This window comes from Helianthus annuus, chromosome 4 (genome assembly GCF_002127325.2).
Source record: "Helianthus annuus cultivar XRQ/B chromosome 4, HanXRQr2.0-SUNRISE, whole genome shotgun sequence".
Classification (NCBI taxonomy): Eukaryota; Viridiplantae; Streptophyta; class Magnoliopsida; order Asterales; family Asteraceae; genus Helianthus; species Helianthus annuus.
Window position 1 is genome coordinate 31,589,573 of NC_035436.2, and position 71,597 is coordinate 31,661,169.

General features: G+C 39.8%; 5 protein-coding genes across 8 annotated transcripts in view; 1 reads left to right on the forward strand and 4 right to left on the reverse strand.

Annotated features, from left to right (window-relative positions):
- Positions 1–7,878: 7,878 nt before the first annotated feature.
- Positions 7,879–29,362, reverse strand: LOC118491465. Its single transcript, XM_035989272.1, has 3 exons — positions 28,547–29,362; positions 28,327–28,463; positions 7,879–8,419 (listed from the first exon to the last, which is right to left on the reverse strand). The coding sequence occupies exons 1-3, from the start codon at positions 29,291–29,293 to the stop codon at positions 7,879–7,881; spliced, it is 1,425 nt and encodes a 474-aa protein (XP_035845165.1). The 5' UTR covers positions 29,294–29,362.
- A 402-nt stretch (positions 29,363–29,764) lies between these two features.
- On the reverse strand, positions 29,765–31,339 carry LOC110933163. Of its 2 annotated transcripts, XR_004891578.1 has the most exons (4): positions 30,484–31,339; positions 30,252–30,413; positions 30,040–30,181; positions 29,766–29,961 (listed from the first exon to the last, which is right to left on the reverse strand). XR_004891578.1 is itself a non-coding variant. In XM_035989143.1 (3 exons), exons 1-3 carry the CDS (start codon positions 31,244–31,246, stop codon positions 30,090–30,092), a joined length of 1,017 nt encoding a protein of 338 aa, XP_035845036.1. In that variant the 5' UTR covers positions 31,247–31,339; the 3' UTR covers positions 29,765–30,089. The 2 variants fall into 2 exon arrangements, 1 of the variants encoding a protein (XP_035845036.1); XM_035989143.1 differs by having other exon boundaries at positions 29,765–30,181.
- Positions 31,340–34,381: 3,042 nt separating this feature from the next.
- LOC110936070 (exocyst complex component EXO70I) lies at positions 34,382–37,174 on the forward strand. Its single transcript, XM_022178415.2, has 2 exons — positions 34,382–35,232; positions 35,719–37,174. The coding sequence occupies exons 1-2, from the start codon at positions 34,453–34,455 to the stop codon at positions 37,054–37,056; spliced, it is 2,118 nt and encodes a 705-aa protein (XP_022034107.1). The 5' UTR covers positions 34,382–34,452; the 3' UTR covers positions 37,057–37,174.
- An 809-nt stretch (positions 37,175–37,983) lies between these two features.
- On the reverse strand, positions 37,984–43,918 carry LOC110936071 (perakine reductase). Of its 3 annotated transcripts, none has more exons than XM_022178416.2 (7): positions 43,781–43,918; positions 41,618–41,788; positions 41,327–41,530; positions 40,450–40,622; positions 40,274–40,370; positions 40,015–40,168; positions 37,984–38,403 (listed from the first exon to the last, which is right to left on the reverse strand). In XM_022178416.2, exons 1-7 carry the CDS (start codon positions 43,841–43,843, stop codon positions 38,210–38,212), a joined length of 1,056 nt encoding a protein of 351 aa, XP_022034108.1. In that variant the 5' UTR covers positions 43,844–43,918; the 3' UTR covers positions 37,984–38,209. The 3 variants fall into 3 exon arrangements, with proteins under 3 accessions (XP_022034108.1, XP_035845037.1, XP_022034109.1); XM_035989144.1 differs by having other exon boundaries at positions 40,450–40,505; positions 43,781–43,915; XM_022178417.2 differs by lacking the exon at positions 41,618–41,788 and having other exon boundaries at positions 43,781–43,906.
- Positions 43,919–70,487: 26,569 nt separating this feature from the next.
- The window catches only part of LOC110934553 (transcription factor RSL3), a 1,588-nt gene continuing 478 nt past the window's right edge, over positions 70,488–71,597 (reverse strand). The window contains exons 1-4 of the mRNA XM_022177521.2: positions 71,520–71,597; positions 71,163–71,384; positions 70,832–70,963; positions 70,488–70,723 (exon numbers count right to left, since the gene is read on the reverse strand). The exon at positions 71,520–71,597 is cut by the window's right edge and continues 478 nt beyond it. Coding sequence (XP_022033213.1) covers positions 70,625–70,723; positions 70,832–70,963; positions 71,163–71,384; positions 71,520–71,597 — 531 coding nt within the window. The 3' untranslated portion in view covers positions 70,488–70,624. The remainder of the gene's footprint in view (positions 70,724–70,831; positions 70,964–71,162; positions 71,385–71,519) is intronic.

Consider the following 71,597-nt stretch of genomic DNA (forward strand, 5'->3'; position numbering starts at 1 on the left):
CACCGGCAGGTGTGATAGCGGTAGCAGTCGAGGTAGTAGCAGAAACACGTGGCGACAAGTTGCCACGTTCGACCTCTTGGTCAGTAATCTTATGTGCCTAACGGACGATACGGGGCAGATTGTCTAGGTTTGCAGCAGTAACGTACCCCTTAACAGCTGGTGCTAAGCCCTTAAGATACAACTCGATTCGACGATGTGGGGGTCGAGACAGGTTAGGGCACAAGGCTGCTAAATCATTGAACCTCCTCGTGAATGCTTCAATCTCAGATCCCTGCATTTCCAGATTGTAGTACTCATTCTCTAGTTTCTGAACCTCATCTCGAGGGCAATACTCCTCCCTCATCAACTCCTTAAAGTCATCCCAAGTGGTAGCATTTGCCATTTCGATACTCAACATCTGAACCTGGGTATTCCACCATGTCAGGGCACCATCCTCGAGTGTGCCTGTAGCATACTTCACTCTGTCCCCAGCAGGACAGTTACACATCGCAAATACCGATTCTGCCTTCTCGAACCATCGCAGGAGTCCTACAGCCCCTTTAGTCCCATTGAAGGTCTGTGGCTTACAATCCATGAACATCTTGAACGTACAAACGGGTGGAGCAGGTAGATTGTTTTGATTCGCAGGTTGACCTATAATGAAAGAACGCACAACGCACAGGTAAGATTCGAGTATACGACGCAAGAAGAGAAAGTAATTGGCACATATCGTACCAGCCTGGTAAGCCGCTAAGGCTTCAGCTACACGAGTGTTGATTAAGTTGGTTAATTCGGCCTGCGTCATAGCAATGTGGCCACGTCCACCACCTCGGCCTCCTCCACGTCCACTCATGGTTCTATATAAGAGAAGGGAACTATCTTAAGGGTCGAAACGAGGTAAAAGTCAAGTATCACGCTAAAATCTACAACTATCAAGTTTACACACAATAGGGCAGAACCCTTCTCACGCTCGTTAAGCCTCACTGGGACTTACATGCACCTCACGTTATTATTATGTGTGCACCCATAATAATAAAGCAATTTGCATGCTTATCTCAGTGCCTCTTAACTTGCGCTCAAAGTCTCTCCCCGCATAGTAAGGCAGTGGGTACTACAAGATTATAATTCACAAAAGTCAAAGAGTAGTGTCACACTATCAAATCACCATAATATCTAGTATGTCGTTTTCATGTAAGTTGTGAGTGTGTGACTACCAAACAAGTAATGCATAAAGTAACAGAAAACGAACCTTGCAATCTGGAGTTGAGTGTCATGGTTGATTTTCGAAGTTCGGTTATAGTCTGGTTTTATAAAAACGTTTTAAAATACCATCAACAAGTTTAAGTGAAACCCAAAGTATTCAGCGGAAGCAAAATTAAACAGTTTCAAAACCAAAGTATAGTATCAAGAAATCAATAACATAAATCCATCCAGTCGACCCATGACCACTCCAGCTACTCCAGACAGCAACTTCCCAATGCAAGACATCTAACAACCTACAAGCATGCAAACAAGTGTGTCAGACAACGCTGGTGAGTTCAAAGTTTTGTTACAGAGTTTAGTTACCAGATATATGTACAAAACAGTTTAACAAGTTGATTTGATGTTGTTATTAACTCGATTACCGAAATGGCTACAAGATGTATTTGCCCAACCCCAATGTCTCTATCAAAACATTGGTCATGCTTTAAGGAAATTAGTTCACGACCGTCCTCCCCGGTACGGTGTGAGGGTGCCAAACCTAATAGCGCTATCAACTAATAACCTCGTTGCCTCCCTGGCAACTGTCGGTAGATGTAAGGGGTCTTATATGATAGATACTGAGTAATAATAACAAACATCCCAATAAACTAGCGTTCCTCCCCGGAACGTTACCCGATATCCCTCCCCGGGATGCATGCTTAGAAAAAAAAGCAGTGAACTCACCTTGGTTTGCTCGGTAAGATTAGTTACACGTTAAACAGAAATGATCAATCTAATCCTATGATAGTTGCACGTAACAGTTAGTTCGCGTACAAGCTTAGTGCGTATTGTTTCACATGTATTCATCAGATAGTGCACTAGTATTAAACAGGTTGTGCAAGTGGTATCAATCAATCAACAGTGTGCATGTCTCACGAAAACATTTATCAATTCATGACATCTAAATTGTTACACGCATTAAATCACAAGTATTACCCAACACCTTGCAACTACTCGCCCAACCATTTAATCTAAACCCAAACCAATACGCCGTGGCCCATAACTAAACACCTGTGCAGCCCGTTTTTTCCTAGGTGAGTGCGGCCCAACACTCAGTTGTTTACACATGAGGCCCAAGGTGATATAATTACTAATATCTGTTTATATACGTGTGGGTAAAGCCCAACTGTGTGTTTAAAGCCCAACATCAGTGGGCTTGTTCATCCATGTTCACAATGCACAACCAGTACCTTGACATGCTATTCGTTTATATGGGATGTGATACAAAAGTTCACTTTTATGATATAGTATGTATAATGTTTCATGGATCTCTTAACTAAACCTACTGTAGCCGTCCCTATTTGCACCATTTATCAATCCCAACATTTAGGTTCATAAGTCTAATTGTCATTCACAAATTACTTATACCCTATACAAATCGGACAACATGATCAAGCAACACCACTCATGTTTAACTAATTTCACCACAACAAATTTTATTAGCAGAAACCTATTATTAATACCTGTTCGACCCAGTATGGCCTTAACAACTTCTTTTTACGTAATATGGCAAGTGATTTCAGCATATGTGAAAAAGATGTGCGGAAATGGAAATCAGACTTTCAAGAAACAAGACCTACAGAATTATCAAGTTTATATCACTTTGAAACAAATTAGTTTAACAAGGTGATTGTAAGATTATTATCTAATACAAATGAATCTTGATTTCTGTGGATGAGAAGAGCAGTTGGAGTTTGAGTGTTTGTATGTGAATGCTAAGCTTCAAACTCAATTATCTTCTGGCTCTCGAGCCTTCTATTTATAGACGGCTGTGGACATGAATAAACAATTGTTTATTCATGCAATAAGTCCTGCATAAAGTAGCAATTTGACATATTCATTGAATCCATCGTTCAAGTTGCATTTGTAATCATGAAAACCAGTAATGTCATGCTTCGGTCATGGGTGGCAGGATAGAGTTGTGATTTTAGACAAGTGGGTCTGTTATCAGAATTTCTGATAAGCCACTTGATCAGAAATTCTGGTGAACAAATCATCAGAAAGTCTGATGATCAGAACTTGTCAGAAACTGATGATATTTCATCAGAAATATCATCAGATCCATCAGAAACGACTTTCTCTGATAATCCAAATCAACTCTTTATCAACTTGAGATTCTTTGTAGTAGATACTTTGCTTTTCATTTGTCCCAACTATTTTTCTTCATCTTGCTGTGTTCTTCAGGACTGTTATCTTCTTCAGAGATCCGGTTGATTGAGATTTTCTTCAATACTTACAAATAAAGTTTCCTAACAGTTTCCCCCTAAGTATTGTAAGAAAATGAACTATCTCATGAATATAAAAATTTCCAAACAGTGGAAACTTAATACTTGCAAAATTTAAACCAGTTACTAAAGTTTTTGAAAAACAAATAACATAAAAGATAAAAATAAACAATATTTAATTCAGCTTCACTCTCTTATGCATATCTCCTTTCTTTATCTTCTTTTTGTAGGAGATGTATTTGTTGCAGCTGTCATACATGTCTTTGTACCATTTTCTTGCTTGAATCCATTCTTCAATCATTTGCTCAATTTCTTTCCTGCTTCCTTCCAAGTTCTTTTCTATCTTCTGAAGATGTTCCTATCTTCTGTTCATGGTTTTTAAAATATACCTCAGGGTTTGATTTGAGTACTTACAGATGTCAACACTTCTGAACAGAGCTTTGTTATTGTCTTGATCTCTGAAGGTTACACCATATTCTTGTTCTCCATCTTTGCTTGTCTGCATAATGATGTCTCCAGATCTTGCATCGTCCAGTATTTCTGAGGGAACTTTTGTCTTAGGTGTTCTAACGTACACCTTTTTGTTGTGCACATGCTCATAATTGATGCATAGATCAAAGTCTGAAAAAGCCATTCTTTTAAATAGCAATATTCCAGCTTTTGATATGCCATTTAATGCCCTTCTGACCTCTTGGTTATTTTTCTTTTCCTTTTCATAGTAATCCTTCATGAACAAAATGTCCAAAGGATGCAACTGGTCAGCTATATCTTCATCAGTCACCTTTTGTTCATCCCCCTTCTCTCTTTGAAGTGTGTATCTGTTTTGTACATAAGTTCCTCCTATATCATCAGTTGCAACTGTCACTTTATCTACCTTTAAAATTCTCCTTACCGGATTCTCATTGTGTTTGTGAATGTTGTATGGCCCTCTTTTCATTCTTTCTTCTCTAAACCCCAGTCAGGTAGGAGATAGTGATCTTGGTATTTCATCTTCTTTTGTCAAGTAGTAGCTTACCAGATTGTATTCGGGAAACATCATTACATCTCTGGCAATTTCTTTGACCATGATAGACTTGGATTCTGAGATTTTTCTCTTAACAATCTTTGACTTTGCTTCTGACTCACCTTCTTGTTCCCATTCCTTCATTGTTTGTATATTCATATATTTTCTTATTGCTGAGTCATCAGATATCGTTGGATTTGGAACAGCAGCCAACATCTTCAAATTTGTAATGACATGAGGTTTTGCAGCTGCTAATCTTTTCAGCATTTCTTCTTTTGGAATATTTGGAGGTGGTCCCATCACTGTGGTATCAGCTTTGGTGATTGGTGTGGTTGTTGATTGTTGAGGAGTTGACTTTGGAACCTTCTGATGTAAGCTTGAATCAGGAATTTGCTTCATGAGTTTTTGAGGATCCACTTTGGCTAAACTTGCAATATTGAATTGCATTCTCTCCATTAGTTGTTGTGTTTCTCTCACCAGTTTTGAGTTGTTGGCCATGTTCTTCCGAGCTTGGTTGAATTCAGCTTGAGCTTTCTTCTGATTTTCAGCCCATTCCTTTGACAGCTTCTCAAGGGCATCTGTGATGCTGTTATTACTTGCCCTTAGAATGGCAATTTCTTCTTCCAAAACTTTATTTCTACTCCTTAACTGGCTTGACTCCATCATACTCACAACTTGTGTTTTGATCTTTTCTATTTCTGTGAGAATCGTTTGAATTTCTGATGCAGAAATTTTAGTTCTGGTGCTTTTTCTTTCATCTTCTGAAGGGATTTTAAAGCTTCAGTGTTATCATCAGTCTGTTTCTTTATTGCTTCCACTGATTCTGATAATATCTTCATTTCAGCCCTTTGACCTTGTATTTCTGACAGCAACATATCAAGTTTTTCTTCCACTGGATTTCTTTTGTAGATTTTGTAAGCTTTTTCCAACATTGTTTCCAGATTTTCTTGATTCATGGGTTTTTCAAGGATATTTGGAACAACAGATGTTCCTGCTAACATACCAGCTGCAAACACATTTGCTGCTGTTTTGGAAATCATAGGATCACTTTTTGCTTTACCAGAATTTGGTTCAGCTTTAAGTTTACCAGTACCATCTCCACCAGTGGTGAGTGACATACTCTCATCCTGGATTTCCTTATGTCCTTGAATCACATCAAGATGTGATTCTCCATAAGTTTTTAAGGTAAACATATTATCTTTTTCCAGATTTCCTTGATCAGTTTCCTGATCTCTGTTGAGACCTCATACTCCTCCTCATTTTCTGATTCAGAGTTGAGATTAAAAGCACTAGTAACCTCTTTATCAATTTCAGTTTCTTTATGTTCTAAATTGTAAGAAACATTTACTGAACTTTCTGAATTAGTTTGTTTTGAGTAAGTATCAACTAAAACAGTTCTTGAGAAAGATGTATCCGCAATATGAGATTCCTCATGATGTATTACTTCCGTTGTTTCAATTTCAGCTCCACCAAATTGAACTTCTTCATGAATTCTTCCAGCAATTTGTGATTCTGCATGATGTTCTAGTGCTGTCTCTTATAGTATATCAAAATCTGGATGAGTTCTTCCTTCATGAATTTGATCATTTTCAGCATCATTTGATGTGTTGGTAATCATCAGAATTCTCTCTCCTTCTGCTTCTTTTGATGATTTTGACTTTTGTTCTTCATCTCCTTCCAGTGATGAAGAGCATTTGAAAACTTCTCTGCTGGCTCTTTCTAATGTGGAGTCTGACTTGTTTAGAAGAGTCTCATGCTGTATTCTGAACTGTGAATCATGTAAAATGAAACATAGCATGCTTTCTGGTAATATAGGAATATCTTTGTCAGATTCCCATCCATGATTAGAACTCCAGGCCTTCATTGTGTTTGATCTCCACAGATTTTCCAGAATTGGAATTTCCATTTCTCTTGCAGCAAATGTTTCAGAAATAAAAATAGAAATTAATCTCGGATATGGCAAATGTGAGATTATTTTTCCATTTTTGGTGATGATTGACCTTTTGATCAGGTTAAAAATTTCTAATCCATAATCAATTCTAAACCCAGTTATGAGTCCATACATGATTGTTAGAATAGCTTGATTAATCTGATCAGTTCCTCCAATTTTTGAAGTGCGGCATTTATTTAATACTTCCATCATCACTTGCCATATTGCTGGTAGTTCATTCCTTCTGATTGAACCAATTTTGTTGACTGTTCTTGTAACCAAGTCCAATAATAAAGCTTAATAGCTCTTTCCTGCTTGGTGCTTTAACATAGTTATCAAGAATGGGTAGTTCAAGCCATTCTCTTACTCTTGCGGGAGTTAATGTTACGGAAACATTTTCCCATACATGGGCAGAGAGTTGGTTTTCTTCGACTTCATCAAAGGTGTGAACAAATTGTTGCAGCAGTTTTTCTGGTACTTCTTTCTCTTTTGTTAGAGCTCCTGTAATTGGACAGTTCATGAGATATTCTATCAGAAGTTGACATCTCACATCATATTCTGAGTGCTCTGTATTCATCAGCAAATTGTTTTCCTTCATCGGCAGAAATTCATCATCGTCAATGAAAGGTACATCATGTTGAACAATTGGGATGTTGAGGTTTACTTCGGCCATTTTGAATTAGGGTTTGAAATTTAGGGATTTTTGAGTGAGGTAGAAAGTTTTGCTTTGGTTTGAAACTTGTGAGGTAGGTATGATCCTTTTGAATTTTCTGCTAAGGGCTATATATAGTGAAGATTTTTAGCAGAGTGTTTGTGGGTTTATGGAGTTGAGAGTATATGGATCGTGTCATGTAGTGGCGGTTAAAGGATCATTAATTGTCTTTTATACCGTTTGATCATGGGATGCCGGTTTTTGATTCATGATATAACCGTTAGATCGTGGGTATCAAAGCTTTAATGATGATTAATCGTGTAATCGTGGTTGTGCCCTTTCAACTTGTTCTTTTTGTAGTTTCACTAAAGTGCTTCATCTGAATTTAAAAAAACATTATCGGTTGTATGACACCTTTCCTTCTTTGTGGACCCTACTCTTTTGAGGAGGTCCAATTAGCTTTCTTCATCTTCATTTAAGTCAAAATTTCATTTCTTTGATCGTCTTCCACTCTTTCGATCAAATAAAGTCAACAGAAGTCAACAGAATTTGATGTGTTTTCCCCCTCAATTTGTCACCCTTTTTTTTCTTTTTTTTAATGAGTTGTATCAAAAATTTTCAGTTTTATCTGGTGAACTTGAATCAAATTCTGATGATTTGATGAAGTTTCTGATAAATTTTATCAGATTCTGATGATTTACTAAATCCTATCAGATTTTATTTGACTCTTACCAGATTTTCCTTGAAAAAAAAATTTACTTATGTAGCAAGATTTAAAGCAAAACATGTAGCATTTTATATAAACATACGTACCATCTACACATATAAGACCTACTTATGAAAGGTTTTAATCAATATCTATTCCATCTCCATATTCAATCTCAAGTAGTACCCATTGTTTGGTTACTAAACCAAAATTTTTATTTGTTGGTCTAAGTAAAGCTATGCTTGTATTTTGCTGAAGAATCAACTCTGCTCTTTGATAACCAGCAGGAATTCCACCAAAGTCCAGCTGACTTGTGATTATTTTCATTAGAAAGCGTGGATACATAAAAAATGGTCTGCTTGACCACATGTTGCTTGCAAAGTCTCTCATTAGATAATAAGAGAAGTTGTAAGAAACTTTCAATATGACAGCTCGGCAAATTTCTAACAACTTGTTAGATGCTTCATGATGATTTATGGTTTTCCTCGAGAAGCATGCACCCAGTTGAGTGATTAGAAACTGCCATGGTTTGATGAAACCATTTTTGTTGATTGCTTTGGGATCATTTTCAGGATTGTACCCCATGTGCTCCAAAGTTTCTTCAATCTCATCTTCTGAGAACATCAGAACATTGTTATTATCATTGAGTTGAAGAGCTGTTCTGATGGTATTTTCAGTTATTCTGATCATTTGATTGAGAACTTTACTTTCAACATATATCCACCCTCTATCTTAACTTTCTGACAATTTTGCATTTTGCCAGAATGTTTGAATGATTTTAGGGAATATTGTTATGTTGGCAGTTAGAGCATTTCCTAAGTTACTTGCCATAACCATGTTTACCACAGCTTGGCATCCATCCCAGAGAGGACCCTCAAAATTGGTTCTGAGTCTGAGGTTGTGGTATGGATGTAAAAGAAGTGGGAAACGATCAGCTTGTATGGTAAGCATTTTTTTTAAGTGAAGATCTTTATCTGTGATGAAGGAAATGAAGAGATTTTCTGAATTTCTAGATGAAGGTGATTGTCTTTGCTTAATGTGGTAGACATATATAGTAAATTTTATGAACTGTCATAAATGTTATCTACCCACTGAATCTTGTCTACCACAATCTTGGTTATTTTATTGTTTTATCAGGTGATCTTAAAAATAACCCAGATTGAACCCTTCTTCATTAAATGATTTAGGCGGCTATTTTTCAGTTTTCTATCATGATTGCCTACTGTTGTCATTTCAGTATATTTAATGAAGAAAGAAAGAAGAAAAAAATCTCTACACCTATTGATAATTTTCAGAAAATCTTCTGTCATGTGACGTTTGCCAAATGAATAATATAAACAAAACAAAAAAACAACAACAACAACAAAAAAATTATGAATTTGTCAATTTTGAGTTATGAATAAAGGTGATGAAATGTATGAACTTGTTCAAATAATCATTCGACAGTTTTTTTTTTAAGAAGCTTTCTGATTTGTTACCAGAAATTCTGATAATTTGTTAGATTTTTCTGATGATGTATCAGATTCTCTTAAATTTTATCAGATTTTCTGGTATTTTATCAGAAATGTAAAAAAAAAATTATTCTTTTATTCAAACAAGTTACAAATCACAGAGAGCTTTATCACAATTTTGACCATGATTTAGCAGAATGTACCTTAAGCCTTTATAGGCTACTTTCTTCAATGGTCAGATGTTCCTTTCATTTTCAAAAATTTACCATTTTATCCAGCTTTGAGACAAAGTTGCTGAGTAAGCTCCTATCTCCAGTCATGTGCTTTGGAGCTTCCTGAGTCGCAGTACCAGATCTGCTGCACATGATGGTTCTGAAATGAAATGATTAGAGGTTTTTAGGTACCCAGGCATGCTTGGGTACACTTTCTGATGATATTTTGGTTCTATTAATTCTTCTAGATGACCTTTCATCAGAATTTCTGTTGAATGCTGAGCCATTAACAGAATTTTTGTTTTTCTTTTGGAGATGGTGTTGAACTAGCTTCAGTATTTCAACACACATACAGGATTCATCAGAAATTTCTGATTTTCCTTCTTATGATGGAATGAAGGGATAGTTTTGAGAAGATGAGTGAACTGCTTCTGGAGTTTTTACAAACTCTTGACTGCATTCACTTCTTTTTGGTTCAAAATTTGGCTTATCAAAGGAGTATTCAGAACATGTTGATTTGCAAGTTTCAGAATCAGATTCTAAGTATTTATCAGAATTCTGTTGAGTAGCTTTTACAAAGACAGTAGGTTTGTTATTGTTTGTTCTTACATAACCCAACCCTTCTCATTTGTTCATTGGAGTGGACTCTACGAAATTTATGAATTCTTTTGCTTCTTGAAAACCTCTTACATTAATTTCTTTGTCATTGATTTTCTTGTAAAGATCTCTTCTTTCATTTTCATAGAACTCAATTTTAGCTCTTTGATCTAAACTTTGTTCTATCAGTAATTGGTTTTCAAGAATGATTTTATTCAAGGTCTTCTGTAACTCATCAGATTTTTTACCATCTGATTGATGTTTAACTTACAGGTTTAAAAAATCTGACATGAGCTCATTTAGCTTGTGTTCAAGATCAAGATTGTCTAAACTTACCTGTTGTCCTGAAGTCTCTGGTATGTCATCAGAAAGTGCCATGAGACAGAAGTTGGCCATTTCTTCTTCTTCTTCATCAGAAGAGTCATCAGATAACCATGTATCTGTTCCAGCAATTAAGGTGACTTGCTGTTGTTGCTTCTTAGCTTCCTCAAGCTTCTTTTCATAGTAAGCAACATCTTTCAGCTTCTTGGTCTTACACTCAGATGCATAATGACCTCTTTGCTTGCACTTGTAACACACCACCTCAGCCTTTCCTTTATCCTTAGATCTAACATCTTCTTTAGATCTATCATCCATCCTCCTTCTATCACTCCTCTGGTACCTCTGGCCTCCTCCCCTCAACCTTTGCTCAAATGTTTTGGTGAGCAGTGCTATTGCATCAGCAAAGGCTGAAAAATCTGATGATGAATCAGAAGTTTCAAAGGCCTGGCTGCTTGATGGTTATGGATCATTGGAAGTTGTTTGTCTTTGTGAGTTAGAGATAAGAGCTAAAGATCCCCCTCTTTGAATGGTTTCTTCAAATATTTCTTCCTCTCTGGGGATCAAGATGCTATATAAGTCGTGAAGACTCATGTTTTCTAGTTCTAATGTTGAGGACAAAGTCATTGTGAGACTTCTCCATTCTCTAGGCAAAGCATCAAGAAATTTAATGTTTCTTTCTTCATTTGATTTAGTTATTCCAAATTTCTTTAGCTCGTTTAAAAGTTTTGTGAACCTTTGATATGTGTCATTTAACTTTTCATTAGGTAAACTTTTAAACCTTTCATAGGATGAGACGTTGTTTGTTCTCTTGTTTCTTTTCATCCTTTCTCCTCCTTCCCAAAGATTTTCCAACTGATCTCATATTTCCTTGGCTGATGCACAAGCATCAACTTGTGAAAATATGTCATTAGGGATGGCCATTATTAAGAGTGATTTTGCTCTTTCATCCTTAACCACCAGATCCTTGTCTTCCGGGCTCCAGTTTATTTCACTTTTGGGAGCACGAGAGGCAGGGATTCCTGGTGTTTGGTCAGTTGCTGGAATTGCCGGTATTTCAGTCATTGGTATATGTGGACCCCTTTCAATGGATTGAAACAGAGCTCGGTCATGACCATTAAGGAAATTGACCATCCTGATTTTCCATTGGGGGTATTCCTCTCTAACCAGAGTCGGAGGTTTGGACATAGAACCAATGTTAAAAGCATTATTCCAGGTTTGAAAGCTGGCCATATTTAGAAAAAAGAAGAAGAGCGATTGATCGTTTGAAAATAATTTATTCAATCTGCGCTGATACCAATTGTTGGACCCAATATGGCCTTAACAACTTCTTTTTACGTAATATGGCAAGTGATTTCAGTATATGTGAAAAAGATGTGTGGAAATGGAAATCAGACTTTCAAGAAACAAGACCTACAGAATTATCAAGTTTATATCACTTTGAAACAAATTAGTTTAACAAGGTGATTGTAAGATTATTATCTAATACAAATGAATCTTGATTTCTGTGGGTGAGAAGAGCAGTTGGAGTTTGAGTGTTTGTATGTGAATGCTAAGCTTCAAACTCAAGTATCTTCTGCCTCTCGAGCCTTCTATTTATAGACGGCTGTGGACATGAATAAACAATTGTTTATTCATGCAATAAGTCCTGCATAAAGTAGCAATTTGACATATTCATTGAATCCATCGTTCAAGTTGCATTTGTAATCATGAAAACCAGTAATGTCATGCTTCGGTCATGGGTGGCAGGATAGAGTTGTGATTTTAGACAAGTGGGTCTGTTATCAGAATTTCTGATAAGCCACTTCATCAGAAATTCTGGTGAACAAATCATCAGAAAGTCTGATGATCAGAATTTGTCCGAAACTGATGATATTTCATCAGAAATATCATCAGATCCATCAGAAACGACCTTACGACCTTCTCTGATAATCCAAATCAACTCTTTATCAACTTGAGATTCTTTGTAGTAGATACTTTGCTTTTCAGTTGTCCCAACTATTTTTCTTTATCTTGCTGTGTTCTTCAGGACTGTTATCTTCTTCAGAGATCCAGTTGATTGAGATTTTCTTCAATACTTACAAATAAAGTTTCCTAACAATACCCATATTAATAAACTTGTGACCCTAAGATGTATATTATTACGTAAATTTTCACCATACAATATTTGGAGCCACACCACCAGGCATTAATATTACTAAACAATAATAACTAGTCAACTAGCAAACCTATAGGCACACGAATCAAGTATCGGTCAAGCCACTACCTACTGTTTCATGTTACTTGCACAAGATCGATACCTCAATCAACATATTTACAATTCTGATCAAAATGTGTTAAATGCAATCATTCAATCGGCACACATAAATCGCGTATAACATCAAACTTAACATACATAAATCCGCACATAATTCACGTATAACATCAAGCTAGACACACCTAAATCAAATATTCAAACAACCAAGATCAATTAAATAGAATTAACATGAACACGAAACACTAACCCAAGCCAAATACTGGAACGATATCCCGAAGGGGGGGGGGTTCATCCACAGATGATCACCGAAGATGAATAGGTAAAAGTTGTGCTAAAGTTTTGGGATATATTACGTAACTTGTGCGTGTAAATATGCTGAACTCCTAGCCGCCCCAATCTAATAAAATCCTATTGGGCTTGACCAGGCCCAACCGTACATGTATAAAATCCTATAGGTAGCCCACAAACTTTGGGTGTGTGTACATGTGAAGAAGCAGCACAATTAGAATATGTGGAGACGCGGCCCAAGTATAATGTGCGTGTGTTAAACCACCCTTGTCATGTGTGTAGCCCACTAAAATGTGCGGCCCACTAAGCCTACGTTAACGGGTTTACTAAGGATACGAGTGTTTACAGAATTAACAAACTTAGAGTTTTAACAGAGTTATGACAGCACAGGACGTTTAACACAATGGCGAGAAATAACGAAAGTTGAAATCACAAGAAATTTCGGGTTTCACCTTGAAAGTTCGGGTTGTCACACATACCCTTCATTTTTATTTGATCATTACTTCTTATATAGATAATTGCAATGGGCATGGTGATGTGACATCGACAGTGTAAGTATGATGCTCATATAATAAGACATGAAGCATTGCTAGGGGTGAACCGAGCTTGGCGTAGCCAACTTCAGCTCAGGCTGAGGCTTGAAGTTAAACGAGCCATTAATATGTGGGCTTATTCATAAATGGTATTGACTTATAACTTAATAAACATTAATAATTGGGCTTTACTTAAACCCGTTAAATGAGCATGCAAACAAGCCAACTAACGAGCGAGTTAACTGTGGCTTGTTTATTTATTAACAAGTCAAGCTCGGTTCGTTTACAAACTGAGCCAACTTACTTGACTCGTTAATAAATGAACCGATTCTAAGTGAGCCTTTTTGAACAACACTACGCCAACTTACTTGACTTGTTAATAAATAAACCGATTCTAAGTAAGCTTTTTTTTTTTTTTTTTTTTGAAAAAACACTACTATTTCTTACAAATGACTATAATCACTACTGAAACATCTTTAAACAAAACTATAAACAGTAGTATTACTATTGATGAATTTGTAAAAGTTGGTGTTTTATGCAGTGGCGGATTTAGAAAATTCTTATAGGGGCAACATTTTAAAGAAAAGGGGTAACGAATTCGAAAAAACGTCAATTTTTTCCCAAATTTACACTACCGTCAGAGCGTCAAGGGGCAACGTGGGTTACGCCTTGTTAAGAGGTAGATCCGCCCCTGGTTTTATGAGTATATTAACTCAAAATTTGAATTTGACGATTTAGTTAATATTTCCAAATATGGTTTATAAAAAAAGTTTTTATTAGAAATGAATAAAGCTCATTTGATAATTTAAAGTAAATCCGAATTGGTTAAATTATGCCTTTTAAAACATAAACTAGAAGTGTTCAAATGTGGAGTTGTTCAAAGTTCAAACTCAATTTCACATTGGAACAATTCAAAATTGTTGTTTATATATTTTGTTAATATTCTTTTTTGCCTTTTTCAGTACAAAGAACAAAGGAGACCCTAAAATTTATTCAAAATTTCTACGAGGTATGTTAGGAAATCAATTTTGCATCACTTCCGTAGTTGTTTTCTTCAGTTCTTAAAATAGTTATTAATATGAGTAAATTGCCATTTTAGTCCCTGAGTTTTGTCTAAATTTGTCATTTTAGTTCAAATAGTTTTTTTTTTGCCTCTGAGTCCCTGACTTTTCCCTTTTGTTGGCATTTTGATCACATACACTAACTCCATCCAAAAACTCCATCTTTAACCAGGGGTATTTTTGAGATTTTCATTTTAAATGTTTTCAATTGCCATTTTGATCCAATTCCAAAAAATCAAAAAAATTCAAAAAAATCAGAAAATTCTAAAAAATCATAAAAATTCTAAAAAATTCTAAACTGACACCGTTTCAACACGAACCGTTTCGACCGGAAAAAAACTAAAAAATTTCGAGCTGAACCGTTTCAACGCGAACCGTTTTGAGCCGAACCGTTTCGAGCTAAACCGTTTCGACCCGTACCGTTTCGAGCTGAACCCTTTCGAGCTGAACCGTTTCGAGCTGAACCGTTTCGAGCCGAACCGTTTCGAGCCGAACCGTTTCGAGCCGAACCGTTTCGACGCGAACCGTTTCGACCCATACCGTTTCGACCCGAACCGTTTCGAGATGAACCGTTTCGACGCGAACCGTTTCGACCCGTACCGTTTCGAGCCGAACCGTTTCGAGATGAACCGTTTCGAGCTGAACCGTTTCGAGCTGAACCGTTTTGACCCGAACCGTTTCGAACTGAACCGTTTCGAGCCGAACCGTTTCGACCCGTACCGTTTCGGGTCGAAACGGTTCGGCTCGAAACGGTTCAGCTCGAAACGGTACGGGTCGAAACGGTTCGGCTCGAAACGGTTCAGCTCGAAACGTTCGGCTCGAAACGGTACGGGTCGAAACGGTTCAGCTAGAAACGGTTCGGTTCGAAACGGTTCAGCTCGAAACGGTTCGGCTCGAAAGGGTTCAGCTCCAAACGGTTCAGCTCGAAACGGTTCGCGTCGAAACGGTTCAGCTCGAAACGGTACAGGTCGAAACGGTTCACATCGAAACGGTTCGGGTCGAAACGGTACGGGTCGAAACGGTTCGCGTCGAAACCGTTCAGCTAGAAACAGTTCGGGTTCGAAACGGTTCGCGCCGAAACGGATTTTTTGTATTTTTTTTAGAATTTTTATGATTTTTTAGAATTTTTATTATTTTTTAGAATTTTTTGGAATTTTTTTGATTTTTTGGAATTTTTTTGATTTTTTGGAATTGGATCAAAATGGCAATTGAAAACATTTAAAATGAAAATCCTCAAAATACCCCTGGTTAAAGATGGAGTTTTTGGATGGAGTTAGTGTATGTGATCAAAATGGCAACAAAAGAGAAAAGTCAGGGACCTAGAGGCAAAAAAAAATTATTTGGACTAAAATGGCAAATTTAGACAAAATTCAGGGACTAAAATGACAATTTACTCTATTAATATTTATGTCAATAACATTTGGCTTCAAAACAAAATTTCATAAATGTAATTCTCATATTTTAGATCATGAAGTCAATGAATCTTTATAAATTTTTGAGGTTTTGATCAAACACCTTACATGCAAAATAACACATTTTCAAACTTTTTGAGAGTTTAAAACGAGTTCTAACACTATAGTCTTTCCATAAATAAATATATATAATAATTTTCTTACGATTGTAAAAGTAACTTTTCATTGTTATCGGATTTAACATCAGTATCAACCGCAACAATAGATGTGAACTTTCCGAAACGTAGATAAAAATAGATTAGGGTGTAAGGAGTGGTTAAACACTTAAGAGTGACAAACTAAAAAATCAACCAATGAGAGTGTGTCATGTCAAAGTGGTAAACTATTGTCAAAAGTGTTGGCAATGGTTTAAACACTTGGTGAAGTGGTAAAAAAAAGGAAAAATGTGTGATTGGTTAAGATTGGAATGGAACCCACCCCACACTACCCTCTCTCTCACATACACTCCCTCCCCGCATCGGCATGCCATCACCGAATGACAAACAAACTGCATCGGCAAAGGGTCGGCGGCGGTATTTGCCGCACGGCAACTGCCTTTGCCGCACCCACACCGGACACCCTTATTGTAACATATTAGTGTTGTTATCATGAATAACTGAAAGTGTAACAACTACAAGAGTTGTCTTCTCAACAAATTTAAGAAACTATATACCAAATAATTTTGTTTATATTCATAGTAGAAAAAAAAAGAGTAAAATGCACGGATAGTCCCTGTGGTTTAGTGAAATTTCATCTTTAGTCCCTAACTTTTCAAAATTACACTCTTAGTCTCTGTGGTTTGACACGTTGTTACTCGGATAGTCCCAAAAGCGGATGGAGGTTAGTTTTTCTGGTTAAGTGGGTGTGAAATGACAAGGACTATCCGAGTAACAACTTATCAAACCACAAGGACTATCCGAGTAACAACTTGTCAAACCACAGGGACTATCTGAGTAACCTTCATCCGCTTTAGGGACTATCCGAGTAACAACTTGTCAAACCACAGGGACTAAGAGTGTATTTATGAAAAGTTGGGGATTAAAGGTGAAATTTCACTAAACCACAGGGACTATCCGTGCATTTTACTCAAAAAAAAACTAGATTCACTTTTTAGAGATGATAGTGTAAGATGGTTCATTTTCATTGATTTTAGGGAGTTTTTTTTTACTATTGCTATACTTTCCCCTCATTAGACCATGCGTAATGGGGCGTTTTTTTTTAAAATTTTTGCCCGAAAACGCCCTATAACGCCCCACCCCCCATTACAGGGGGCGTTATCAGGCGTGATTTTCGAAAAAAAAAGGCTCCGGCGTTTTAAAAATAACGCTTAAAATTGTGGGGGCCACCATCTTTCGACCGTTGCTTCAAACGGTAACTTTCTTTATTTTTTTTTATTTTAAATAATTCCCACTATATATATTTAACTCACATTCACACCATTTTTTATACAAAACTTCACAAACTCTCCCACTTTCTTCTAACTTTTATAAAAAAAACCACTTTCTTCTTATTTTTATACAACCATGCATCCTTTCCGCCCTCCTTTTGGTGTCCCCGCTAGACCCGCAAACCCGAACACAACCCAACCGCAAACCCCATTCAACCTTCAAGACATGGACCCTAGCTTTTTAAGTTACGCGGCTTACTTAAGTGGCGCCCCTCCGTTTGTTCCTCCAACTTTCGGCTATGGTCAAGCCGGCGGGTCTCAACCGTCACAACCCGAAGCCGAACCCGATGTGGAAGTCGTACCGGAGACGCAACCCGAACCGGTGCAAGAAACATCGAAACGCGGCAAAAGGTCGCATAAGAAGAAGGATAAGGACGCACCGAGGCGTACAAAAAATATAATCAAATGGACGAAGGAATAGGAATACGCGTTGACTCGGGCGTATGTCGACATTTCGGAGGACGAAGAGACGGGTAAATATTTTATATAAATATTATTTTACTTACTTTGTTATTTTATTTTTTAACAAACAACTTATTATTTATTTTTTTTTAGCAAACTTTCAAACGGGTCCGGTTTTTTGGGATAGGGTTCGTGCACTCTTCTTTAGCACGTGGGGTCAAGGCGAACATCGGGACAAAGACTCGATTTCTAGCAAATGGACCGACATAAACAACAAGTGTCATGCGTTTCAAGAAGTCTTCCAACGTAACTACGATAATCGCCCGAGTGGTGAAGGTGACGTGGGGGTTTTAACGAAGAGTTTGGAGGAGTTCGAGAGGACAAATGATTGAATGGGGCATTATGGGGCATTATACCACTACACCACTTTTGCTATAATGCCCCCTTGCTGACTAGGACGCCACATGGCGCAAAACGCCCCATGGTGGGGGCATTATAGTGTTATACCACTACGCATGGTCTTATAGCTCATGTTAACTTTATGTTAATTTTTAATGGCGAACATAACCCCCTAAAAATCTATGTTTGAATAGTATAAGTAGAGGGTTATGTATTCAGTTTTAGTTATCGAATTTAATAAAGAAAAGATGCGAAGTATGTTACTTCAATAACTCTTTTCATCCATGTTTGAATAACTCAATGAACTTTATTGTTTCTATATGTTGTCCATACTCTACATTGCCTTGATTTTTTATAGTATAAATTCAGGAAGTGTATACAAAATTATATGAGGTATGTTAGGAAATCAATTCTAATCACTTTCTACTTTTCTAGTTGTATTATTTCTATAATCTATTTACTAAATTTTTTTTGAGCAACAATAAATAGACATATATCCCAAAAAACAGCAGGAAATTTGACAAAAGTAGAAAGGAACGAAAGAAACAACAAAGAACAAGGAACGATTGAAACAACCAAGAATAACAACACAACAAAGTAAAACAAAACAACTTGAGCCTGTATCCAACCATAACCAAATCAAAATAATCAAGGCCACAAGGTATGGCACTAGGATTCCCAACTCTTGAAATGAGAGTCGGCTATGAGATACCCACTCAAATAACTGGCATATGATGTCTTTAGTTGTTGGAGATAATTCTGATCCGTTTGTTTGAAAAGACAAAGATGAGAAAAAGAAAGTGGTAAGTAAAAGATTTAGTTTAAATGTTTAGATTTATCGGTTATATTTATCTGGTTATAACAATAGAGTTTGAGTTGAGTTATGATAAGTTTATGGACAGTATAAGTAGAGGGTTATGTATTTAGTTTTAGTTATCGGGTTTAATAAAGAAAAGAGCAAGTATGTTACTTCAAATCTGCTTGTTTTCATATATATTTGGTTTGATCCATTAAGTTATTCCAACATCAATGACCTTAGAGACTAGTAGTCTCAGACTACCATACCACGCAAACACCCATCCATATATCATTCGCAGATGGGCAACGGAGAAGTACCAAGCAAACCCAAGACAAGATCAACATAACACAAAAGAAACTTGAATTATTTGTGAAGGATGCCAAAGTAGAGTTCCAAATAGGAATGATAAGATGAGAAGGAATGGTCAACATGCAATCCAACCACATTGTATTTGTAGGTTAGAGCTTGTAACTTGAGCACATATCACATATGCTTTGATTATAATTCCTTTTTCGCTCATTTTAAGTCGAGATGGCAAATTTGTTGAAGCTACTATTCATTGCTACTACATACAGATTATTCGGGCCCTCAAAATTGGAGGCCTAAAGCGAAGGCTTTTTTGCCATACTCTAAAGAGCCGACCTTCATCGGTTAGAGTTGGTAACACCATTAAGGGACTATTATGGAGGAACTATTATGGACTGAGACCATTGCAAGGTATGAGACTTGTTCTACATCGGTTGTATGGGCAACTGATGTTGGGTTTGTATACCAAATGGACTCTCTTCTCTGACCCACCATACAAAAATATAAAGTAATAAAACATAGTCCGTGAATGTACACATGAGACGTTTATATTCATTAGCATGTCTCTAAGAATCTGCTCCAATATGTAACAAAACTAAGAATGTCTCTAAAAAACTTGAAATAACATGCATCGCTAGTCTTTTTTCGTCATCAAAATATAAAAAAAACTTAGATAACATATGCTACTAGTCAATTTTGTCATCGAGACGTCAAAAGCATGTGAAACTTTTAACTTGAAAAAGAGGGAATTCACCTTACCATCACAACATTTTTTAGGGACCTAAGATTTATTATTCGTTCTCATGTACTATTAATTTGCGCTATATAAGTATTATGTGGTAAGACAAAATAAAACGGCATCTAAATACAACTTGGGCTATATAAGTACTTTGCTTACATCATTTTGTTTTACAGTGACGTATTCCTTTAAATGCAATCATTCCTTTTTCGATAATTCTAGTAGTTATCACCTGCTAATAATAGATGAGTTGAAAATATGATCAGGGGATTTTCCTGCTAAGTGCAAAAATTATGTAAATATAGGAGAACATGGGAGGGATTTGAATTTGGGGTGAGGGGTTTAAACAGTATATGCTGGCCCTTTGAAGTCAGCTGGAAATCCAGTTGATCTACCGTTCAAAACAAAATAATAGATGAGTTGATCAGGTTCATACCGGTCTACTCAAATTTAAGTAAAAAGGCAACAATGGGTAGAGTCAAATTAAATAAGCGATTATAAGGCTATAGGGTGTGGTCATGATCCTTATGGTCACCATGACCCTTTATATCAACGCCTTGTCATCCATTTTTAAACCATCATCCAAAACCACTACCCTAAGGGTGTGGTAATGATCCAAACCACTATTCTCTTATTTTAATTTATTTTTGTTAAAAGGAAAATGAAATATTAAAAAAGGAAAGGAGACTCATGGTTGCCATGGTTTAATCCATGCCAACCATGGTGGATGAGGCAAGGGGATGGTGTAGCAATCCACTAATGGTCCTACGTGACGATTGATGACCCAACCCATGACCCCCATACCCTTTAGTGGAAATCACCAACACCGGCAACGCAACTTTCTCCAACATCACTATCTTCACCTAGAGATGGGCATAATAACCGGTTCCAAACCCGACCCGGCAGACCCGACCTGGAACCGGTTCCAGTCCCTACCAGCCTTATAGAAGAACCGGTTCCGGGTTGAAAAAACCATAGGTTCCTACCCGGTTCCACTCTTTATAAAAAAAAATGATACGTACCCGGTTCCTACCCGGAACCGGTTCCTCCAAACCCAACTGAGACCCGATGCATTAACTTGTAGACAATGTTACGGTGGAATCGATTCCTAGCCGTTTCATTTTAACCAAACATTACATTACATTAATGTACAACCGGTTTCATAAGTTAAAACCAAACTGAAGGGGTATGGTCCCAAAACGACCATTACCCGCATCAAACAAACCCCTACCAGTAAGCAAACCGCACCCATGCGGTCACATCCTTCGAACCCATTCGGTTCGAAGATGAATAGCTTGACCCAAGTACGAAAGAAGATGAACATATCGATGCGGCTGGCACCGCATCATATGGCCATTTTCGTCACGACAAGGGAAGCGAGCAAATAGTCTCCACATACGATGATGCGGCCAACACCGCATCTCGCGTATTTCTTGATCACAAGTAGGAGACGCGGTAACTTCAGACGTTACCGCATGCAGCGATGCGGCTCGCACCGCACCCTGCATATCCAACAAGTGGACTGACACGCCAGGCAAGTGGCTGACACCACGAGGCAAGTGGCGCCGGCGACAGTCCCCTGTCAGAGCTATTAAAGCAATGGGCTGACGTGGCGTAACCCCCACGGCCGGCGAGACTGACACACCTGCAACGGTGCAGCTCGTCGTCAGCCCATCCATCAATCTCCTCCTTCACTCCTCGGCTATAAATACCGACCCCAAACCAGGTTTGAGGTATCTCTTCACAACTCTCTAACTACTACTATAATCTTGCTTTGCTTCCCAAGCAAACTACTGATTCTCACGCCGGAGAGTGGTAACAAGGAGCACCCCCCACCCCATCCTCCTTGTTACGAGTCACGGCTTGTTTCCTTGTGCAGGAGATCCTCCACCGGTGACCCAGCCAGCGATCTCCGAGAGGAAGGGATTAACCCTTCTTGACGAGACCAGTGTGTTAACCCTGCCCGGTTAACACACTCAATGAGGATATATATATCTCTTCCAGAAGCCGACATGACGATCGTGGATCATCTTACTGTTCGGTCCATACACTCAATGAGGATACCTCCTCATATGAGTCCCGCTCCAGAGGGCCAGTGCATACCCGCCTGGGCCCCTATGGGGAAGATAGGAGGCGGTCAGCCTCCAGGCGCGGCCCAGGCATCCAGAGCCGACTAGGCCCGCAACCTTACACGGAAGGGTACGGTCATACCGACCCTGACGATCAAACCTACCGCGGGGAGTCTCACGACACCAACAGCAGACCGGGGGGACGCAACTATGTTCCTCCCAGTCACCCCCGCACTACATACCTCAGGGCGGCAAAGCGCCCTGTGCACGAACCATACAGGCCAAGGGCCGCGGCCGAAAATTCAAAATTCGTCCCGCACATCGCCAACGCCGATATCACAACGACAAAATTCCCAGTCAACATTGGGAAATACAGTGGCTCGACCGACCCGGACGACCACATGAACATCTTCACAGGCGCAGGCGTCAATGGCAGGTGGGACGAACCCACCTGGTGCAATTTTTTCCCCCAGACCCTTATCGGTCTGGCGAGGGCATGGTTTGATTCTTTGCCAGTGGGATCACTGGATTCTTTCGAGGACTTGCGCGCCAAGTTCCTCGCCCATTTCAGCCAGCAGCGACGCCACGAACGCGATTCGCTGGACGTCATGAACATCTGGCGACGAGATGACGAATCGCTCGAGGCATTCGTCATCCGTTACAATAAAGAATGCCTAGAGATAGGCGACGTGGCGGACCAAATGGCGCGAAACCATTTTATTCGGGCCGTCAAAGACAGAGAGATGGTCATGACCATATCTGGCAAGGAGGGTTTGCCTAAAAAATGGGAGGATGTCATGACCGCAGTCAAGACATACGCCCAGACACAGCGGTCGCTCGAACCGCACGTCAAAAAGGCAAAACCCCAAGCCGAAACATCCCATCAAGGGTCCAAACGTAACAACAAACGAAACCGGGATGCGGGCAATCGGGATATTACTAAACCGTATTTCCCGCAACCCAACACGTTTGACCCACAATGCTACAACCCGGCCCGAGACACTCGGGCACCAAGAAAAGAATCTCGGGACCGCAAATGGACCGAGATCAACCAGTCGCCAAGAGAGGTCCTCCTCGCGGACCCACAATTCTTGCGACCGGCCCAACCAATGAAGTCCAAGAAAAGTCAGGACCTCACACTATACTGTGAGTACCACAAGGACTCGGGCCATACCACCAACAACTGCATCAGTCTCCGGCTGGAGATTGAGCGGGCGTTGAAAGAGGGGAAACTGCAACACCTTCTACCAGGTGGACAAAAGCCCACCAAGCATATCACCCCTCACAACGAAGGTACCTCCTCCGGAAAGAAAGCCATGTACGTGGCTTCCACCCACATGATCTACGGAGGCAAGGGTAGGCCGCGAAAAGCGGCACGAAGACCGGACAATGATTGGAAAGACGAGCAAGTCGTCTTCCCAAAAGTCCGAGGCGGACCGCGTGACAGACGCGCCGTCGTCATTTCAGGCCAGCTGGCCCATTACTGCACCGAGCGTCTGTTCATCGACCCGGGCAGTACATCCGATATAATCTACGAGCAATGCTTCAATCAATTTGACCAAGAGGACAAAGATCGGTTGCAAGCCGTAGATTACCCGCTGGCCGGATTCGCAGGGGAAACAGTCTTTCCCCTAGGCCAAATTACATTTCCCGTGCGTCTTACCAATGGTAAACACACGCGGACGGAGGAGGTAAACTTCATGGTTTTACCCCACACCTCCAATTATGATGTCCTCCTTGGGAGAGAATCCCAAGGAGATTTCAATATGATCACATCCGTCCCCCACTCCGCGGTTGGTTTCCCAACCGCATCGGGGGTTGCAATCATCTACGCCCGCAAGGACGTCATGATGACGGACGAAGCACGTCCGACAAAGGTCGCAAGGCCCACCCCCGTCGACCAACCGGAAAAATGGGTTCTCAACCCAACGCATCCGGAACAGAAGGTCACATTGGGTCACGCCTTATCCTCGACCACCAGAGCGCACCTGAAGGAGCTCCTCTTCAGGAACCAAGACATCTTCGCGTGGACTCCCGCAGACATGACAGGGGTCCCACGCGAAATAGCGCAGCACTATTTGAATACCAAACCAGGTATCAAACCAGTGATCCAAGGCCAACGCCACCTTGGGTCAGCTAAAAATCAGGCGATGCAAGAGCAGATCGAAGAACTGCTCTCCGCAGGTATACTGCGGGAAGTCAAGTACCAGACTTGGTTATCCAACCCTGTCATGGTAGAAAAACCATCCGGGGGCTGGCGCATGTGCGTCGATTACAAGGACCTTAACAAGGCCTGCCCCAAGGATTGTTACGCGCTTCCGGAAATCGACGAAAAGGTCGATAACCTCGCACCATTTAGGTGGAAGTGTTTCCTCGATTGCTACAAAGGGTACCACCAGGTACAAATGGCACTTGAGGATGAAGACAAAACGGCATTCCGGACCCCAACCGGAAATTACTGCTATACAAAAATGCCGTTTGGGTTGCGCAACGCGGGCTCAACCTACCAGAAACTGATGAACGACACTTTCCGCGGTCAAGTAAGCAAAAGTGTCGAAATCTATATGGACGACCTGGTCGTCATGAGCATGGAGGAAGATACCATGCTCACTGATATAGAAAGAACATTCCAAACTCTGCGAAGCGTCAACATGAAGCTCAATCCAGGGAAATGCTCGTTTGGAATGGAAGAAGGCAAATTCCTTGGGTTCATCGTCACCAAAGATGGATTCAAGGTAAACCCGGAAAAAGTGCAGGCGATCGAGCGCATGCCATCGCCTGCATCGATGAAAGATATGCAACGCCTAGCCGGAAGGCTGGCGGCACTCAACAGGTTCTTGGCTAACCACGCAGCCAAGTCATACCCTTTCATCAAGACCCTGCGAAGCTGTTCAAAGAAGGAACAATTCCAGTGGACCACAGAGGCCGAAAAGGCCTTCCAGGAAATGAAGGAGTGTTTGATACAACTCCCAACACTAACCGCACCATGCAAAGATGAGCCACTCATCTTATACCTATCCGCTGCAGACAACGCAGTGGGCGCGGTATTAATAGTGGAACGAGCGGGGGTTCAAACACCCATCTATTATATCAGCAAAATGCTCAACGACCCGGAGACGAGATACTCAATAATGGAAAAATTGGTACTAGCACTGGTACATGCTTCAAGACGGTTACGACGCTACTTCGTAAACCACATCATCACAGTGCTAACCAATTACAGGATCGGCCCGATCCTGTCCAAACCCGACATCTCTGGGAGGTTAGCAAAATGGGCAATTGAGCTGGGCGCACATACGATACATTACAAACCGCGCCCTGCCATCAAAGGCCAAATCTTAGCTGATTTCGCCGCTGAAGTACCAGCGGATCGCATCCAAGAATGCGAAGAATCCCAAAATCCTGCGCCCCCACCACCCTCCTCAGAAGTATGGGCACTATTTACCGATGGTGCATCCAACGAGGACGGCGCGGGCGCAGGTCTGCGACTCGTCAGCCCTGACGGCCAAGAGCTTACATATGCCATCCGCCTCGATTTTAAAAGCACCAACAACGAGGCAGAATATGAAGCACTATTAGCCGGGCTACGTTTAGCAGTCAAAATCGGCGTGCAACATCTGGAAGCGCACGTCGATTCCTTGTTAGTTGCGGGCCAGGTACGCGGCGACTATGCCGCCAAAGGGGATATCATGATCCTCTACCTCGAGCAAGCCCTGCAGCTAAAATCCAAATTCGCTTCATTCAATATTCGACACATTAATCGAAGCGAAAACAAATCTGCGGATGCACTATCAAAACTTGCATCCACCAGCTTCCAACACTTGGCAAAGGAGGTACGTATCGAGATTTTGCAAAATCCTTCGGTTCCTCTACGCCAGGTCAGTGTCATCCAATACGGAACAACGTCATGGATGACACCAATTATCGCATACCTTCAGTCAGGTGTGACTCCCGAGAGCAAAACAGAGGCACGTAAGTTGCAATACAAAGCGTGCCACTATCAAATGGGAGACGGTATCTTATACCGAAAGTCATACCTCGGACCGCTCCTCCGATGCGTTAATCCACAAGATGCCACATACCTTATCCGAGAGATACACGAGGGCATATGCGGCATACATGCCGGACCACGCATGGTCGTGGCAAAAATCATGAATGCCGGGTATTACTGGCCCGGCATGCACCTGGACGCCGTCAAAGAATTACGCAAATGCATGGACTGCCAGCGCCATGCACCAAAAACTTTGCGGCCAAAAAACAATCTGGTCCCCGTCACTACTGCATGGCCTTTTCAAAAATGGGCGATCGACGTAGTGGGACCATTCCCGGACGCACCAGGTGCAGTTAAATTTATCATAGTGGCGGTTGATTACTTCACAAAATGGGTAGAGGCGAAACCACTCGCTTCAACCACTGCTATGATAACAAGAAAGTTCATTTGGGAGCACATCATCTGCCGTTTCGGTTTACCAATGTACATTGTTACCGACAACGGCACCAACTTCGCTGCCGACGAATTCCAAAAATGGCTAGAAGAGCTGAACATCAAACACATATTCTCGTCAGTCGCACACCCGCAAGGGAACGGCCAAGTCGAGAGTATAAATAAAGGCCTAGTCGACGGAATCAAAGCACGATTGGGAACAGCCAGGCGTGGCTGGGTCGATGAACTCCCAAGCATCTTATGGGCTCACCGCACTAGCCCAAAAACAAGCAATGGGGAAACACCTTTCAGCCTCGTCTACGGGTCTGAAGCGGTGATACCCGCGGAAATGGGCCTCCCATCTCCTAGAATGTTGGCTATCGAAAAGCTAGACAACAACAGGGAACGTAGGATCGATTTGGACCTCCTAGAAGAAAGGCGCGAGAACGCCGCCATCAACGAGGCCAAATACAAATCCAAACTGGAAAAGTATTACAACGCGCGAGTCCGCGTTTGTACTTTCACTCCAGGGGACTACGTCCTACGTGACAACGAGGCATCTAATGCCGAGCGCCCAGGAAAACTTGCCCCCAAGTGGGAAGGACCCTACCTCATCAGCGAGGTCTTAGGGAAGGGCGCATACAGGTTACAAACACTAGAGGGCGAACCTATCGCCAGAACATGGAACGCACAACAGCTTAGACGCTGCTATATGTAAGCTATGTTCCTACACTCTCTATGTAACCTATTGGGCCGCAGGCCATTTGCACATAAATAAATAAGCAATTTTCTACATTATTGTTTGTTATTACTATTACAAATGCGTGTTCCACTTTGCGGTATCCCAAAAACAGATTGGCAAAATCTTCATTCATGATACCCATACAAAGTGGTAACCACACACAACTATTGTAATAGGCCAGCAAAAGACAAACAGACTTGCATGTTTTATCCGGCCGGATACACAAGTTTTTGTTAAACACAATTCCTGAGCCCCAAAAAGGCAAACAATGGAATTGACGCGGACTCATACGACAAAGGTATGGAGTACACTCGACCCCATTCACAAATGGGTAGAGTTCCGGTAATACAAGCTTTTACAAAGCTTAAGCAATTCTAAAAACCCTAGCACGGTAAATAACAGAATTGATGCATACCCATACAACAAAAGTATGGAGTATACTTGACCCCGTTCATAAATGGGTAAAGATTACGCATACACACGTTCAGACATGCAAGAATTAAAAACACTTGTACAAACTGAACAAAGAAACTTTATATTCAAAAAATTCAAGTATCTACATGATGCTTACTGAATTTACATAAAGTTCCTATTCTATACAAGAGGAATACAAAAAGGAGGCACACTCGCCAACCTAAACCCTATTTTGTACCGCTGGTCCCCGCATCTTCTCCGGCACCACCAGCGGGTTCTTCCTCTTCCACATCAGGGTAAAGCATCCGCAAGCGGTCAACATAGTCCGCAACCTCCAAACACTCGTCCAGCTCCCCTACACAGGCAAGGGGCGTGTCATAAAAGGAGGCTACGGCCGCTTTCAGACGACCCTCGGTATCTACATCCCGGAACCCGGATGCCTGATCAGTATAACCGCCTGCGGATAGTACATTGATGTGCCCAATGCAGCGGTTAAAACCAGCCTTGAAGCCAGCATCACGCGCACGTTCCTTAACCAGGTCCAAACCTGATGAGGTCTCAGGGGCATTCATTATGGCCTCGACAATCTGCAGTAAAAAGATCATAAGTCTTGCGTGCTAATCCAAGCAAATGTAAAGGCAAAGGATACTTACACGCGCGATGCCGTGAGTCCGCAACCACTCCCGGTCAGCTTCCAGTTGGTTAAAAGAGGACACCAAGGCATCCTTGGCCTCAGTGGCAGCGTCGGCCCGCTGCTCCGCAGCAGACACGCGGGCAGTAAGGTCCGTAACCGCGACCTCCCGCGCCTGCACCTCAGCCTGTTACAAGAACAGCAAACAGTTCACTCAATGAATATTTTCAAAACAATAAAGACGAAAGCAACAACGCTAAAGAAACGTACCTGCAGGCTTTCAACAACTTTGCCTAAACGAATGCGCTCCGCATTCGCCTCTTCAAGAGCCTTAGAAGCACGGCTCTCCTTCTCTGCGGCCTCTTCATAGGCCTTTGAGGCACGAGCCCCGGCTTCTTTGGCCTCTTCAAGGGCCTTCAAGGCGTCGGCCTTCGCCTGCAGCGCCTTCACAGAAATGGCCTCGGCCGCAGCCTTCTCTTGGCTCAAGGTAGCATTCGCTGCCTTGGCATTCGCCAACTCCTGCCGAGTATGAAACAGAACGTTATTCTGCTTAGCCCAAGATTCATTCCATTTCTTGCGCTCATTGGACAACTTTTCGTTCCAACTCTTGCGCTCATCAGCAAGGAGTTTAGCAAGGGTACGCACCTGTTTCAGCTGGGCAGTGGCAGCCCACTCAGAAGTCTGCTTCTGCTTTTCAAAAGCAGCCTTGTCTTTCTCGAGCCGCTCCGCACCCACACGAGCAGCCTCGATTAACTTCTCCGCTTCCGCCCGCATACGAGTGGCCTCCTCCTCGCGACGGCCCAGCACCTTATAATCTTCCAAAATGGCATTAGCCACAATGGAAGTCCCCACCAGCATCGATGAAAGCTGGTTAATACGCAGCTCTCGGGGCGCGGCACGGGCACGCTCGACTTCAAACGGGGTCCCCAGACCACCCAAAATCTCCCTACATGCCGCAGGGTCGTTAGAAATATCATCCCCCTGCATAACAGTCCAGGGGGGTCGGTGGTACACCATACTGCGACCCGGGGAGTAGGTGCGGTAATAATACTCCAATTCAGACTCTCCAGGCTGAATTGGAGGCCCGTCATAACTCGCACCACCGGCAGACGAGCCGCTACCTTTCTCCCCAGCAGGAGACTTCTGCGGCTCAGCATCCTGCTGCCGCACCTCAGCATCAGACTTCTGCTTACCGGCATCTGAAAACCTCAAGTTCAATCCGTCACCCTCATCAGGAGAGATCAGATTGTCCGAGGAGTCCACAGTGTCAAAAATCCGGTCAGCAGTCGCCTCCACCGTCTTCTCCAAAGGGGGATCACGAACTGGCCCAGCAAAAGGGGCCGCAGGCTCCTTAGGCGCGACCTTCTCCTTCAATACACCCGCACCCGCGGCAGCGGTGTGCGGAGGAGACGCAGGAATGTCAACAAAAGAATACCCCGCATCTCGGGATTCTGCAATACAAAGAGTATTCAATGAGTATTTCCCACCCATGGTACATACAAAACAAAGAAAAGGGATATACTTACCAGCAGCAACTGCAGGTTTCTTCTGCACCGGAGCAACTCTCCTGGTCAGCAGTCTCCGCCTCTTCGGTTCACCACCACCAGCAGCTTTCTGCTCTGACCCCCTTTTCTCTCCAACAACGGGGGGAACCACACCAGTTCCACCCGCGGCCGCACCACTACCTATAACACCCAAACCCTCAAGGGTGTCAGATACTACGACGTAATCGGTATATCCCCGAGAACAAGATTGATAGGTACCTGCGGCTTCGAAAACGGAAGAAGGGGCAGCTGAGCCTTCAACACTCCCCTTACCACGACCCCGCACGGTCTTTTTTACCGTTTTCTTCTCCAGTCTTTTTGGGGACGCGTTTCTCAAACTTCCCCAAATCCGCAAGGACACCTGGATTCACACAATCAACAGAACCAGTCAAAAAGATAAACTGAAAAAACTAATGCCGCGTAAGACGTACCTCTTGCGTCTCCCGGAACCGGGGCTTCCAGCACCGCTTTTGATGGTACGCGGAAGTTCTTCAGAATTTCAAGGTTGAAACCTTTCTTCAACTCAACCGCGATCAGTTCAACCTGGCCCTTGAAATCAGGCTCAAACATCCTCCACAAGCCAACCGCATCCGCTGATACATGCATGCAGGTTACCACAAAGGCTTAGGAAATAAGGAAAATAACAAAGGGTAACGAACTTACCACCACCCTGTTCCCGCAACACGGGTCTTTCCTTCCTATCCGGTCTAGAGAGCATCATCCGCAATATCCATAGTTGGTCATTATCCAACTTCTTGAGTTCAATAGGCCGCAGCCTAGAGAACCAGTCCGCGGTCTCTGCGGAAGCAACAGGAATATCTTCATCGGAAACTCCAACATCGACGTTCCTGAAAGACATGTTAGCATAGACCGCACAGGCTTTCACGTAGAAGAACCTCTTCTTCCAGCCTGTCACACCCTTAGGGGGTGTCATCAACTTCAGACTCCCATGCCTTTGAGTGAACGAGAAAAAACCGGTGTTCACCGTCAACTGGTAGAAACGCCGGAAATTCTCCACTGAAATGGGCAGGCCATAGGCACGGAATGTGTACTCAAAATTCCGAATTCGGAACATTCCGAAAGGACTAAGCTGGGAGATATGGAGGTGATAATACTCCAATACCTCCGCCACAAACACCGTCACCGGCAACCTAAGGTTACCGTGGGTGAAAAAATCCGCCCACAAGGTTATATAACCGGCCGGAGCATCGGCACCGGTGTCCCCCACTTGTGGGAAAGTAGCATTCCAGTCTTTGGCCATCTGAACAGTGGCCATCAGGGTTTTAAAACTACCTTTTGTCCACTTCAACACCGGTAACCCACCACCGGGAACATTCACATCATCATCCTCGTCTTCTTCCTCAGCCACTATCGGCTGTTCAGGGTTTTCACCCTCCACATTGTGTGGACTAGATGGTTCAGCCATCAAAAATATCAAAGAGACAGAAGATGGTGAACAGAAACACTAGAAACCTCACCGGAATTTCAGAAAAAATCGTCGGAGAAAACAGATGACAACTTTCTCTCAAACGACAAATTTTTTGAATTTTCGACAAAGTGAGAGGAAACCACAAACGGTTATCCCCTTATATACCCATCGCAATTAATGCGGAGGGAGAAAGCAAATCATCACGTTCAAAAAGAGCGTATCTTGCAACAACACGTGTCGGGCGCCGTTTTAGCTGACGGTTATCACGCGCGCGTGGCCGCCCACGCGCCTGACAAAGAAGACGTTTACACTCCCTGCTACAGTGCATTTAATGCCTCGGGCAGTGCAAATGTCCTTTCATTTCAGCACATGCAGAAACGTCTCACCAACTTCTACCAACTCACACGTGCGATCAAGCCACGTAGGCAAGAAAAAGCGACAACATTATCCAAAAAACATAAGCGGCATGCGGTTTTTCTGGTTTACCGCACCATAACCCATACCGCATGTCGTTTTTTTATATACCCTAAAAAATAGGTAGAAATATATCTATTTATGCTATAAAGGGATATATTACCTTTTCCGCATCACTCACGAGCAAACGTGAAATATGCGGAAGTGACACACATGAACCCATTCAGATGTGTCAGATGCTCAGAACCAGTGTTGTTCTTTGGACTGAACCGCATCTCAGGAACAGGCAAAGCGCATTGCCTTCCTTTTCTTCAAGCTTCAAATCCCTCCTGTCCGGTTCACAACCACAGAGGGTGCATGAACAACTTCTTCAGAAGAGAGAAGGAACGGAAACTACGCGCCCGCACATCAGCAGCCCTGACTCCTGAACCTTCAAGAGTTACATCCGTACAACAAGCACACTTTGAGCGAATATGGGACTGCAACATCGCAGACACCCATAAAGAGCTACAGACATAACCATAGCTTCCGCAGAGTGGTTGCTACGGAAGAGCAAAACTCACTCCACATCACCGAACGAGGCTACCTCGTTATAAACTCGGTATTGGAGCGTGAAGGTAAGTGGTTCCAGAAAGAACGCAGATACGTGCTCTAAACAAGCACTTATCAAGCAGCAAGTGTCCGAACAGCGGTAACAAGTCTGCCTATGACTTTGTTTATCTGCCAACGGACCGCGGTAACAAGTCTGCTTAGGACTTTGTTTACCTACCAATGGATCGCATGGAATAAACAACGATGGGCATCCCCTTGCCTATGACCATGTTTATTTACCCATAGTCTAGATCCACATTGTTCGACCAAACACGGCCAACAATGACGCAACGAAGTAACCGCAAAGAACGTACGGTTACTTGAGAGCTATCAAGATGAACACGAACACCCAACAAAAAAGGGATGGTCATCTCATCATAGGATGCTGAACATAGAACTCGAGCAAAGTTCTAACACAACATCCAAAACCTTCAAACCTGACCGCAAAGGTCGGTTTACAAGTTTTTCTTTTCTTCTTCGTGCACCATTCTGGCAAATGGTTCGAAGAAGAAACCACCTCCAAGAGGTTCGAAACATGTGCAAACCTTCGAACCACCATCCAAGAGGTTGGTTCGAAGTTTGTGCAGCATTACTATGAAGGTCCCTAACAGGCCTTCAACACAACAACAGGTGGCAACCCACCTGACGACATGCAACGGCTGAGAATTTCGCATCAAGCGAAACCCCTTCACCGGTACGGAAGAGGCATAGCCGGATTTTTTACCAGATCACCAGGTTGATCTGGCCTAAAATTTTCTCCAGACTGCCACACTACCTTCCTACACCATAAGTCCAGTACTCCTCCCACGTGCAACTTGCACAAGGGAGCAACACTAGACTGGGGGGACTTGAAGGGGTATGGTCCCAAAACGACCATTACCCGCATCAAACAAACCCCTACCAGTAAGCAAACCGCACCCATGCGGTCACATCCTTCGAACCCATTCGGTTCGAAGATGAATAGCTTGACCCAAGTACGAAAGAAGATGAACATATCGATGCGGCTGGCACCGCATCATATGGCCATTTTCGTCACGACAAGGGAAGCGAGCAAATAGTCTCCACATACGATGATGCGGCCAACACCGCATCTCGCGTATTTCTTGATCACAAGTAGGAGACGCGGTAACTTCAGACGTTACCGCATGCAGCGATGCGGCTCGCACCGCACCCTGCATATCCAACAAGTGGACTGACACGCCAGGCAAGTGGCTGACACCACGAGGCAAGTGGCGCCGGCGACAGTCCCCTGTCAGAGCTATTAAAGCAATGGGCTGACGTGGCGTAACCCCCACGGCCGGCGAGACTGACACACCTGCAACGGTGCAGCTCGTCGTCAGCCCATCCATCAATCTCCTCCTTCACTCCTCGGCTATAAATACCGACCCCAAACCAGGTTTGAGGTATCTCTTCACAACTCTCTAACTACTACTATAATCTTGCTTTGCTTCCCAAGCAAACTACTGATTCTCACGCCGGAGAGTGGTAACAAGGAGCACCCCCCACCCCATCCTCCTTGTTACGAGTCACGGCTTGTTTCCTTGTGCAGGAGATCATCCACCGGTGACCCAGCCAGCGATCTCCGAGAGGAAGGGATTAACCCTTCTTGACGAGACCAGTGTGTTAACCCTGCCCGGTTAACCATTGTTTCATCACAAACATTACCAAACACTAAACATTATATTAACATAAAACACACTAAATCAAACACTTTTATAGTCACCACTTTTTAATGAGCCCGTTCTGACCCATACTCATGATCACTCAAACCCATTCTGACCCGACCCATCCACCCACCTTGCCATGCATAACTTTAATAGTTTTATACATAGCACATTCAAAAATGAAACGTATACTATTATTAATGATTTAAACAAACACTATATTCATCGACTAATTTAGTGTTTTTCATTCCAATTGACACTTATACATTAAAAAAATTAAGTTAAAAAATAATTAAAATGTGTTACTATCAACTTTTCTATATACCCAATCAAGAAACACATCCGGCTATATTCTAACTCCATTGATTTGTCCACACCCAATTTTCTATTGCCATTTGTTTCTTAGTTTACATCGAGATTTAGTCTTCGCTTAATTCTTCCCGTCCCATAATCATATATCTTGCCACCTTATTCTTGTCTTATAAACCACCCCTCTCTCACCACCACCACCCCCCTCTTATCACCGCCGCGCGAATGGAGGACCACCCGGTTCTCACCAAGCTCGAATCCGCATGCTCCGATCTCAACACCCTTTTAAAATCATCAAAAACTTTGCAAACAGACCTCCAAAAACACGACGAAAACTTTAAAACTCTACAAGAAAGTCTAACCGTAGCCTCGAGAAGATTAGCCCCTCTACAAACGCTCTCTATCGCGTCAAAAGCACTTGAAACGCGAATCAACCGTGCGGTTTCACCTGCGCTTGTTCTCATTGACGGGTTTAAAATATCAGAGTCTTTGCAACGGAAACTTGTCGACATTTCAACTAAACTTTCGGGTCAAAAGTCGGAAGAAAGGAGGCTTAGGCTACTGATCAAGTATGTTGATTGTGTTGATAAGTTGAATATCGCGATTAACTTGATTAGCCAAGAGGGTGGGCCTGCGATCCAGCGGTTGCAGGAGGTGGTCGAGTTTTTAAGTAGGACTAAGGCTACGGACCAGTTTAGGACACATCGGTTAAGAGAGACGTTGGTGACGTTAAAGGCGTTGTATGAAACCGAGGTTGATTCTATGAAGTTTGATGGGTTGCTTGATGAGGCTTTATTGAATTTGCAAGATGAGTTTGAAGGGATTTTGTTGCAGTTGAGGCATCATAATATTGGAGTGCAGGCGGAAGGCGACGGTGATGATGGTGGAGAGGTGGCGGATGTGGCGGAGTTGGGGACTGAGATGGAGGTTGAGGTTCTTAGACGGATTTCGGAGACGCTTACTGCTAACGATTGTTTGGATATATGTATCGACATCTTTGTCAAGGTATTTCTTTCACTAAGTTTACAAATTTAGGTGTGTCAATCGTGTTTGGTTGGCAGGTTTAATTTTTAAACACGAACACGACCCATTTTTATTCATGTCAAAAACATTAACCCTAACCGACACTCACTTAAGATCATGTAACGTGAACACGACACTTTGAACCATTGAACTGAATGTGTCAAACGGGTTGACGGGTATTACTCAGGTTGTAAACGTGCTAGCGGGTTGGTGGGTTGTAAAATGATGGGTTAAGCGAGTCATAAACGGTTAGTGAGTCAGTTTGCTAATTTAAACGTGTTAAACAGGTCAACCCCGGAAACGACCTGTCTAATTAAACAGGACAACCCGAACACGACCCATTTATTAAATGGATAAGATATGACAACCCAAAACCTGTTAATTTCCGTGTTGTGTTGGAAATGAGCACCCCTATTTACACCCTCTTAGCTACAATTTTATGTATTTGAAGCATCTTCTCATTGACAGGTGAGGTATAAGAGAGCAGCCAAAGCACTAATGAAACTAAACCCGGATTACCTAAGAACATACAAACCCGAAGAGATAGACGAGATGGAATGGGAAAGCTTAGAAACTTCCATAAGCCTATGGACCCAACACTTTGAGCTAGCGGTTCGAACCGTTTTCGTTTCAGAAAAGAACCTATGCAACCAAGTCCTAGGAAACATCATGGAAGGCATTGTCTGGCAAGAATGCTTCGTTAAAATCGCCGACAAGATCATGGCGGTATTCTTCCGGTTCGGGGAAGGCGTTGCAAGAAGTAACAAAGAGCCACAAAAGCTCTTCAAACTATTAGACATGTTTAACTCTTTAGAAAATATAAAAACCGAATTTTACGATATTTTCGAAGGGGAAGCTGGGGCGGATATATGTACGCGGTTTAGAGAGCTAGAAAAGCTTCTTGTTCATGCTTCAACCAAAGTGTATTGGGAATTTGGGCTCCAAATTGAAGGTAGCCAAGATGGCTTACCACCACCACAAGATGGCTCGGTGCCAAAGTTAGTCCGGTACGCCATTAACTACCTAAAGTACTTGACCACGGATAACTACACCGAACCCATGGCTCATGTGCTTAGAACCGAACAAATATGGAAAGCGGGAGTTCTTTCCGCACCCGAATCGGATGAGAATCTGTTAAAAGATGCGGTTTTGAACGTAATGGAAGCTTTAAATAGAAATATAGAGTCAAAAAGGTCGGGTTACAAGGATAAAGTTCTTTACCATGTGTTTACTATGAACACTTATTGGTATATTTACATGCGGACTAGGAATACCGAGCTCGCGAAACTATTGGGAGAGAGTTATATGAGGAAGAACTACAAAGTCGTGGCGGAAGAAGCGGCTTACTTGTACGAGAAGCAAGCGTGGGGTGGGTTGGTGAGATTGCTTGACAAACAAGACATCTCGGAAGGAGATGATGCACAGGAGAAGATAGAGGCGTTTCTCAAGGGGTTTGAAGAGGCTGCTCAAAGGCATACAAGTAAGTACAGTATCCCGGAAGCCGATTTACGGGGACAGATTAAAGAGGCAACTGTTAAGCTTATCGTGCCGGCGTATTCTGAGTTTTTGGACGCGTATTCGAGTGTTCTAGACGTGAAAGCGTACTCGTCTCCTGAATCGATTGAAGGGTTACTAGGTCAAATTTTCTCGGGGAATGATCAGAAATCGTCTCTAGGTTCAAGAAGACGGGATCTTAAGGATAGGTTGGAAGGGAGAACTTCGGTGTCAAGCGATATAGAACAGATGGCGGGACGGGGTTCGGGTGATCGGTTTCGGAGGAACAGATCAAATGCTAGTGATGCATAAAGAGTTTTAATGGCTAAGTAGACACATAATTGTGTCACATATTGTATTGGTGTATGATTTATCATATGGTTTACTAAAATTGTCCTTGTGTAGTAATGAAAGATTTTTATATGTTGGATGGTGTTGTTTTTGCATTATCAAGTTGATTATCTAAAGTCCTAGCTGTATGTTTATTAAAGGATCAAATATCACTCCACGTCGGTGATCCGTGGGTAAATTCCGTTGGTAATCTGTCATTAAATGCATTACACCATTTACAAATGGTGCATCACCAACAGATTACCAGCGAGACCCACCTTCACCGACGGCATTTTGATGATCATATTCACAACTTTTTTTTTTTTTTTTGTAGTTTATCTGTTAGCTTCTCAAATAACTAGAATTTCTTAAACAATAAAACTGTTAATAAACACTAAAACATATATGCTAAAATGTTTACAGAACACATTCTTGCAAATTTATGACATTCTGTAAACAAAACTGTTTACAAATTTGTTTAAGACTTTAAATATCTTTATAAAACCGCAATGCTTATAAAACAATTTTTAAGACTTTGCATTTTTTTTTGTAAAACAAGCATAGTAGAATAGTTATAAAAATGCAACCGCAGGGCTCCTTTATCACTTACATGGCATAAAACTTTAACAAAATTTTGATTCACTGATTGATTTAAACCTTTCAAAGAGTATTTCAAGTGTTGATAATATTGATTTTCTAACAAAAAGAAGCAATTTATGAACACTTAACATAGCAGTTGACTTTTTGGTTTAGTCAAACTGTTGACCTTGATAAAACTAAACTTCAATTAATTAGTTTAAAACTTTTATATACATACTTGATGAACATCATCCCCCTAATACTATTATCTTCATTAAAGCTTCCAATTTCAAGATTATAATTACTAAACCAGAAATCTGGTGACAACAGTAGTCGAAAAATCAGGCCATTATAGTTCAAATGTCAACTAACTCATTCATAGTTTGCTCAATTTTGAGTAAAAAAAAACTAACAGTTTAGGATCCACGTTGACCAAGTCAACTACGGATTAACCCATGATCCTCTAAAAAACAGAGCTAAAAACAGTACTTTACATGACAACGAATCAATCACGTAATGGAACACAAACGGTGTCTAGTGGTACCTTGATAATGCATCATGATGATCGGTTGCTGTTTTTTGGTGGTGTATTTGCAAACTTCCATGAGACGAGCAGAAGCGCCTCGTTAATTTTGGAACCAGCAACTTCATCCAAAGGCACTGCATTACTAATCTCCTCTATTTCCTCTTTTGTAAGTTTCACATTAACCGAATTAACATTCTCTTCAAGATTCTTAATCTTGGTTGTGCCTATTATGTCAAATGGTTTATGATGAATTCATGCATCACAGTGATATATAAAGAAATGAATATGAGTTATAAAGTATAATCTGATATTATATTCTAAGACGGGACAATATCAGAGGTCAGGTGGGTTGGGTAACGGGTCAAAATGGGTAACGGTTAAGAGGCATTTCTAGTACACGTTGAAACGGGTCGTGCCAGGTTTATCTACAAACACTTTTTGTCCATTCATGTAAATTTATTTTTAGAGTTAATTACTGTTTTCGTCCCTGTGGTTTGTAAAAAATCACTATTTCAGTCCATTAGTTTAAAAATTGCGATTTCAGTCCCTGTGGTTTCACTTTTGTAACCATTTCAGTCCACCTCGTAACCATTTCAGTCCCTGTACTAAAATGAATTGAAATGGTTACGAAAGTGAAACCACAGGAACTGAAATGGTTATGAAAGTGAAACCACAGGGACTGAAATCGTAATTTTTAAACTAATGGACTGAAATAGTGATTTTTGACAAACCACAAGGAGAAAAACAGTAATTAACTCTTATTTTTATAAATAACTAATGTGGTTAGGGCTGTAAACGAACAGAAACAAACTGAGCCGTGTTCATGTTTGTTTGTTTAGCATTGAACTTGTTCATGCACGGTTCACGAACACATATCATACGAATATTCTTGTTCATGTTCGTTCATTAAGGAAATTAACTTGTTTAAGAACACAAACCAACATATATCATTTTAAAAAATAAAGAAAAAACAACATTCTAAATCCCAAAAATTAGACATAATCAACTTGTTAAGCACTTGAGATGATAATCATAAACATAATTATCCCAAACAAAGGCACAAGTTAGACGCAAAAACATAATTATCCCAAAAAGATTTTTCAAAGATCTAAGTTTCTAATACTGAACATAAAATTAAACAAAAACAAACAAACATGAACGAACGTAAACCACCGTTTAACCGAACGTTCACGAACGCAATTGAATGAACGCGACCTCTATTCGCATTCGTTCATTTAATTAATCAAACAACATTCCTTGTTCATGTTCGTTCATTTATTAAAACGTAAACAAAACTCCCGTCGAATGGTTTACAAATGGTTCATTGAACTTTCGGTTTGTTTACAGCCCTAAATGTGTTAGTTATGATTAAAAATATAATATATTAAAATAATTATCTGAATAAAAGGTTTTGGACGTAATATAGATTGACAAGACACTTCATCGACTATTTGACCCATACACGATAAAAGACAACCCACATGGACATATTTATAAGGAAATGAGTAAAGTAGACGGATGGTCCCTGTGATTTACCAAAATTTCGGATTTGGTCCCTACCTGTCTAAAAGTACACGGATGGTCCCTGTGGTCCAAGTTAGGGACTAAATGCGTTACAAAGTGCAAACCACAGGGACTATCCATGTACTATAGGAAAAAAAGCTAGGGACTAAATGCGTTACAATGTGCAAACCACAGGGACCATCCGTGTACTTTTGGAAAGCTAGGGACCAAATCCAAAATTTTGGTAAACCACAGAGACCATACGTGTACTTCACTCACATAATTATTTACTCTAGACACTTGTTTGAGCCGTTTTTCCAAGTCAAACTTACCAGGAATCGGAACTACATCATTTCCTTGATGGAGAACCCATGCAAGAGCAAGCTGAGCAGTGGAACATCCATGCTTTTCCGCAATTGCTTCTACTCGATCATAAATATTCTTATTTTTGGTAAGGTTCTCCCCCGTAAACCTCGGATTCAATTGCTGAGAGACAAAGATTCTTGCACTTTTATATAAAAAAAAAATCTATTTATATTCCTACACTTATTAACCAAAACTGAGAAGAGCGGTTTGCGATCAATAAATTACCAAAAAACTATTTGCAGGAAGTTGCTCCTTTATCGCTTTGCCCCCGAAAAATCCCCGGCCTACGGGACTATATGGCACAATGCCTATTCCGAGTTCCCTAAAAACAAAAATAATGACAATAAATCAACAAATTGAATATGTATCTCTAATTGTCTTAACAGGTAAAATAAATACACCTGCACAATGGAATTAGTTCGTCTTCAATCTCGCGAGTCCAAAGGGAATATTCCATCTGTAAAGCAGTGATAGGATGAACTGCGTGAGCTCTCCTAATCGTGTCGGCATTAGCTTCAGATAGCCCAATGTACTTGATTTTACCTTCTTCCACCATCTTTTTAAGCTCTTCCATCTGATTTTCGGTTAGAGCATCTAGTGTTTACATATGTGAAACTAAATTTTGTGTAATACCCTTGAGGTGGCACGACGGGCGGGTGTGTTATGGGTCGAAATGGTCTGGGTTAGATTGTCAAATAGATAATGAATGCATGTGTTTTGATTATAAAGACATTACTTTTATAATAAGCAAAATATTTGAACAAAAAAAGAGTAAAATGCCATTTTCGTCCCCGAGGTTTGGCCAGTTTTGCTACTTTCGTCCAAAAGTTTGTTTTTCCACATCTAGATCCAAAAGCTTTGAAATCTTGTCATTTTCATCTGGCTCGTTAACTCAATCCATTTTTCTCCGTTAAGTCAAGGGTATGTTCGTCTTTTAAGTTAATGGAGAAAAATGGATGGAGTTAACGAGCCAGATGAAAATGGCAAGATTTCATACCTTTTGGATCTACATGCGGAAAAACAAACCTTTGGACGAAAGTCGCAAAACTTGCCAAACCTCAAGGACGAAAATGGCATTTTACTCTAAAACAGATAAACAATTAGGAGGTTGTATGCACTATTCAGTGAAAATAGACTTCGGATGCCCTCAAACCCATTTGACCCGTTTGAGACAAGCGACAACTTGAATTGTACAGTCATAACTAATGGGTCAAAAGTAAAAGTAGTAAAAAAATCTTAACTATGCAAAGTTGCAAACATAACGAAAGGTGAACTTACAGTGTCCTCTATAGGAACAGTTGTATCGATTCTATGTATGTAATAGAGATCAATGTAGTCCACACCTAATCGCTTTAGGCTACCCTCACAACAAGAACGCGCGTATTCAGGGGTACCTTTGACTGTAACCTTGGTGGGCTCAATTTTGAAAATACCAAATTTTGTCGCTAATTGGATCTTATCTCGAGGCAATTCCTTTAATAGCTGCACGATGTGCTTAAAAACGTTAAAATAACAGAAAAAAAAAACACATCATTGTTCGGTTTCCTATGAACAAGAGAACATTTACACCTTTCCAATGAGTAACTCGTTAGCATGGTCTGCCCCGTATACATCAGCAGTATCAAAGAATGTAATCCCTTTGTTAAAAGCTTCCTTGAGCACTTTGATGCCTTCTTCCACAGAGAGTGGATTATTATATGTGCCGGTAAGGCCCATGCACCCATAACCTAATCTTGAGACCTATGCATTGGAAGAAAAATTACTATTAAATTAAGAGTTAATTGCCCGGATGGTCCCTGTGGTTTCACGTTTTTTCATGTTTAGTCCCCACATTTTGGAAATAGCAGGTATGCTCCCTATGGTTTGTCATTTTGTTACTCGGGTAGTCCCCTGACATTTACTCAGGGGACTATCCGAGTAACAAAATGCAAACCATAGGGAGCATACCTGCTATTTCCAAACTCACTGACATCTACTCAGGGGACTATCCGAGTAACAATATAACAAACCATAGGGAGCATGCCTGCTATTTTCAAAAGGTGGGGACTAAACGTGAAAAAATGTGAAACCACAGGGACCATCCGGGCAATTAACTCTTAAATTAATATTTGGGGAAAAAAGTCGAATCACCACAGCCTTTATAGTTTTGATTAATCTTTAATAACAAAGATTTTTTTATTACGAAACAATGGATTGTTCGTATCGTATCTGCTCACATTTTTCATATATGATGCTCATGAAAGTAAATGGATAACAAAATCAATGATTTCAAGAATGAAAGAACTTCAGCATTATTCATCAAAGCACATAACTTACGAAACAAAAGAACCATTCGAATATGCTACAGATAAGATAACTAGGCGATCATTAGTAGATATTTTTATCATCTTGTACGGTTAGATTCATCATAACCAAAGATAAACTCAACATATTTTGAAGAGTATAGTACACGGATGGTTCATGTGGTTAACCAAAATTTTGGATTTAGTCTCTAGCTTTTTTAAAGTACACGAATGGTCCATGTGGTTTGCACTTTTTAACACATTTAGTCCCCAACTTTTGCCAAAAGTACACGGATGGTCCCTGTGGTATGCGCTTTGTAACGCATTTAGTCACTAAACATTGGGGACTCAATGTGTTACAAAGTGCAAACCACAGGGACCATTCGTGTACTTTTGGAAAAAAAGTTGGGGACTAAATACGTTACAAAGTGCATATCACAAGAACCATCTGTGTACTTTTGAAAAGCTAGGGGCTAAATCCAATGGTTAACCACAGAAACCATCCATGTACTTTACTCTATTTTGAAATGTATAAGATATGCTTTGCAAGCGAAATGATTGCAACACTCTATTAACAACTTTACCAAGGGACTATTCAATTCACAACAATAAGACATACTCTATATATACCCATTATGCTCAAACTCAACCATGGTTTTAAAAAATGTTTGAGGCGTGCGCCTCAAGGCGAAACGGCCAAAAAACGAGTCTGAGGCGCGCCTCATGGTGTTTTTAATGTATATGCGCCTCAGAGGGGCTGAGGCGCCTCAGGGAATTTTGATAGTTGTTTTTGATGTTTTTGACTTTTTGTGTCAATTTCAAGCATTTCATGTCTTTTTTAAGTGTGTTTTTGATGATTTTGATGAATCTGATGATGAAATTACTTAGTATTATTATTTTTATAATATATATATATATATATAATTTTATATTTATTTATTAATACCGCCTCGGCCTTACGCCTCGGCCTTACGCCTCGTGAGGCGAAAGGAAAACGCCTCGAAACTCGTTTCCGTTCTTTCAAACCTTGAACTCAACTCTACATTAAGCTTCATAAACAACAATAAGACATCTTGATAGTGTGTGCAACAAAACCTTAACACATTGATCGGTCAGTATGTGAAATCTGTTTTAAAACAGAGCCCATTGGTCCAAAGTGTAAGGGTTATAAATTTATAAAGTACTTAACTTTCTAATCACTTAAATTCCATACAAATTTGATCAAAACAAGTTAAAATTTGTGCTACTCCCTTCAGTTCCAAACAGATCATATTTTGTAGAAAAAGGAGCAATTAAACCCTAACGAAATGCAACATAACTGAGTATGAACTAAGATCGATATAAAAATGAAACTTTCGTACAAAGAATACGGTGAAATAGTGGCAATTGTTCATCATAAATAAATGTGACAAAAAAAAAAAAAAAGAAACGGATGAATTGAAAATCAGACCTCAAGCCCCTGATTACCGAGCTTCACTCTAGGCATCTCGATTGTTGATTTGTTCGTCGCCATTGTTGGACTGTGATCGTCTTTCTTTGCTCTGCTTTCTCTCTTCTAACAATGGATTTTTTTTTCTCCATTTTTACTAACCACTACTTATTAAAATAAATATAAATCTAACAAATTTAGAAAAAAAAAAAAAAAAAAAAAAACTAAGGGCTCTTTGGCAACATCTGAATGATTAAGTGTTGAACCAGTAAAAGGTCTAAACCATTAAGGGGCTGTTTGTTTACCTCTTAAGGAGGCTCTTAATGGTTCAGACCTCTTACTAGTTCTGCACTTAATGGTTCAGATTGTTTGTTTCACGAGCAGATGTCTGAATGGTTAAGACATTTGCCTCTGAATGGTTAAGATTTATACAAAGTCTAAATGGTTAAGACCTCTAATCTGAATTGGTAAGACATTTGCCTCTGAACGGTTAAGCATTATACAGGCTCTTAATGGTTCAGACCTCTTACTGGTTCAGCACTTAACCATTCAGATATTGCCAAACAGCCCCTAAGTGCTGAACCAGTAATAGGTCTAATAGGTCTGAACCATTAAGAGCATGTATGATGTTTAACCGTTCAAAGGCAAATGTCTGACCAATTCAGATTAGAGGTCTTAACCATTTAGACTCTGTATAAATCTTAACCATTCAAAGGCAAATGTTTAAACCATTCAGACATCTGCTTATGAAACAAACAGTCTGAACAATTAAGTGTTGAACCAGTAAGAGGTCTGAACCACTAAGAGCCTCATTAAGAGGTAAACAAACAACCCCTAAAACATGTGATTAGTTGACTTTCATGTCCCATTAACTCTTCCCCCTCTCTCAGTGGTTACCCTCTTAACCCTCGTCATGTGGGGTTATTTGACACGTGACACTTTTGTAAAAGAGGGATATTATATCACATGGGTGTGTAGCGGTTATACCCCTTCAATTACATATATATTTGTATGTGAGAAGGACTATATCACGCCGTTATAATTTTCACAGGAAGGTTAGAATCCGTCGTATGGCACCACCCGGGGCGGTGTACGGCGGAATGAGGCGCTATAGCCCAGTTTGGCGTTATGTCGCGTACCACTAAGGAGGGTCTTAGGCAGTTCATTAAGGAGTCTTACCAGATTTTATGGTGGACTCGGAATTTCTTTTCATGGGTGCAAAAATTTACAGTGGTCATTTAGCGATTGCTATATAATAATTATTTTTCGACCCGATTCGGGTCATATAAAAAATAATCAAACTAAATTATATATATTCAACAAAAGTATGTCAAACGATATTACAAATACATAATGAAATTTTAAAAATCTAATATATCTAAAGTCGTTCTTTGCGAATTTTCAATTTTTTGATTTAATCATAACTTATAAACATTCAATGTTCTAATCCACATAATTTAGTCGTCCACTCATACAAATAATGTTTTAAATCTAAAGTTTCATACTTTTTTAAACATTAGTTCCTATTCTTTAACAAAATAAATTAAAAAAATAAAACTAACTGTGGTTCACTTATTCATTTACACAAATCCGGAATTCTATCCAGAATTCGGTCGGTGAAGTGATCCAACGGCGACGAAGGATGCTGTAGTGAGTCTAGGAGTTGTCTGCCGCTACTCGTTGTTCTTTTTCTTTGCAATTTCCGATGGATTTTGTTTCTATTAAACATTTAAAATCATGGGCTAAGGCCTAAGGATAAAGGGTATAAGCTCATTGTCATTGGGTTAATAAGGTTTCAACCAATTTGAGCCTAAGTCACAATAATTTTAACAAATGGATATTGGTAACTATATAAGTTATACCGATAATTCGTGTTAATATTAACGTTACAATCCAAAAATTTACTAGTCGGTTATGAACCTCTGGGCCTGTTTGGGTCCGCCATTACCCATAGGAGCATGACTTAATGGTGGACCCGGAGTTTTTTCACCGGAGCAAAAAATTATAGGGGTCTTTTGTCTATCGCTATATAATAATTTTATTCGGTCCGATTCGTTTGGATCAGGTCGGGTCATATAAAAAAATAATCAAACTAAATTATATGTAATTAACAAAAGTATGTCAAACATCGTTATAAATGCATAATGAAATTTTAAAATCTAATATATCTAAAGTCATTATCTACGGGTTTTCATTTTTTGACTTGATCATGACTCATAAACATTCAATGTTCTAATTCACATTAACTACTTGTCTACTCATACAAACAATGTTTTAAATCTAACGCTTATAACTTGTATAATTTTTTAAACTTTAGTCTCTATTCTCTAATGAAATAAATTAAAACATTAAAACTAACCATTAAACGAGTGATTTACTTAATCACTTACGTAAAGTCAGAATTCTATCTAGTATTCGGTCGGTGTAGTGATCCGACAGTGACGAAGGATGACCAGCAGTGGGTTTGGGCATTGTTTGTCACTACTCCTATTCTTTTTCTTTGCAATTGCCACTGGATTTTGTTTATATAAGTTATGAAGAAATCTTAAACCTTTAAAATCATGGGCTAAGGCCTAAGGGTAAAGGGTCAAAGCTCATAGTCATTGGCTAATAAGGTTTAAACCAATTTGTGCCTCGTCACAATAGTTTTAACAATCGGATATTGGTAATTATATAAGTTATATCGGTAATTACTGTTTGATGTTATATTTAAAAATCTATAAATCTCTAATTGGTTTTTCTCAAGGGCCAATTTCTAAATTTCCTTATGGTTGGTTTCAAAAGTTTAAGGGGACCAATTGCAAAGTTTTATAGGATTCGCTTGGGATTTTCACGTCTCTACAACACTAAAGTTTATTATCTTAAGGGGGGGGGGGGGTTGCAAGCGCAGGATAACCCCAAGGGGTTGTAGGTATTTTTTTTTACCAATTGAGGTCCTTCCTTCACCACCCCCATGTAGATGGTCCACAGGGTTCATAACCAATTATCTTACTAGAGGGTGCTTACCTAGCAGACACTTAGATTCATCTTTACAATGGATTTCATTGACCTAATTGAAAATATGAATATTTAGTGATTCAATAGATGATTATCATCATTCTTGATAACTAATATACTATAACTCATTAGATTATAATATTATACAGTTGGTTACTTTTTTATTCTATCGCCGAAAAAACTAACTGGGTTGTTGTGAGTGGAACGAATGGGGTGCGCTTTGGAAGAAGCGATCTATTACCAAGCCGTCTTATTGGGAATAACTTATTGGGAATAACAAGGGCATCCATGATAATGGGTCTAGGCATAATTTGTTTCTACTCACTGTCTTTTTCTTTGCCATTGCCGTTGGGTTTTGTGTATACTAAAACTTTAAGGTTATGGGCTAAGGCCTAAGGGTCTAAGCTCATGGTCATTGGGCTAATAAGGTTTAAATCAATTTGGGCCTAAGTCACAATGGTTTTAACAATTGGATATTGGTAATTATTTTAGTTATTTGCTAACTAGTGTTTATATTAAAGTTTTACTTATTGGTTTTTCTCAAGGGCGGTTTCTAAAATTTCATTAGGGTTGGTTTCAAAAGTTTAAGGAGACAGACTACAAAATTTTACAGGAGTCGCTTGGTATTTTCGCGTCTCTGCAACAGTAAAATATTATTTTAAGGGGGGCGCTTCCCCCTACCCTACACACACACTAATACAATTGGGTATGAGGCGTAATTTCATTACACATAGCCTAACTGGTGGGAGTTAATGTCAAGGTTAATAGGCTCTGGTCAAACCTAGCCATAGCAAGAAAGTAGGTCTCACAGTTTTGGGTACAACTCAAGCTAAAGTGTATGTGGAGAACCAAGACATGTGTTAAGGAGGTAGAGCTATGAAATGTTGAAAGAGGTATCACCCTCACAATAAAAATCATAACTTTTTATCGGGTCCAAGCGTTGAGGCTAACTATGTTTCCATCAACGGGAGAGATATAGAATAAGGAGGAATGTTCCGCTTCCAATACTATTAACGTGTTTTGGGTGCAATGGTTATTGATAAGGGAAGAACACCACAATTAAGCTTGCTTGAGTAGGATTAGTAATGACCTCGTGGGAAGTCTACACTTGGGTAACCAAAAACAAGTTTGTGAGCTTCCTGTAAAGTCTCCATTCGGGTAATTAAAAACAATTCTGTAAACTTCTTATGGGTAAAGCGAACAATATTGATGGTAGGAAATGACATTTCCTCCGATTTAATATCATCATACATATTATATTTTGTCATCCTGGCTTCGTTTGCAGCTCTTGAACAAAACTGTCTTACTAATCCTTGTTGAAACTTTTTAACCATAACTATACATGCCTTTTAACAAACAATAGTAATAATAACGATGACGTGGGTGCCCAGAGGCTCTCACTCAGCAAAGCTGGGAAGCAACAAACATGAAGCAGGAAGCTAGGAGCTTAATAGCCCAAATAGGAAGCAGGAAGCTATGAGCTTAATAGTCCAAACATGGTGTAGGAAGCTATGAGCTTAATAACCTAAACAAGAGAAGAGGTTTAGTGGGCCAACCCGGCCCATCACAACCAGACCCATTAGGGTTAGGATTCCTCTATTTATAGATAGAGGGTCCACCATCACATTTCATCCAACCTCTCTTGGTCTGGACCTTACAGCCATTCACACACTCTCTTTACAACATATCTCTCTCTAGAATTACATTCTCTCTCTAGAACACAATCCACTAAGCTGAGTTTTTGACCATCTATGCTGCTAAGCTCACGAGCTCCTAAGACACTATATCAGCAGCTTCCAGCCCACGAGCTATGTAACCTGTAATCACCACAACTGCTAATTAACCGCTGGATCTCAACCATAACCTCCCTAAGCATTCTCTATCTCTCTTATACTTGTACATACAATTATGTCTTATGTTTATACATTCTTATAGGATAAATTACTAATGTTGAGCATCGGAGGGTGGTCCAGAGTGTCACACCCTGGCTTTGCGGAAGCGTGGTTATTTTGGTGTGACTTCTTAATACCATAGCTTAATCATAACAAAGCTATATGAAAATAAAACCATGCAAGATCATCCATTGAATTAAGTTTTAAAACATAAGTAACACAACATTGTCTTAAGGCGTTGACTCAAGCAACGGACACTACAACCTGATAACATAAAAAAAAACATTGTTTGAAAGACACAACACCAACATGAAATAAACGCAGTTTAAGGACTGTGACTCGTCCAGGTAAAAGTCACACCTAAACTTGGATGACCTCGAAACTCTTATGCAGCGGGAAAACGTAGCATACCGCGCCAGATCTTTAGTTCCCTGAAATACATGTAAGTTGGAAAAATCAACAAAAAATTGTTGAGCGAGTTCATGTGTAAGTGAGTAATAAAACCTTTGTATGTATAAAATCCTGGTATGTAGCAAATAAGGAAAAAGAGATCACCAATGGTTTGCAAGGCCATTGATATGTGTGAAGTGCAAGTAGGAAGACTCAAACCTAGCGGATTTTGCGTTGGGTACAAAGTCACCCCGAGGTCCGTTATGCTGGGCCTGGGGCTGGGCTCGCTACACCCAGATAGATTTACCGCTATTGTCCCTCGGTCCTACAATGAGGATTAATGGCCTCAAGTTGCGCCTACCCACTCACATGATCTAAGTAGTAACCCTCCTTACGCTAACCATACCATGTAAAAAGTACTTGTAATCATAGTAACATGTATTTCACCCCCGCAGTTTAGAAAACTGAAAACAGTTAAGAGAAAAGGGGGACATGAACTCACAGTGGTGCGTCTCTATCAAGAAAATCTCCTGATCAATCTGCTGTGCGACGACCTACACGTACTAACTTCTATTAGACGGACGGCCGTGCCTTAGCTTAAGGTTTAATGTCTTTGGGAAATAGTTAGACAACTATTTCGTGTTTACACTTCGCAATTATTTGGTAAATATTTTCCTTCCCAAGGATGGGGGCTTTAATACATGTGCGTTTGTGAATCTTCGAAATATATTATTAAGTCTCACTTAATAAAATATATTTTATTTCATTAATAAAAAATACTTTACTTCCAAAATATAAATATTTTTCCCAAAAATATTATATTTTAATCCTTATTATTTTTCCCAAAATATTACTCTTGTCAAAATACGCGTTCATTAGTATTTTTCCGAAAATGCGTAAGTTACGTTTAAAGATCGGGTGGTATTAATAATACCGTTGTAACTTAATATTTATTGTGAAGGCGTTCGTATTATTTTGGAATCGTTAATATTTGGTAATATTATTTTTACCCTAAAAATAATATTTGTATAGTTCACAAAATAATCATAAAAACCCCACAAGTGTTGTTATGAAAAGTATATATATATATATATATATATATATATATATATATATATATATCAAATATATATTTATCAAGTTTTATTTTGTGAAAATCCCACCTCCGACACTTAGAAAAGTTGTAAATAAAATCGTGGCGAAATTTACATTTTTGAAAACAAGTTAGAAATATATTTATAACACTTGTGGTGAAAATATTTCCAAGTGTTAGGTTTTTGGAAAAATTTCGCCAGAGTTTCCCCTGTAACTGGAGGTGGCCACGCTTTCAAGCGTATCATTTTCTTTTAAAATTTCAAACAATAATTTTCTCAATCAACAATATTCAAACCATCAAACTAGTCAAAATAGATATAAATCGCAAAAATACATGAACTTGTGGTTTATCCAAAATAGGTAGTAACTTTCCATTACTTTTAGTGGATCTTTGTATAAATCAACTCGGTTTCTTAAGAGTTTCGTTTTTAAGAAAATATATTTCCACAACTTCTTGTCAACATTTACAAAAATAGTTCTTTTGTCAAATCTTTGTTTTATACAAGTGTCTACACACTTGTGTGTTTACAAAAATCACTCTTGTTCATGTAAAACCTGGTTTAGAAAATATGATTTCTTTTGACGCTTGGTCCTTTGAAAATACCACTTGTAGATCCGTAGATCTACTAGTTTACAAGTCTATTTCGTAAGAAAAATTGTCTTTACACAAGTTCATGTTTGATATGTAGTAGTGTTCATCATTTAACCCCTTTCACACTTTAACATATTCTAAGTCATGTTTCATGAACATGACTTAACCGGGTTAGATGACGATCCGAGCTACTACTAACATAGATCAATACTAAATAATCATAACAAAACAAGTCTTATAAGTTTTACACAACTCTATAGCTTTTATCCAACAGGTTTATCATTTTTGTAAACTTTTAGTATGTCATCTTGTATGTTCATGATTTTTAACCGACAAAGTTCATTTTAACCACGTTAGAATAGATCAAGAAGGCGTTTAGAGTCACTTACTACTAGCTCGAGGCTAGGGAAGAAACTAGTCGGAAATCGAGTGGATAAAAGCGATGCAGTGAGGTCCTTGACAATCCAAATGCACCGGGCTTCCTCGTACACGATCCTTTACACTTGTATGTGCTTGGAATGGGAAGATGGAAATCGAAAAATGATGGTGGTGGTGCTTGTGTCTTCGGCCGAGAACCAAGGATAGGGGAGAGAGAGTGATTTGTTAAGTGTGGTGAAGTGTTTGAAATGTGAAGTCTAATGGTTCATCTTATAGCCCATTCCACCACATTTACCCATTGGAAATTATGCCTCCTAGATCTTAAGCATATAGATTATTTTAATCAAATGTTGTAAGTGTTTGCTCCCTTGTGGAGCCGATCTCGTTGGGGGGGGGGGGGTCCATGGTTGCTTTTCAACTAAATGGTTAGGATATAGTTAGATAGTTAGGAGGTTAAACCATTTACTAGTGTGTAGTAAGTTGTAACGGGTGTTAGGGTATTCGGGGACCCTAACTGGCTGAGAAAAAGGAAAACAGTGTTAATGACAATATTTTTATGTTCCGGATAAAGTCCGATTGTTCGGTTGGGTAGTGATCCGTTAAAGTACTTAACAAAGCTTTAAAGTGTCGTTAGCATTATTTTTAGTGACACGATTTATTCCCGACACTTTGGAAAGTGTCTAGTAATGTTTTTCCCATGTTTTGGCACTTTATTAGTTGGCTAAATGCTGAATTTTTATTTAAAGTGCTGAATTTTGTACTTAAAGTACGTTTTAGGTACATCCGGTCACTGTAACTTATACCTAGTGACGCAGTTCTACAACCCTCTTATCCCTACACTCTCTACTAGTGTAGTGATCTACTCCTTGCTCATACAGGCCTTAGAGGCAGTGCCTGCCTGGTGCTGGCTATATCAGCATGTTAAATGGGTTATCCGTTCATTGTGCTACTGTGCTTTTGTGCATCAAGGTTGTCACTAAAGTTCTGTATGTAAATAATGGAGTGACAACAAATAAAGTATGATGCAAGTATGTTCATGTATCAGTATTCAGGTAGCAGTTTATCCATAATTTCAAGCAAGCACAGTAATTAAGCAGTAATTAAATATTAATTAAGTCGTACGGATACCTGATTTGGTGAGGGTTGTCACACAGAGACCCCGGTCAAAAAGAAGAAAATAAAACCCGAGATAACGGAAAGCAAAAGGATAAAAAGCGTGATTTATCGGGAATAACGTGTTACCGGTGTGACAAATATGGACACTTTATTTCAAAATGTCCAGATCGATTCAAAAATAATGAGGCGAGAAATAATGAGGTTGATGGAACATTCTTGTAACACCTCGAATTTTGTGTCCAATGATGTGTTAACACGTGTCATTTGTTTACACGTGGCTTCTATAATAAATAAAGGACTAATTTTGACAAACCTTGAAAGTATATAAATTCGAGGGTTATAAATGTCAACAAGGGTAAATATACTGTATAGTATCCCTAAATAATGCTTAAACCTTCAAACGAATAAATTATAGATCGTACAAAAATAAAACGCGGAAGAAAGTGAGAGATTACAAACTACAGGGGTTAACTGTGTCAACATGTTTAATAATACCTCTGAGTGACCCTTTAACGTTCCAAAGACTTTGTAACGGTATTATACCCTCACTAAAATAATATATATGAATTTCGCGAAGTTTCGATATGAAACGAGAAAGTTACGATCGAATTCGTAGAAGAAGGGTTAAAAGCGTCAACAGTGAAAGTTAAGGCTTTCCAATATAATTAATAAATAAACCGGGGACTTAATAATGCGGGTAATTAACACGAGGCCCCTATCGGTAAATAACCGAGGGCCAAACCGCAAAGTTACCCCTTCAAAACCGAAAGGTCAGGTGAATCATTACGAAAGATTTCGTTATTAATGGCCAGATTCAGTAATCATTACAAAAAGATTTAAAAATCCTGAAATCTTAACCTTAGGCGACCCGCGTAAAGTTTAAGCATTAGTTGAGGCGGGCCGCGAGCCTCTTAAATAACGCGTCTGTTATATGAACTTTAGGCGACCCGCGTAAAAGAAGCATGGAATGTCCATGCGGGCCGCGTAAAGTGCCCAGATGCAGAATTGTAGTAACTACTTGGCTTTTGGACCATTTGAACGATCAAACCTTAATCAAAGAGGCATGGGCACCCTACAATTGACCCATATCACTCAGGGGACATCTACCCATCATCATGATCAGTAGTAGCATGTTGTGTAATGATTTTAGGCCTTGTACTTGGCTATAAATAGCACCATTGTGCTCATAACATTCACAACACCAAAACTCACTTCTCTGATCATTCTAAGTGCTCCCAAGCATTCTCTTCTGCTCTATAATCAAGAACACACTTCTGTAAGTCGTTCACAATCAATTTGGTCTTGCATTTCCATAGTTATAGCTCATAGACGCAACCGTCGTAACTAACGGTTGTCATTGCAATATCTTGCAAATGGTTCAGTCTTATGACGAATCAAAAATGGTTATGAGTTGGTATTTATGTGGGTATTAAACCTCTAAAATGGTTCCCCCTGATCACCACTCTAACTGTGTCAATTATCGAGTCAAACGTGCGGTTAAAAAGTCAACAGAAAGCTATTTTAGCAATTTAAGCATAATCTGTGATATATATGTTATGGAACCTATTTTGACAATCATAAAACATGATAATAAGTATATAAACATGTTTGCGCTCGTTTGAATCGATCATTTGCTATATAGAACCGGTTCGGAGCCGAAAGTCGCAAAAGTTTGACTTTTGCTTTGACTTCAGTTCTGACCCGTTTTAGTGAGGTATAAATATACCTTAGGACTCTCTTAGGACCAGGTCACATGTTGGTATAAGCCTCTGTGGTCGGTTCATGAGTTATCCGAGTCTTTAGCGCATTTCCGTCATTCGCCTAAAAGTTGACCGTAACGGCCTTTTAAAATTAAAACGAGTATTTCGAACACGTGAACGGACCAAAACCTTGCTTGTTAAATTATAAGCATGTCCTTGAAGTTTCACGTCAATCCGAGGTCTAGAATGAGAGTTATGCTAAAAGGCGCACTTTTAAGAAAGTTTTATAATTAACGGCGCAATTAGCATAACGCCCATCTAACCCAAGTTTTCGTCACCAAAACTTTTACCCACTGTGGTAAAATAATATTTTGGGAATTTTAAAGATTTTTAATAATTTTTACCTTGCTCATAACCTGCGGTTATGGCTACGGTTCGATTAATACCGAATATGCCCTTTTTGGCCAAAACAGGAGTTCTACAAGGTCTTTTGACCCGATTCCAGTTGCTACTAGTTTTAAATAATAAATAAAGTATTTTAAGCTTTATAACTGTTCGGGAAACTCAGATTTCCTGTAAAACTCGAAAATCCCTTTTAAAGTCTTTAAAATGACCGAAAAGCCCCTACGGGGCATAATATAAACTTAAACTCGTTACGGGCATTACGGAAGGTATCCTACTGATACCAAAATACTTTTAAGGCATATTGACTTAGGAAATAAGCGTACGACTCTTATGGTTAACCGTTTCGCCTATTTACGCACACGGTACGGCTCATGGAACTAGTTTTCGTGCAATAGCCAATACGGGTCAAATTATACTATTTGAACCCCAAAATCCAGAGTATGAACCATTGACCCATATAAAAACAAGTCTCTGAACTTGTTGGGTCCAAATCATACTCCATTCTCGGTTTTCGCCTTTTCGTGCGAATTAACCATATCTATATATCGGAATCAACCGGTTTAAGCTACGGCTAATACAAGGACCGTTAGGATTCTAAGAGGTTAATTAAAACCTTCGTTCCAGATTAGGAGCCCCAGTAAAAGCTATCGGTGACTTGATCTAAATTAAGGATTAATACTTGCAAAGGTAAATACTTTTGACTTATTTCCCCTATATGGGCTTGGGTTACGGTATATTAATACCGCTTGATTGAGCATTATATACTTCCATCGCTTAGGTGGTTAATTGATTAAATATGATCGGCTCATTTAAACAGTTTTGTTGCTTATAAGCCTTTGGGGGGTTTAATGACCGTTGTCCCGGATATCCTTGGCATCATTTTACGAAATGGCCACGACCATCGACATCCCGGTGTAGGCGTACACCCGGTATAAAGTGTCGACATTAAAACTAAAAGACGTAGCCGTTGGTTTTTGTACTACGGTTTTACGCAAACGTGGTGTGTCTATAAATCTTTAACCCGGCACGACCCGGGCTACTGAACGCATAAAAGAACATGTAAAACGTTCACAAGATCATTATGAATTTTCCCAAGTTAAAAAGAGTTTGTGCCTTGTGCATTCAAATCAATTTTAATAAACATTTTCAAATGTGTCAGTTGAATGTATTTACCAGTGTAAACTGACGTATTTTCCCCAAAAAGATTAAGTGCAGGTACCTAAACGTAATTGGCTGGTATTAGCTCCCTAGCGTCGGGATAAGCCTCGCAAGCTTGATTGCAGTATCTGATGGAACAATACTTTATCTGTATTTACGATCCACTGTGGATATTCAACTTCTGTAATACATTTTGATATTACAATCAGAGGTTGAAATTTATATATTTATCTTATGCTTCCGCTGTGCATTATATAATTGTGTGGTTTGACTATATTGTTGCCAACATCGTCACGGTAATCCCCCACCGGGCCCACCGGTGAGACACGTGGAAATCGGGGTGTGACAGGTTGGTATCAGAGCCAACATTGAGTGAATTAAACACTATCCTATTGTGTTTAATCTCAGTGACACAATTGCACATACTTGAGTCTAGACAAGAACTTAGGACAAATTCGGATTAATACTCCTTTTTGTCTTTATTTTCGATTTGATTTTTAATAAGTTTTGGAGCAGGAAAATGCCACCTGTTATATTCCGAGGAAGAGGAAGGGGACGAAGAGGCCGAGGAGAAATCGTGACACATCACGATCAAGAAGCTGGACCATCTGGTACAAGACATCCTTCGATGACACGAAGCGAAGAGCCACAACGACGAAGAGATCTATACGAACCAGCGAGGCATTCCACTTCGCACAGCTCGACGCCATCCTACCGGCACTCCTTTGGACCAGATTCAGAAAATAATCCCAACAACCCACAACCTTCCTTCATACCTCTACAACGTTCGGTTTCGCACCGGAATTATGACGACCCTACTCCATACTACGTAGCTCAGTTTAATCCGGCTGACTACATACAGGAACCTTCAGGTTTTGTTCCACTAGGGCCACAAGACCACTTTTCTGAAGATCCCATGGAGGAAGATGAGGATCCAACTGAACCAGCTCGTGGTACGCCCACGCATCCGATAGAAGTATCTGATGGATCTTCATATCATGGTCCACAATATCAAGGCCCAGACAGCTTTATGGCCTTGTTTGACCGACATGAGTGGTACAACACACCATCTCATCAGACATCGCAACCGAGACATCCACAGGATCCCTCTGAGGATTCACGCTTTGAGGCAGTTACGCCACCACCTCCGCCACCGGCACAACCAGTTATACCTGATCCGCTGAGGCGTAGGAGGACCAATGCTCGTATGTCTACACGAGGAGGAGGGGGTAACCACTTCAGCACTCCTCGACATTCTAGTAGTAGCCACTATCCGCCACTACATGAAGAAGGACTTTCAAGTCCTATACAGGAGGCGAACTCCGCACCTACTGCACGAAATTCGCCACCATTTGGGTATGACCAACCCATACCTGCTTATACGGGTCCGACGGCTTACAATCCGTTCGAACCGTCACAAGCACAATACAACTACGGCTATGAGCGCGACCCATATGTGGTGTCGGCTAGATATAATGCGCGCTACCCTGACGGAGCACATGGAAACATGGGACCACCGGACTACTCAGCTCATGGGTATCCAATACCTCCCAGACCTCCAGTTCCACATCAAGCGCCACAACCACGATTTTCTCCTCCTGAACAGGAAGAAATACTCCATCGACTAGATCGTGTGGAGAGAGAGTTCGAGGAAGAAAAGAAAAGCCACCGAGGATTTCTCAAGGGCTTGGCGAATCTACTAAAGGGCAAAAAGAAGAAACGTGACCACTAGCCCTTAATAGTAGTACTACTGTAATTTCTACTTTGAAATAAGTCCCTGCGTGGACAACTTATCGTATTTCAGTCCCTACGTGGACTTATCTTTAGTCCTTGCATGGACACCTATCTTGAATTAGTCCCTGCGTGGACTTGTCACTTATTTTAAAACCTCTATGGAGGTATGTATTATTCGAAAGACCCGTTTAGGGCAATATGTAATTGTATTTGAGATTTTGGAATGTATGTTATGAGTTTTGTTTTAATAGATATAAAAATAAATCAAAACCATTCCTTTTATATTGATCTGCCTAATAAGGAATCTTAAGGGGGTGAAACCTAGCTTGGGGTCTTTTAAGATCAGTCAAGATGGTACGACCTAGCTGAAAAGATTCTGATTCCCTGTTAACCTCTGTACTCATGTTAACATTCATGGCAGATGTGATTCGTTATAATCACGCACGTCATTCTTATACAACAATCCTTTGAGGATTTCAAAACCCAACTAAATGATATATAGATCGTGGGTTAAATCACCAATGAAGGTGATCAATATTATAAAGACATCCATTTAGTGATGCAATGCCTACGGGCCAGTACTATAAAGACATCCATTTAGTGATGCAATGCCTACGGGCCAGTACTATAAAGACATCCATTTAGTGATGCAATGCCTACGGGCCAGTATTATAAAGACATCCATTTAGTGATGCAATGCCTACGGGCCAGTATTATAAAGACATCCATTAGTGATGCAGTGCCTACGGGCCAATATTATAAAAACATCCATTAGTGATGCAGTGCCTACGGGCCAGTATTATTAAAACATCCATTAGTGATGCAGTGCCTACGGGCCAGAATTATCAAAACATCCATTAGTGATGTAGTGCCTACGGGCCAACCATATTAAGACATCCATTAGAGGTGTAGTGCCTATGGGCCATAATAATTGTCTTATAAGACAAAAGGCAGTAGTAGTCTATGACTCTCTGTCAGAAAGAGATAAAAGAACTACGGTTCAACTCTCTATGCCTTTGATTCTCTGAAATCTCGGCTAACATTATAAAACATCATCATGATTAGGCTTTATGCCGCCAATACTATTTATATAGTTGAAATAGGAGATATTCAGATCCTAATATATAATGAAATAATAAGTTAACCAGATATGGTCTCTGTACCATGGTTGACAAATTGTCATAAAAGACAATTTTATAATAATCTCCTAAATTAAAATTTTGTTATCTTCTGTAACAGATTCTAGTTACAATGGCGGATCCCAATGGAGAGAACAGCCACACGAATGAAGATGACTATGACAATGCGTCAGTACATTTGACAGGCGCACAGCTAAAGGCTCTGATCAACAATGCTGTCCAGGCAGCTATTGATCGTCAACATACTGAGTCTCAAGGCAGATCTGTGTCAAAACCACCCTCTAAACCAAAGACACACTCCAAACCACCCTCTGAACCCAAGAAAGATGACGACAAGCATTCGTCTACTGAGCACAGCGTTCATCGCGAGAGAGAATATACTGATGCGTCCAGTGCTAAGGGTTGCACCTACAAATACTTTGTATCATGTAAGCCCCGTGAATTTACAGGGGAGAAAGGTGCGGTTGACTGTATCACCTGGCTGGACGAGATGGACACGATTGTGGACATCAGCGGGTGCGCTGAGAGGGACGTGGTTAAGTTTGTGTCCCAGTCATTCAAGGGCGAGGCCCTGGCATGGTGGAGAGCTCTGGTGCAGGCTTCAGGTAAGTCTGCCTTGTACAAAATGTCATGGGGGGAGTTTATTACCCTCATAAAAGAAAACTACTGCCCTCAGCACGAGGTTGAGAAGATTGAGGCTGATTTTGTCTCACTAGTGATGACAAACCTGGATTGTCAAGCTTATCTGACAAGCTTTAACACTATGTCACGCCTGGTGCCATATCTTGTGACACCAGAACCACGAAGGATTGCCCGATTCATTGGGGGCTTAGAGCCGGCGATCAAGGCCAGCGTAAAAGCCTCTAGGCCAACGACCTTCAGGTCAATTACTGACCTCTCCTTGTCTCTTACACTTGATGCTGTCCGTCTGAGGGCACAAAGGAGCAAGGAGGCTGAGAAGCGAAAGCGTGAGGATGATACCTCACGAAAGTCCGGTAAAAAGCACCGTGGAAACGGTGAGGGCAAGAAAGGGTCGGAGGCAAGGAAGGAGGGGCAAGCTGATGGAAGACCTTACTGCAAGGTCTGCAAGAAACCTCACTCCGGGAAGTGTAGGTTTGCGTCTGGTTCACAGTCGCAACAAAGGACTCCACCCTGTGGGCTATGCAAGTCCAAGGATCATAAGACAGTGGAGTGCAAAAAGATAAAGGATGCAACCTGCTTTAATTGCAATGAAAAGGGGCACATAAAGAGTAATTCCCCGAAGTATGCCAAGAAGGCAGAAGAGACTAAGAAGACAAATGCGAGAGTTTTTCGCTTGGATGCAAAGGAAGCGGTTAAGGACGACAATGTGCTTACAGGTACTTTTCTCGTAAATAATATATTTGCAAGAGTACTGTTCGATTCTGGCGCTGACAAGTCCTTTGTAGACCAGAAATTTTGCCAACTACTAAATATGCCAATCAAAACCCTAGACGTAAATTACGAAGTAGAGTTGGCAGACGGCACGATAGAAACCGTCTCTACCGTTCTAGAAGGATGTGAAATATCCATTAGGAACCATTCTTTTCCTTTATCTCTACTTCCTTTCAAACTTGCGGGTTTTGACATCGTGCTAGGCATGGACTGGTTATCCCATAACCAGGCCCAAATCATCTGCGGCAAGAGGCAAATAGTCTTAAAGACTCCGAATGGTGAATCTCTTACCATTCGAGGGGATACGCATTACGGATTGCCCGAAGACGTATCTATGCTGAAAGCTTCTAGGTGTTTAAACAGAGGCTGTGTAATTTACATGGCTCAAGTAATAATAGAAGAACCAAAGCCGAAGATCGAAGATCTTCCTGTCATTTCTGAATACCCCGAGGTTTTTCCTGAAGAACTACCTGGTTTGCCACCAGATAGACAAGTGGAGTTCAGAATTGACATCATTCCTGGAGCAGCTCCGATAGCAAGAGCACCTTACAGATTAGCGCCAACGGAAATGAAAGAACTGAGGACCCAGTTGGATGAACTGCTGGCGAAAGGTTTTATCAGACCTAGTTCATCTCCCTGGGGAGCTCCTGTCCTATTTGTAAAGAAGAAGGACGGATCAATGCGGTTGTGCATCGACTATAGAGAACTGAATAAAGTTACCATAAAGAATAGATATCCTTTACCAAGGATCGATGATCTATTCGATCAGCTGCAAGGAGCAAGCTACTTCTCCAAGATCGACTTAAGGTCGGGTTATCATCAACTAAGGGTCAGAGATGAAGATGTACACAAGACTGCATTTAGGACTCGCTATGGTCATTACGAGTTCCTAGTGATGCCTTTTGGGCTCACAAATGCACCGGCTGCGTTCATGGATCTCATGAATCGCGTTTGCAAGCCGTACTTGGACAAATTCGTCATAGTCTTCATTGACGATATCCTTATCTATTCCAAGAATCAAGCTGACCACGAGAAGCATCTCCGTTGCATTCTCGAATTACTACAATGTGAGAAACTCTATGCCAAATTCTCGAAATGTGAATTCTGGCTACGAGAAGTTCAGTTTTTAGGACACGTTGTGAGTGAGCGTGGTATCCAAGTGGATCCCGCTAAGGTAGAGGCAGTCATGAACTGGCAGGAGCCAAAGACGCCTACCGAAATCCGTAGTTTCCTAGGGTTAGCAGGATACTACCGGAGATTTATTGAAAATTTCTCAAGGATTGCTGCGCCCTTGACTTCCTTGACCAAGAAGAAAGAAAAGTACATTTGGGGCCCGAAGCAGCAAGAGTCCTTTGAAATACTGAAGCAGAAGCTAAGCAACGCACCTGTGTTGACATTACCGGAAGGTACAGATGAATTCGTAGTTTACTGCGATGCATCACACACGGGCATGGGGTGTGTGCTTATGCAAAAGGGGAAAGTGATTGCCTATGCTTCAAGACAATTAAAGGTGCATGAAAAGAATTACACCACCCATGATTTAGAGTTGGGTGCCGTTGTATTTGCACTGAAGTTGTGGAGGCACTACCTTTATGGTATTAAATTTGTGATTTATTCAGATCACAAAAGCCTTCAGCACCTGTTCAACCAGAAAGAGTTGAACATGAGACAACGTCGTTGGATGGAAACCCTGAATGATTATGACTGTGAAATCAGGTACCATCCCGGCAAGGCGAATGTGGTCGCCGATGCATTGAGCAGGAAAGAAAGGGTAAAACCCATTCGAATCAATGCCAAGAGCATTGAGGTTAAAAATAATTTGATGGAAAGGATATTAGCTGCGCAGCGTGAGGCTGTGTTGGAAGCTAATTATCCAAATGAAAAGCTAGGAGTAACTGAGGAGCAGTTGACTCTTAGCAAGGATGGAATTCTTAGGCTGAACGGACGTATATGGGTTCCGATATATGGAGGACTACGAGATGTTGTTCTCCAGGAAGCCCATAGTTCCAAATACTCAGTCCATCCTGGTGCTGATAAAATGTACCAAGACTTAAAGGCAAATTATTGGTGGATAGGCTTGAAAAAGTCTGTAGCCGCCCATGTAGCAAAGTGCTTGACTTGTGCTCAGGTCAAAGCCGAGCACCAAAAGCCGTCTGGTTTGCTACAACAGCCTGAACTTCCCGAGTGGAAGTGGGAATGCGTAACTATGGACTTCATAACCAAGTTACCCAAGACCAGGAAAGGAAACGATACAATATGGGTCATAGTCGATAGGCTGACTAAATCAGCTCATTTTCTACCCATCAAGGAGACGTATAGCTCCGATATGTTAGCCCAACTTTATGTTGATAAGATTGTAGCCTTACACGGCATACCTGTGTCTATTATCTCCGACAGGGATACTAGATACACATCTCATTTCTGGAAAAGTTTCCAGCAATCTTTGGGCACGCGTTTGAACTTTAGTACGGCTTACCATCCACAGACGGACGGTCAAAGTGAGCGTACTATCCAAACGCTAGAAGACATGCTTCGTGCATGTGCGATCGATTTAGGTGGTAACTGGGATAAAAACCTACCCCTGATCGAATTCTCCTACAATAATAGCTACCACACCAGCATAAAGGCTGCGCCTTTTGAGGCATTATATGGTAGGAAATGCAGATCGCCTGTTTGTTGGGCGGAAGTAGGAGAGGTCCAATTATCGGGACCAGAGATTGTTTTCCAGACAACGGACAAGATTGTCCAGATCCGGGAACGTCTCAAGGCTGCCCGCGATAGGCAGAAGAGCTACGCTGATCCAAAGCGTAAGGATTTTCACTTTGAAGTGGGTGAAAAAGTATTACTTAAGGTGTCACCCTGGAAGGGGGTGATGCGCTTCGGCAAGAAGGGCAAGCTGAGTCCAAGATACATAGGGCCTTTTGAGGTCATTGAACGAGTCGGATCAGTTGCCTATAAACTAAACTTGCCTGAAGAGCTCAATGGAATTCACAATGTGTTCCACATCTGCAATCTCAAAAAGTGCTTCGCCGACGAGTCGTTGGTGATTCCACACACAGATGTGCATATAGATGAGAGCTTAAAGTTTATAGAAAAACCTTTGTCGATTGAAGATCGACAGGTGAAGAAGCTTCGCAGAAAGCACGTACCGATTGTAAAAATCAAGTGGGATGCTCGTAGAGGTCCTGAATATACGTGGGAAGTCGAAGCTACAATGAAAGAAAAATACCCCTATTTATTTGAGTAAATCTCGGGTCGAGATTTATTTTAAGGGGGTGAGGATGTAACACCTCGAATTTTGTGTCCAATGATGTGTTAACACGTGTCATTTGTTTACACGTGGCTTCTATAATAAATAAAGGACTAATTTTGACAAACCTTGAAAGTATATAAATTCGAGGGTTATAAATGTCAACAAGGGTAAATATACTGTATAGTATCCCTAAATAATGCTTAAACCTTCAAACGAATAAATTATAGATCGTACAAAAATAAAACGCGGAAGAAAGTGAGAGATTACAAACTACAGGGGTTAACTGTGTCAACATGTTTAATAATACCTCTGAGTGACCCTTTAACGTTCCAAAGACTTTGTAACGGTATTATACCCTCACTAAAATAATATATATGAATTTCGCGAAGTTTCGATATGAAACGAGAAAGTTACGATCGAATTCGTAGAAGAAGGGTTAAAAGCGTCAACAGTGAAAGTTAAGGCTTTCCAATATAATTAATAAATAAACCGGGGACTTAATAATGCGGGTAATTAACACGAGGCCCCTATCGGTAAATAACCGAGGGCCAAACCGCAAAGTTACCCCTTCAAAACCGAAAGGTCAGGTGAATCATTACGAAAGATTTCGTTATTAATGGCCAGATTCAGTAATCATTACAAAAAGATTTAAAAATCCTGAAATCTTAACCTTAGGCGACCCGCGTGAAGTTTAAGCATTAGTTGAGGCGGGCCGCGAGCCTCTTAAATAACGCGTCTGTTATATGAACTTTAGGCGACCCGCGTAAAAGAAGCATGGAATGTCCATGCGGGCCGCGTAAAGTGCCCAGATGCAGAATTGTAGTAACTACTTGGCTTTTGGACCATTTGAACGATCAAACCTTAATCAAAGAGGCATGGGCACCCTACAATTGACCCATATCACTCAGGGGACATCTACCCATCATCATGATCAGTAGTAGCATGTTGTGTAATGATTTTAGGCCTTGTACTTGGCTATAAATAGCACCATTGTGCTCATAACATTCACAACACCAAAACTCACTTCTCTGATCATTCTAAGTGCTCCCAAGCATTCTCTTCTGCTCTATAATCAAGAACACACTTCTGTAAGTCGTTCACAATCAATTTGGTCTTGCATTTCCATAGTTATAGCTCATAGACGCAACCGTCGTAACTAACGGTTGTCATTGCAATATCTTGCAAATGGTTCAGTCTTATGACGAATCAAAAATGGTTATGAGTTGGTATTTATGTGGGTATTAAACCTCTAAAATGGTTCCCCCTGATCACCACTCTAACTGTGTCAATTATCGAGTCAAACGTGCGGTTAAAAAGTCAACAGAAAGCTATTTTAGCAATTTAAGCATAATCTGTGATATATATGTTATGGAACCTGTTTTGACAATCATAAAACATGATAATAAGTATATAAACATGTTTGCGCTCGTTTGAATCGATCATTTGCTATATAGAACCGGTTCGGAGCCGAAAGTCGCAAAAGTTTGACTTTTGCTTTGACTTCAGTTCTGACCCGTTTTAGTGAGGTATAAATATACCTTAGGACTCTCTTAGGACCAGGTCACATGTTGGTATAAGCCTCTGTGGTCGGTTCATGAGTTATCCGAGTCTTTAGCGCATTTCCGTCATTCGCCTAAAAGTTGACCGTAACGGCCTTTTAAAATTAAAACGAGTATTTCGAACACATGAACGGACCAAAACCTTGCTTGTTAAATTATAAGCATGTCCTTGAAGTTTCACGTCAATCCGAGGTCTAGAATGAGAGTTATGCTAAAAGGCGCACTTTTAAGAAAGTTTTATAATTAACGGCGCAATTAGCATAACGCCCATCTAACCCAAGTTTTCGTCACCAAAACTTTTACCCACTGTGGTAAAATAATATTTTGGGAATTTTAAAGATTTTTAATAATTTTTACCTTGCTCATAACCTGCGGTTATGGCTACGGTTCGGTTAATACCGAATATGCCCTTTTTGGCCAAAACAGGAGTTCTACAAGGTCTTTTGACCCGATTCCAGTTGCTACTAGTTTTAAATAATAAATAAAGTATTTTAAGCTTTATAACTGTTCGGGAAACTCAGATTTCCTGTAAAACTCGAAAATCCCTTTTAAAGTCTTTAAAATGACTGAAAAGCCCCTACGGGGCATAATATAAACTTAAACTCGTTACGGGCATTACGGAAGGTATCCTACTGATACCAAAATACTTTTAAGGCATATTGACTTAGGAAATAAGCGTACGACTCTTATGGTTAACCGTTTCGCCTATTTACGCACACGGTACGGCTCATGGAACTAGTTTTCGTGCAATAGCCAATACGGGTCAAATTATACTATTTGAACCCCAAAATCCAGAGTATGAACCATTGACCCATATAAAAACAAGTCTCTGAACTTGTTGGGTCCAAATCATACTCCATTCTCGGTTTTCGCCTTTTCGTGCGAATTAACCATATCTATATATCGGAATCAACCGGTTTAAGCTACGGCTAATACAAGGACCGTTAGGATTCTAAGAGGTTAATTAAAACCTTCGTTCCAGATTAGGAGCCCCAGTAAAAGCTATCGGTGACTTGATCTAAATTAAGGATTAATACTTGCAAAGGTAAATACTTTTGACTTATTTCCCCTATATGGGCTTGGGTTACGGTATATTAATACCGCTTGATTGAGCATTATATACTTCCATCGCTTAGGTGGTTAATTGATTAAATATGATCGGCTCATTTAAACAGTTTTGTTGCTTATAAGCCTTTGGGGGGTTTAATGACCGTTGTCCCGGATATCCTTGGCATCATTTTACGAAATGGCCACGACCATCGACATCCCGGTGTAGGCGTACACCCGGTATAAAGTGTCGACATTAAAACTAAAAGACGTAGCCGTTGGTTTTTGTACTACGGTTTTACGCAAACGTGGTGTGTCTATAAATCTTTAACCCGGCACGACTCGGGCTACTGAACGCATAAAAGAACATGTAAAACGTTCACAAGATCATTATGAATTTTCCCAAGTTAAAAAGAGTTTGTGCCTTGTGCATTCAAATCAATTTTAATAAACATTTTCAAATGTGTCAGTTGAATGTATTTACCAGTGTAAACTGACGTATTTTCCCCAAAAAGATTAAGTGCAGGTACCTAAACGTAATTGGCTGGTATTAGCTCCCTAGCGTCGGGATAAGCCTCGCAAGCTTGATTGCAGTATCTGATGGAACAATACTTTATCTGTATTTACGATCCACTGTGGATATTCAACTTCTGTAATACATTTTGATATTACAATCAGAGGTTGAAATTTATATATTTATCTTATGCTTCCGCTGTGCATTATATAATTGTGTGGTTTGACTATATTGTTGCCAACATCGTCACGGTAATCCCCCACCGGGCCCACCGGTGAGACACGTGGAAATCGGGGTGTGACAATTCTTTATGATGAAGACCGATCAAGAGACTATCTTTTTAAACAAAGACAAGTTTTTGGCAAAGAAATTTGAAGTCCATTCTAGCGAAAAAGATGTTTGGTACCTTGATAACGGAGCCAACAACCACATGACGGGTAACCGGAGTTATTTCGAAGAACTAATTGAGCGAATAACCGGAAGCGTGAAGTTTTGTGACGGTTCGCGTGTGACGATTAAAGGAAAAGGATCGGTTTTATTTGAAGGTAAAGCTGGTGAACAAATGCTTTTAACCGATATTTAGTATATCCCAAATTTGCAGAGTAACGTAATGAGTTTGGGTCAGGCAACCGCATTTGATGTGAAATTCGAATGAAAGATAATTTTCTAACGATGTTTGATAGTGGTGGAAAATTATTGATGCAAATGGCTTGTTCGAAAAATCGTCTGTACAAGGTGAAATTGGAAGTGGGCACTCCCATTTTGTCTTATGATGAAAATCAATGAAGATTCGTGGTTATGGCATGCGAGGCTCGGGCATGCTAGTTTCAAGACCTTAGAGCAAAAGAATGGGTCGTTTTTAGGAGTTCCAAAGATTCGTCACGAGAATAAGGTGTACGAAGCGTGTATGGTTGGAAAAGAAACGTGGAAACCGTTCCCAAAGAAGGCACTGGCAAAAAGCAAGTTCAAGGAGATGCGATATCCACTTGGCGGTCAAGATCTCCCGTATACGACTCAGAAATTCAGGGGGTGAATGTTGGGAATTCCTAGTCTATCCATGGCTTACATGCGTGAAGGATGGCTAGGAAGATTACTTGAAGTGCAAGACAAGTAATTAACAATATATTAATTAATTAGAGGATTATTATCTAAAGTTCCCATACGTGTTAGGTTAGGAAGTGTGTATTAGATAATTATTATGTAATTAATTAATATGTTTCCTAGTTACAGTCTAACGTGTTTAGGTTAGCTATATATATCAATCAAATTGGTAGGTAAAATTGTAACTTAGAGTTTTTGAATTAGATTTCTCCATAATAAAGATTTGTAGGTGTTTAACCGTGAAGAATCGTATTCCGATTATAACATTCTGTACCAATTAAGCTCCTTATCATCATCATAATCGGTCGTTGTCCCAATTAGAAGTTTTGCAACTGGCTCCATATACTCCTATAATATCTTTGGCCCAAGATGGAAAAAATATTGAAACCCAACATGCAAGAATGTCATCATCTAATATATACTAGCAGGTAGGGGTGTGCAAAAAACCGAATTAACCGAACCATAACCGAATTAACCGACAAAACCGAACCCAAAAAACCGGTGGGTCGGTTAATGGTTTTTTTTTTGAAAACCGAATGTAGCGGGTCGGTTATGATTATCATTTTTTCCATACCCACCATAACCGAACCGAACCAACATATAATAAATCTTTTTAGGATTTAGGAATATTTGATGTTTTTGACTGAAGATTTTTAGTACTTAATAGTTTTTCATATCATTTTGTGGTTTTGGTTGAATGTTTATTTGAATTTATAGAATGTATCATATCATTTTATTTGAATATTCGATAATAATTGGTATTAATATTATAGATTATATATATTTTTTAATGCTATGTAGTATACTAATATATACAAATATGCAATAACAATTTATTTCATGTTAAAAAAATTAAGCTATTTTTAGCTAAGCTAAATACATCGTTAACCACCCATAACCGACCGGCTATAACCATCAAAACCGAATAACCATAACCGATCGGTTATGGTTATGGTTTTTGGTCAAAACCGAACTAAACCGACCCATGCACATCCCTACTAGCAGGATGCCCGCACGATGCGGCAGGAGTGACACATCGCATTGCGATACTCGTTGGTAGTTTTCTTATTTATATAATGTTTATTGTAGCATCAATGTGATAGATATACATAAAAACGAAGTAATCGAGGAATCCGTTTCATTGTGTTGTGCATGGTTCGGTCGGTTTGGTTATTATCCTCAACCAAAGTCATCGATTAGTCTATTTTATTAACCAATATGTTTTCGATTAATCACTTCGGGTTATTCGGTTAGATTAACGGTTTTTTGTTTGGTTCATTTAATTTCAGTTAATAACAAAAGCGAAAGTTGGGCTAAAACTTTTGCTTATAAATCTATGAAATTGAGGTATAAATACATGAATTGAAAGTATAAATGTGTGAAATGGAGATATAAAATATAAAATATATGAACTGGAGGTAAAAAAACCTAGAAATATATGAAAATATGAATGATTCGGTTCGGTTCAGCAAATTTTGATAACCGATTTTTGGTTAATTCGGTTTTCAGTAATTCAGTTTTTGGTTGATTTTGATTCAGTTTCGTATGTTTTCGGTTTGGTTTAGGTTAACGATTTAGTTATTGCTCACCGATAACCGATTTTGGTTAATAAACAATGGGTGCCCGATGTGGCGGGAAACACAGACATTGCCACAGTGCGCATTGTTCGATTGGTTAGATTATTATCTTCAATCAAAATCGAGGTCATCGATTAGTCTATTTTATTAACCAATCCGTTTTCAGTTAATCGGTTTGGTTTATTTAGTTAGATTGACAAATTTCGGTTTGATTCATTTAGTTTCAGTTAATAGTTAAAACCAAACTTGGGCTAAAACTTTTGATTAGAAATACATGAAATTTAGGTATAAATACATGAAATGGAAGTATAAATACATAAAATAGGGTATAAATATGAAATACATGAACCGAAGGATTAAAAACTAGAAATATATGAAAACATGAATGGTTCGGTTTAGTTAATTTTGGTTAAATGAGGGTACAAAAAAATCGATAACCGTTTTTTGTTAATTGGGGTTTCGGCTAATCAGTTTTATGTTAATTCAGTTTTTGATTGATTTCAGTTCAGTTTCGGTTATCGATTCAATTATTACTCACCCTTAGACACTGTTAATCACGTAACCTATCAATTTTTTTAATTAAAAAAACTATAGCAATACTATACTCAAATTAAAGAGAATAAAATACTTTATATGGTGTAATTGAAAAAAAATATTAACGTGCCAAAAATTTATCAATTTTTTTAATTAAAAAAACTATAACAATACTATACTCAAATTAAAGAGAATAGAATACTTTATATGGTGTAATTTAAAAAAAAATATATTAACGTGCCAAAAATTTACGACCGTGGGGGAATTAGTTTTTTTTTTTATAAGGGGATAAAGCGTAAGTACTAAATAATTATCTATTATTTTGTTAAAGATTAGAGATTAAAGTGTAATATAGATGAGAGGATTAAATTGACGGTATTTAGTCACTTGACATTCTATAGCTATTAAACATTAATGACAAAGTACGTTGGGCTTTAATAACTTGTACAATAAGGCATCGTCTGTCTATATGTACCTTTTAATTCACACGTCAATATTGACTAAGACAACTATAGAAATGTCAACAAAAATGAGTAGGTCGTCACGGTACTTTTTCATTTTTAAAACATTATAATTTATAAGATATGACAAGAATACATATAATAATTATAAGTTTGTTGTGGAGGAGGAAAAGAGTGACTAATTACCCATTATTGTGTTAAAACTCATGGATTTAAGTATAATAAGATGAGGGGCTAAGATATAATTATTGTTTAAAAGACCAATTTACCCTTATTTTAAGGGTGTATTTATAAATTAAGAGAAAAAAAGTTCTTTATTTTTTGGGTATCTTAAAATGATTCTCACTCATGTATTATAATATAGTATAAGATATGAATATTTTTCTGTGTTGTATGCATGTAGTAATCTGTTCAGTTTAGTATGTATTTTGCTATATTTATATCTATACACAAATTTTGGAATCTAATATCTAATTTATTTCTGTATTCGTAAATATCAAAGCCTGGAACTGGCATTTGTATTCATAGATTATCTGTAAATTGGATAATCACATATTCACATTCAAATCTGACAAATATTATTTGAATACCCAAATAACATTAATATATGATCAAGAACAGGAAGATGCAAGAAGTTATGTAATATATGATCCAAATATCACTAATCCAATAATTACGGTTTAACATTTAGTATGTATAAATCTTATAGTTACATAATAAAAACTTACAAGTCATAGTTTATGTAATTATTCAATATTTTTCATCTTCTTTTTTATTTAGCATCAGTAATTAACTAAAATCCCAAACTAATCAAATTTTTAGATTTGGTGTAATATTCTGGTAGAGGCCCATGTTCATTCCATTGTAAGCTATAGGAGCATACATCCACATGTCATCTGAGCTCAACAACTACAAGAAAAGTAGAAAATTATAGTTAGTTGATGGTAACTGAAAACAGAATTATATGATATTATAGATGAAAGATTATTTTATTTTAAAATTGTTATTCTTAATTACCTGAATTTGAAGCTTCAAGAACTTCACATATTCCACTGCTTCTTCAAGCATTGTGCTAATGTCAACTTTTGTACCATTTGGTACAAGGTTCTGAAGGATTCTCAATCTCTCATTTATCCTCTCTCTTCTTTTCTGCAAATTAACAAGATCCCAGTTAGATTATTATATGACATACTGAGATTTGGTAATTATTTGTTTATCCAGTGTTATCACCCCTAGACCGAACATCTAGTCCAGCCAGTAAGGCGTCCGCGTTGTCTGGTCTGGTTCTAAAAACATTGTTTTTTTTTCTTGGACAAACAAAACTTTTAAGAATAAATATAATACTTACCCTTGCGTAGAGGCTTTGTGGATCAGTCGCAGTGCCTCTACTGGCTCTCGTCTTTACATTCGGGTTAGCCGTGCCGTCCATGTCTTGAGACCCATTACAATCATCACTTGAGCTACAAGAACTAGAACTTTGTCCATTCCTCTCCCCATTATTGTTGTTTGCATTTTCTGTGTCCTGATTCATCTGCTGGTTCTTCTTTGATTGCGCATTCGTCTTAGTTTTCTATAAATATCAAATACATATAAAGATTCTGTAAGATTGTCTTCAATGGGAATAATATTTTATGTTATCATATGTTCTTGAAGATAAACAATAGATTCCACATTCTCACAATGACACATAAAATAATATACTTACAATCTCTTTGGAAACACGAACTCTTTTCTTCGGGTTCTTATCAGTTTTTTGATTGTTGACTTCATCATCCATTGCATC

What these genes read in the sequence shown, in the direction of transcription:
- LOC118491465 (XM_035989272.1), bottom strand. Translation starts at nt 29,293, where the DNA reads ATGGTGTACCACCGACCCCCCTGGACTGTTATGCAGGGGGATGATATT. An exon ending in AAGTTGTTGAAAGCCTGCAG is followed by an intron (nt 28,464 to 28,546) that starts GTACGTTTCTTT and finishes TTCTTGTAACAG; the next exon opens with GCTGAGGTGCAGGCGCGGGA. An exon ending in CAACTGGAAGCTGACCGGGA is followed by an intron (nt 8,420 to 28,326) that starts GTGGTTGCGGAC and finishes TCAAATGATCAG; the next exon opens with AATAACTGAAAATACCATCA.
- LOC110933163 (XM_035989143.1), bottom strand. Translation starts at nt 31,246, where the DNA reads ATGGCTGAACCATCTAGTCCACACAATGTGGAGGGTGAAAACCCTGAA. An exon ending in GTTGCGGGAACAGGGTGGTG is followed by an intron (nt 30,414 to 30,483) that starts GTAAGTTCGTTA and finishes TGCATGTATCAG; the next exon opens with CGGATGCGGTTGGCTTGTGG. An exon ending in GGTTCCGGGAGACGCAAGAG is followed by an intron (nt 30,182 to 30,251) that starts GTACGTCTTACG and finishes GTGTGAATCCAG; the next exon opens with GTGTCCTTGCGGATTTGGGG.
- LOC110936071 (XM_022178416.2), bottom strand. Translation starts at nt 43,843, where the DNA reads ATGGCGACGAACAAATCAACAATCGAGATGCCTAGAGTGAAGCTCGGT. An exon ending in TCGGTAATCAGGGGCTTGAG is followed by an intron (nt 41,789 to 43,780) that starts GTCTGATTTTCA and finishes TCCAATGCATAG; the next exon opens with GTCTCAAGATTAGGTTATGG. An exon ending in ACGAGTTACTCATTGGAAAG is followed by an intron (nt 41,531 to 41,617) that starts GTGTAAATGTTC and finishes CACATCGTGCAG; the next exon opens with CTATTAAAGGAATTGCCTCG.
- LOC110936070 (XM_022178415.2), top strand. Translation starts at nt 34,453, where the DNA reads ATGGAGGACCACCCGGTTCTCACCAAGCTCGAATCCGCATGCTCCGAT. An exon ending in GTATCGACATCTTTGTCAAG is followed by an intron (nt 35,233 to 35,718) that starts GTATTTCTTTCA and finishes TCTCATTGACAG; the next exon opens with GTGAGGTATAAGAGAGCAGC.